This window comes from Rattus rattus, chromosome 1 (genome assembly GCF_011064425.1).
Source record: "Rattus rattus isolate New Zealand chromosome 1, Rrattus_CSIRO_v1, whole genome shotgun sequence".
In the NCBI taxonomy this organism is placed as follows: domain Eukaryota; kingdom Metazoa; phylum Chordata; class Mammalia; order Rodentia; family Muridae; genus Rattus; species Rattus rattus.
Window position 1 is genome coordinate 158371793 of NC_046154.1, and position 52514 is coordinate 158424306.

A 52514-nucleotide genomic window follows, 5' to 3' on the forward strand; every position below is an offset into this window, starting at 1 on the left:
CTGTTGAGACTCAAGTTAACTGAATAGGACAAATTGAAGATAAGGAATAACAAAGATCAATGATGTCCCAAATTAACAGGGATCCATACATATTCTTTTTGCTGAATAATCATAATAGAATCTTGATTCATATCGAACTGAACAGATTAATACATGAATACAAACAATAGTTAATACAAGCAAATCCATTAGCAAAATTAAATCCAACTCTTAAAAACAAATATGGCATAGGAATACAAGTAGTACTTTATTCTTTCTTAAATGTAGTAAAATTATACTGAGAAGCAGATTATGCAGTCCCAGAAAAGTTTGCATTAGCAAGCACAACTTCTTTTAACCTAGCATCAGTCTTCCACTCATGAGTTTGAAACGCAGGAGGATCATCCAAAGAGGCCAGTCAATTATCAGCAATGCTACCATCTCCCCATTCAATCAGCCAGGATCCATTCAGGTGTTCATTCTCCTCTTTGCTCATCCTGGTAACATTAGACAGATCACTAACAAATGTAATATTACTCCAATTTTGGTTTATAGACCAAACTGTCAATCACTGCAATCAAGTCCTGGAGACTGTAACCTTTGTTCCTGGTAATGGCCAATTTTAATAGCCCATTTGGAGGCATGGTCTCTGTCTTAAACATTAAGGCATCTGTGAGCCAGCATAAGAAAAATTATACAAAGGTCCTTCATGCTCATTCAACTAAGTCAAATTATTCCAAGGAGATGATAAAATGGTTGGAGTGGTGTATAACACCACATCTGTTTCCCCTCAAGTAGCAGGCTCAAATAAATGTGGATTAGGAATATAAACCCAATAACTCACATTGTCCTCAGCAGAACATACCGTAAATAAAGCACATGTTGCTAAAAATAAATGCTCAGCAGTAAAGGACTTTCTGGTATGAGACAACACTTTTTTGTTCTTTAATGCTTAATCATTTCACCTGACCCCATGTAGGTAATAGGGTTGTCACTGTATGTATCCTTCTCTATTGTCATTTATCAACCTTAAGAGAAGCCATGCCATGAACTCAGTAACAGAGGACAGCTTCTTCATCTCTGAAAGACTTCCATCAGGAAAAAATACAGCTGGTGTAATTGGATTCCAATGGGGGTAGAGCACTGTTCTTATCAATCCATGCTTGGATCCATCTCCTGGGTAACCAGAATTGTCTCCCAACCTGTAAGGAGAAAAAACCCTATCCCCTACCTACATAAAGTAATGTCCCTTCCTTCCATTCATCATCTTGGGCAATTTTTATCCATACTGGATTTTCCATAACATCAGCAGAATATTCCACAATGTGTCTTTCTGTTCTTCATAAAACTTCACCTTGTGGTATATTACCAAAATTAATAACAAATAATGCGTGTACCAACATGGTTCTGGGATTAGTATGGCAACTCCATTCAAGCTGTGTAAGGTCATCTTTTTTCCTTTTTTTTAACTTTTAATTTGTTGTTTCAAGGTACGGTGTACTCTTTCAACAAAAGCTTATCCTTGTGGATTGTATTCTCTACCAGTAATATGTCCAATATGACATTGATGACAAAATTGTTTCAATTTATAAGAAATATATGCTGTTCCATTAACAGTTTTAATTTTAGAAGATAGTCCCATAACAGCAAAAGTTTCCAATAGATGCTGTATAACATGAGCAGTATGTTCTCCAGGCAATGACGTAGCCATTATAGGTTTTGAAAACGTGTCTATGCTTACATGTATATGTGAAAGGCTACCAAACTCAGAAATATCAGTTACATCCATCTGCCACAATTTAGTATGTTGTATTGCTCTGGGTTTAATGTCGGATGGAATATATCTTACATGTAAAGGCTTACAAATAGGACAATTAGCAATAGTTTGACTTGGCAATAGGGAATCTTGTATTTAATTTGTAAATATCCTGCATTGCATGATTACCACTATGTTCTTCTTCTGGGGTAGCAAATGTCACTAATTGATCTACCATATGATTGCCAAATGTTAAAGGTCCTGACAATTTTGAGTGTGATGTAATATGTGTAATAAACATTGTAGAGTTTCATAATAGCAATAGTCCTTTAATATGTGAAAATAACGTATTTACTATAGCCTTAGATGTAGATATAACAGCAATCACAATATTCTGTATTACTCCTACAACATAAGCTGAATCAGCTCTAATATTTACATCATGCAATACATTAATCACTGGTAATAATTCATTTTCTTGTATTGACCCAAAAGAAGATTCTTGTACCTGAAATTTTCTCTGGTTCAATAAGCAGTCTTGGTTTTTGAGCCATCAGTAAACACTGTAACAACAGATGGTAATGGATCAACAGAATTTTGTGTATTTATCATAAATTATTGTTTTCTAAATCAATCCCACAATTTACTATTGGGAAAATTAAATATCTGTATTTCCAGTTTAGAGAAATCATGGCTAGTAGAAAAAGTTCAGACAACTGCATTAAATATTCAACTTTATCTTTACTTAATGAGAAAACAACAACAGCACAATCATATCCCGAAAGTGTAACAGGTCTTTGTCTACCTTGTTGAATAATTAATGAAATTTGTTCCTCATAAGTTGTTAATATTTTGTTAGTTATATTTAATATATATCTATTCTAAAGGCAACTCATCGTGAGCTAGAATGCCTTTATAATATTTACATGTATTTAAAATATATAATAATCCATATATATATATAATTTAATAACTATCTGCAACAATACGTGCCAAAAATGCATCTTTTCATTTTCAGAAAAGATATCCCTGCATGCCTTTACATAAGCATTAATATATACAGTCTCCTTTATAGGTAATAATCTTCTCTTATACTCCTCTTAGTATTTTCAAAAGCAAGCAGTTTCAGCAGTTGTCCTCTAGCTTCCTCTTCTACTACTGTTCTATGCAATGTTGATTTTAGTGTAGATAAAACCTGAATATATGGTTCATATAAAGTTACTGCCTTTTTCAACTGACCAATATCATCAACAGGAATTCCTTCATAATAAGTCGGTGGGGCTGTACCTTGAACCGGTGCTGGCCTAACTTTAGGAAAAGAAAAAAAAAAAAAAAGCATCATCATTATCGCCTGTATCTATCATTAACATGTCATCCTCAGGAGATGATGCAGAAAAACTGCTTCAGGAACTGGTGCAGACAGCAAAACTTTTACTTTCCCTTTTGTCATTTGTTGCACAGTTATTTTAAAGAATTAAAATCTTTCTGGAACTGATCAATCTTTCCTGACAACTGTTTAAGAGACCGAGAAGCATCATACAAGGTTGTGTCAGACATTCTGACATTCATAATTCTTGTTTATAATTATTTATCTGATCCTTGACTTGCTGCTCTAAATTTAAATCCTTTATTGAAGGCACAGCTTCATGTTTTATATTTGTTATCACCCTTTCTCCATTCATGGCCTTGAACAGATTAAAAATAACTGCCAAAATAAACCAGAAACAAATTGGAACCTTTTTGCCCTGACAGCCTTTTGCACCTTAGCTTTCGCTTTCACCCAAATATCAGAATCTCTGGAACCCTCGTCAGGGAACCAAGGAGTTCTCTTGCTGTCTCTAAACACATTTCTAAATCATACTGAGTGATATGAATTCCCTGTCCTTTTAAAAGATGTTTAAGCATAGCAAGACAAGGAGAAGATTTTCTTACCCCGTTTCCCTGTAATAAAATATACTTACCATATCTGACCATCCTGACTTACCTTTATGGTGCCTATTCAGTGCCATTTGTCAACGTCTAATGTGTTGGTGGACCTGGTTACAGTCGCATACTACCAGGACACAGGGTATGCAGAGAAAAGACAGAAGGAACAGCACACAGTTGCAAGCTTTATTAATCCTTATGTAGATATGAATATGCATTACTTTAACTTCCATTTCGGCAAGATACCATAAGATCATTATTCCCATTACATCAGGAACAACTGAGGCAAGTCTAAACAAAGAAATATGATAAAAAAAAGGGGTTCTTCTCAAAATATTCACATAACAAACCAACCCTCTTCTTGTTATCAAAGTGTACTTGCCATTACCAGGAGAGTTTGATAACCGCTCCCACAGAAACAAGACACAGCAGAAGACAGTTTAAGGCCAAGTGAGAAAAACATTTTCTTCTCAAGGGCGGCATTCTAGCCCCTACTGGTACCTGTCACCAGTCCTTACTTGACCCTGCCTGGAAGCTCCATCTCTCTGTCTTAACACTACATTACTTCACTCTTTTTATGAATTACATATCATCTGGATACACAGCAGCAGAATGATCATATTTCTTTGCAACATATTTGCTGTGCTATCACTCTATGCTTTGAAACCTGTCATGTCTGTGTCCGTGATGGTTTATTTGAAGAGCATGGTATACATGTTCATTCTTCTTTGCTTTATAGAACATATTTTTTTTGTTTTTTTTATTTATTTATTTATTTTTTTTTATTAACTTGAATATTTCTTATATACATTTCGAGTGTTATTCCCTTTGCCGGTTTCCGGGCAAACATCCCCTCCCCCTCCCTTCCTTATGGGCGTTCCCTCCCCACCCTCCCCCATTGCCGCCCTCCCCCCCCAACAGTTTAGTTCACTGGGGTTCAGTCTTAGCAGGACCCAGGGCTTCCCCTTCCACTGGTGCTCTTACTAGGATATTCATTGCTACCTAGGAGGTCAGAGTCCAGGGTCAGTCCATGTATATATAGTCTTTAGGTAGTGGCTTAGTCCCTGGAAGCTCTGGTTGCTTGGCATTGTTGTACATATGGGGTCTCGAGCCCCTTCAAGCTCTTCCAGTTCTTTCTCTGATTCCTTCCACGGGGTCCTATTCTCAGTTCAGTGGTTTGCTGCTGGCATTCGCCTCTGTATTTGCTGTATTCTGGCTGTGTCTCTCAGGAGCGATCTACACTTCTGCACTTCTTTGCTTCATCCATCTTGTCTAATTGGGTGGCTGTATATATATGGGCCACATGTGGGGCAGGACTGAATGGGTGTCCCTTCAGTCTCTGTTTTAATCTTTGCCTCTCTTTTCCCTGCCAAGGGTATTCTTGTTCCCCTTTTAAAGAAGGAGTGAAGCATTCACATTTTGATCATCCGTCTTGAGTTTCATTTGTAGAACATATTTTAAATTGTAATAATTTCTCTTCTAAAATTAATGAACTTGTTAAGAACTATTATTGTATGCTTTATTAATTTTGTTGCTACTTCAAATACTTTTAGGAGGGTGTTTCTTACATACAAACTCATGTTGAAATTACCTCTTCATATGCAAGAATAGCTATTTTTATCCACTAATTTTACTTCTTAGTGTAAGTAAAAAATGTGGTGGATTGTTGTGATGCTGGTTGTATTCTAACGCAAAATATTGTGTTTTAATCTGTACTTGTCCCCAAAGTACAGATTCACATATCCACCAAATGATGCTATGTGAACCCTGTTCCCCAACTCAATTGATCAGTAAGAGGCTAGTTGTTATGTTTGGTCAGTTTGAGGATTGAGTGAATAGATTACCGTCTATCCACACACAAAAATAAATGAATGAATGAATAAATGAATAAATAAATAAACAAACAAGGTTTAAAATCACGTCTTCTATCTCTCTATTGCTAGTTGTGTCAGGGAACCCCATTATATCTAGCATTATTTGCTGTTTTTGTTGATGTTGTGTTTGATTATGGTGATAAATTTTGCTTATTTTATTTGGTTGTTGTTCCTGGTGTGGGTTTTTTTTTTATAATTATTATTCTTTTTTGAGAAACCTGTTTATCCAGGCTATTCTTGAACTCTATTTGAAGTCCAGATTGGCCTCAAACTGACAGAGGTCCTCCTGCCTCTTTTTTCTGATCCAGGATTAAAGGTGTGGCCAGGATTAAAGCCACTAAGCTCCTTCAAGTATTTCAATTGTTAAATTGAATTGTGTCTCTTGGAATTCACATGTAGGAAGAAAATAGAGAGCCACAGTAAAATGTTTCCTGTTTTAATAAAAAATATACTTTCATCTGAAGGCTTCTTCCTATTAGTATTGCATCAGTTCAACAATATCCTGAATATCATCCATAGCAATTAAAACAAATCATACATTTTTGCAAAGTAAGTCAATCATTGTTGTAACAAACCCTAATTTATTTGAAGGATTTGTAGTGCTTTCTTTGTCCTGTCACAATATTTTCCTTAAGAGGAAGATCAGCTTGAGTTTTAAACATTAAAAAATTTTGGTTTTGTGAATTTAAAAGACTAGAGACTTTAAAAATTGGAATCTCTGAGTTTCCAACCTATTTTGGGGTGATGGCTATTAAGGTTCTATATTTTGTACTGACGTTCAGCGCAAAGTTGATATATGACCTTTGCTTTGTGTGAAAAAATTCAACATGCAAATTTAGGGATCACAACTTAACCTAACAATTATCCTAATTGGAAAAAGCCATTCATAACACCTTTAATTCCAGCATTCAAGAGTTAGAGGCCAGTTTGGGTTAATCTCAGGTCAACCTGATTAAAGGAGCAGGGCCATTATATCTAGGAATATATGAGGTGACAATGTCTCAACATGAAAAAAAAAAAAAACAAAAAAAAAAAAAACGAGAGACAGAAAAGCAAAACTCACATTTGAGGAAGTGAGGTCATTCTGGGATGTCAGTAATGAGCAGTACTGAGCAGTTAAAAGCTATAGAACTGTAATGCAAAATCATTCTTAGCAACTTAAAGAATTGTGACCAGACTGTAATACCACATATCTATTTGCCAAAATAATAGCAAACAGGAGAGGGTGAGGGAGTTTGAGAGAGAGAGTGAATAACAAAGACTGTAATTTTGCCCCACATTTTGATTTCTTTTTAGTCTATGGTCTTCACATGATGCCAATGTTTTCTCAATAGGCAAACCTAATGCATACCAAAAGAAATAAGTCCTCCTAAGCCCCTATCTTTCCTATATTGTGCTATAGACACCTTTGGGGTTCTTAGTGCCCTGTCTGATTCCACTATCAAGGATTTCACAGAGTTCACTGAAGCACTTAGAATCCAATTTCTCAGGAAACCTAGAAATTTAAACAAGTTTCCAACAACCCTATGTGATAACACAGTGTCAGAAGTCATGGAAGAAAAATGACATTTGTATTCCTTTCAGGGTAGCACCCTTGTCTGTCACTACAGTGAATTAAACTGCTTGCCTTGGTGATCTTTTTCCAGGCAAGCATCAATCATTGCATTAGAGATGGAAAACTGGGGCTGAGGTAAGATTTCTTATGTGTCCCAATCAGCAGGAAAAGATGTCTTTCCTTTATGTTGTTTTCCTGCTTGTATTTGCTGCCCTTGTTTGGTATCTGTCTCCCAGGCCAGACTGACCTTGGAACTCCTGGGCTACCAGGTGGTGCTGAGGCTAGAGACTCTCCTGACTCTACTTCTAGGAATAAAATGTTGATGTGCCCCACCCAGGCACCGGAAGTCTGATTGAATCACATTGTGCAACCAATCATCATCTGTAACTGACTCACTGAACCCAGGCAGTATAAAAGGAAACCAATTTGAACAGAACCTCAGATGAAGCAGAGCCAGGACAGGCACACACTGCCTCTCATGCCTTCCTGGAATCACTCTTGATTTTCAGTGCTGAAAGAGGTAAGTTTGGGGAACAGGTAGACTTCCCTTCTTGATGGCCTTGAGAGTTTTAGCTGTGTTTGTGTATGTCTGTGTGTCTGTATTATTACTTGTGGGCTGAGCAAACTCTTCCCCACAATGATGTGTAGATCTCAGTAGTTGAGTATTGTTTTTCAAAGCTTTCTTGACCAAGTAGTTGATTTTGGTAAACACTAAAAAAATTCTAGGTTGGAAACATCAAGGTATGTTTATGGATATATTTTGCTTGCCCTGTGAATGTAATGTTGTTGGTCATTCATTTTAAATATTTTTTATGAAGTTGGTATTCTCTGGTACTTTAGAATGAGACACCAAGGTGAACCTTAAAATTTGAGGAACATCAAGTAACTTCCACTTTTCCAAGGGGGGAATAGAAGACATTGCTCTGTTCTTATGATTTTATGATAGGTATATCGATTCTTCACTCAGGATTTTCACACTAGTTAAGTTTTTTTTTTTTTTAAATTCTTGTCTGATGTTTTGTCCCCATCCACTTCCCTGCAAGCATGTCGGTAGGACTAAAATGACACATTTACTGACAGGAACCCATAAAAGCATGTGTGACAGAAATCTCAATTGGTTTCTGGTTTGTTTGCCTTAACTTTAATTATGTGTCCCTTCTTTTTTTTTTTTTTTTAAATCACAGCTTTTCCTTTATTTTCACTAACTCTTGGCATTGGTCCTAAAGTCACACAACAGATACAAAAACTGCCATAGGTGAATCTTTCTGTCCATTGTCACCACAATGGCTTCAGAGATTAAAGAATCCTTAAAGCACAAGACAGCAGCAAAATACCTTCAGAAAGACAATTTAGAGTTCATTCCAACTCATGCTTCTCCTGTACAATGGGGAGAAATCTTTTCTGACTCATCAAGTGCCCAGCTCAACTTTTCCCCAAGCAAAAATGGCTTCTCAGCAAAGCAGGAGCTGCAAAAACTCTGGGAGATGTTTAACTCATGGTTGCAGCCAGAAAAACAGAGCAAGGAGCAGATGATTTCTCAACTGGTCTTGGAGCAGTTTCTCCTCACTGGACACTGTAAAGACAATGTTGTCTTGAAAGAGATTTGGGAAGCAAGTGGAAGAAACATGGGGAGATTCATGGAGGGGCTGACTGATGAGTGCTTGAAGCCTCCTATCATGGTGAGTACCTGAGGGGCTTAGTTGGAAAGAAAGGTAGCATGATTTGGGTTTTGGGAAAAGTAGCATGCTTTGTTCTGTTTTGTTTTTCTTTGATTGATCATGTGTATTTTTTCTTTTACAATTGAGATTCAATTCCCCAAATGAAAATATTTATACCCAAGGAAACTTACGGCTTCAAATTATTATTACAGCAGAAAGGATCCTATCACTTAGGCTTGATGTGCATAAATAAATGTCATATACTTACGTGTTAGCAGAGAATAAAAAAATTGACATGGGGAAGCCTTTAAGGATGTAGAGGAGATACATTGTGTGTGTGACACAGCTTGTTTATGGACATGCTTACTGTGTAGTCATGAGGAGTCCACTAGATCCTGCCCCACATACTTAAAAACAAGGTTTCCAGCAGTAGCCTGTGATCCCTGGGATTGTGTGGCAAAAACTGGTGATCAAATTGACTAGATGGATTCCTGAATTGGCTACTACATGAGACAGATTCTTTGTCTAAAAAACTGAGGGTTCAGAATATTAACATTCTAATATTGAAATATGGATACTACATATAAACAAAGCAATGCAATGCCCATATGAATTTCCTTGATTAATAATGGTACTTCAGTCAGTCCAAATATTCATATTTGAATATATCTAATATAGATTTAATTATGTTAGATGTTTACTCAAAGTTGAGATTTGCATAATTCTGTATTGACAGAAATGTTGATGAAACTGAATATATTCAATTATATCATATACAGATTCCAACAAACCGATTAAAAAGGCTTTCTGTTATTTCAGATAGTTTGTTTGAATTTTTATTTGTTAAGTTGTTTGGTTCATTTCTTGGTTGGTTGCTACCTAGTATTTGTGATTTGCAACATGTTTTCCTTATGAAGTCCTCTTTGTCTTTGGAATCAGAGGAACTACCCTCCTTCTGCTTCTCAAACGATAGGTTAACTGGTTAGACCACCACACCTTACAAGTTAAGTATTATACTGGCCATACATTTTGAGATTTATTTTAAGCTCAAAATTGCATGAATGAAAGTACATACTAAGTACACTGCTGGTATAATATCCTGTCATGTTCCTGAGAGTAGGCCTTGTGTTTCTTTGAGACGTTGCACTTTAAAAAAGAAGATCATATAAAATAAGGCCAATCTGGAAACATGGGAGGGACAGTTTAAAAAAGGCTTATCCCCGTTCAATGTAAATTAAATATGGTGGGCAGAGCTTGTAGGAATATAACCTTTTCCTTCTCCAGGGACAGTGACTCAACATTTGAAACAACATCTATAGTAACTTTAGACATCAGAATTTGTGAATGCCATGAATAGATCATTAGATTTTAGGACTAAACAAATGAAGTAATACATAGTGGCCAGCCAGTCTTTCAGGGCTAGATGGTTGTGGGCAGGTATCTGTAATCCACAGATTCAAGGACAAGCCAAGGGTAACCTGGCATTTTTTACAGGTCTATGTCTCCATGCAAGGACAGGAAGCCCTATTTTCTGAAAACATGCCATTAAAAGAAGTCATCAGGCTTTTGGAACAACAGAAATCAGCAACAAGCCTAATACCAGAGAGCACAAAGATGCCGGAACACATCACAGAAGATATATTATTGTCCACAGGTTAGTTGGTAACATGGACAGAAGAGACATGTTTTGTGGGGATCCATTTTTGGGTACATTTTCATAGATTGTATTCTTTCCACAGGACAAGAAAACAGTGAAAATAAACATACTTCTGGGAATTCTACTGAAGTAAACATTGGTGATAGCAGTACTGGACATGAGATGAACTCCCTTCTTATTATACAGAAAGAGCCGTGTCCTGAGCAGGAAGAGGGACTTGCTTCTTTTCAATTCGCTCAGGGTGCCAGAGCAAGTCAAGGCAACTCCAGTCATCATGTAGAGTTTCTGAGTGCTCACACTTGCAGAGATATCCCCATGGAGGCACAACCAGTGATTTTCTACAGGACAAACACCTCTGAAGACAGGGAAGAGTGCTGTACCACTTCCAAGAATGCTACTCAAGAAAAGGGTGGTGATAATATTCCTATGAGGAAGATGGATTCCATCTTCATTAACCAGAGAATGTATCATCCTGAACCTAAAATGGGAGATGTTTCTTATGGGGTTCCTCAGGATTTTACAAGAAGAAGTCCTGGAACATCCACAAGCCAACAAGAGTCACTGGGGCTATCTTTTTCTGAAGATGACCCTAGAGACATTCCAGGAGTCAACTCCAGGCCAGAGAAGCTTACATCTGAGGCTGTACTTCTTTATCAGTATCAGGAGGCAAACTCGACAAATAAAAGTCATCAAAAGAGGTTACATGTAGGTGCTAAACAGTACAATTGTGAAAAATGTCCTAGGACTTTCAAATATGCCAGTCATCTTTCACTCCACCAGAGAACTCACCAAAATAAGAAGGCATTTGTGTGTCCCACCTGTCAGAAAACATTCAAAAGAGCCTCTGACCTCCGATGTCATGAGATCATACACAATCCAGAGAAGCCTTTCAAATGTAGCACATGCGAAAAGTCCTTCAGCCACAAGACCAACCTGAAGGCTCATGAGAGGATTCACACAGGAGAAAAGCCTTATGTCTGTTCCCTGTGTAATCATAGATTCTGCCAATCATCTACGTACAACCGTCACCTGAGGAATGTGCACAAGTCTGACTGAATTGTGGATCATCCTCAACAGAAGCTGGTAGGACTTTGGACTCAGTATGTCATGTGAAAAGAGAGAAGAATGTAGTTACTAAAGTGTACTTTCCCAATGAAGATGTAACATCCAACTTGTGTATTACTTATTTTTTTCTTCCATTTTAATTAAATTATTTCTTGTTTACATTTCAATTGTTTTTCCTTTTCTCAGTTTCTTGTCCATAAGCCCCTTAGCCTCTCCCCCTGACATTCTATATGGGTTTCCCCCCGCCTTCACCCCTCATTACTACAACACTGGGTGTCCAACCTTGGCAGGACCAAGGGCTTCCACTTCCACTTGTGTTGGAAAAAGTCTACTCACTGCTACAACAAGCTTATTCTTCAAAGTGTTGCACAGGGTCCATCACTTATATTCTTAGGGTAGTGGTTTAGTCCCTTGGGAGCAATGGTTGTTTGGCATTTTTGTTTTTTTGGGATCTAAAGACCCTTCAACTCCTTCAGACCTTTCTCTAATTCCTCCAGCGGGGTTCGGTTGTCACTTCAGTGTTTACTGCTTGCATTTGCCTCTGTATTTGAAATATTCTGGCTGTGTTTCTCAGGAGAGATCTACCTCTGGTTCCTGTAAGCATACACTTCTTAAGTTCATCAATCTTATCTAGGCCACATGTAGGGCAGGTTGTGAATGGTTGATTCTTCATTCTCTGCTACAAACTTTTTCTCCATATTTCCACCTATGGGTATTTTTGTTCCCTTTTTAAAGAAGGAGTGAAGCATCCCCATTTTGGTCATCCTGCTTGAGATTCATGTGGTCTGTGCATCTTGGTTAATTTGAACATTTTGGCTTATATCAACTTATTAATGGGTGCAAACCTTGTCTGTTTTTCTGTGATTGTGCTGCCTCACTCAGGAAGATATTTTCTAGTTTCATCCATTTGCCTATTAATTTCATGAAGACATTTTCTCTGATAGCTGAGAAGTATGCCATTGTGTAGATGTACTACATTTTCTGTATCCATTCTTCTGTTGAAGGGCATGTAGGTTCATTTCAGCTTCTGGCTATTATAAATAAGGCTGCTGTGAACATAGTGGAATATGTTACTTTGTTGTATGCTGGAACAATTTTGGGTATATGCCCAGGAGAGGTATAGCTGGGTCCAAAGGTAGTTCAATATCCAATTTTTTGAGGAAGTTCCAGACTCATTTCCAGAGAGGTTATACCAGTTTGCAATCCCACCAACAATGGAGGAGTGTTCCTCTTTGTCCACATCCTCTCCAGAGACTGCTGTTTCCTGAGTTTTTCATCTTAACCATTCTGACTGATGTTCGAGGAATTCCAAGGTTATTTTTAATTTGCATCTCCCTGATTAATAAGGATGTTGAACATTTCTTTCAGTACTGCTCAGCCATTCAAACTTCCTTAGCAGTGAATTTGTTGTTTAGCTCTGTACCCCATTTTTTAATAGGGTTTTTTGTCTCTCCAGAATCTAACTTCATGAGTTCTTTGTATACTTTGGATATTAGCCCTCTATCATATGTAGGATTGGAAAAGATCTTTTTCCAATCTGTAGGTTCCCATTTAGTCCTAAGGACAGTATCCTTTGCCTTACAGAAGCTCTGCAGCTTTATGAAATCCCATTTGTCAATTCTTGATTTTAGAGCAACAAGCCATTGGTGTTCTATCTGGGAAATTTTCTCCAGGGCCCCTGTGTTTGAGAACCTTCCCAACTTTTCCTTCTATTAGTTTGAGTGTGTCTGGTTTGTTGTGGAGGTCCTTGATCCACTTGGACTTAAGTTTGTACAGGCAATAAGAATGGACTGATTTGCCTTCTTTTACATGCTTACTTCCAGTTGAATGAGCACCATTTGTTGAAAATGCTACCTTTTTTCCATTGGATGTTTTTGGCTCTTTCTCAAAAATCAAGTGACTATAGATGTATGAATTAATTTCTGGATCTTCAATTCTATTCCATTGATCTACCTTCCTGTCTCTGTACCAATTCTGTACAGTTTTTATCACTAGTTCACTGTAATACAGCTGAAGGTTAGGTATGGTGGTTCCCTCAGAAGCTCTTTTATTGTTGAGGATAGTTTTTGCTATCCTTCGAGGTTTTTTATTTTATTCGAAATGAATTTACAAATTACTTTCTAACTCTACGAAGGATTGAGATGGATTTTTGATTGGGATTGTATTGAATCTGTAGATCGCTTTCGGCAAGATGACCATTTTTACTATATTAATCCTGCCAATCCATGAGCATGGAAGATCTTTCCATATTCTAAGGTCTTGTTCAATTTTTTTCTTCAGAGACATGCAGTTCTTATCATACAGACCATTCACTTGCTTGGTTAAGGTCACCCCGAGTTATTATATTATTTGGGACTATTATGAAGGGTGTCATTTCCCTAATTTCTTTCTCAGCCTGTTTTTCTTTTGTGTGGAGAAAGACTACTGATTTGTTTGCATTAATTTTAGACATAGCCATTTTGCTTAATTTGTTTTTCAGACTCACTACTTCTTTGGTGGGACTTTTGGGTCACTTAAATATACTATCAAATTTTCTGCAAATAGTTATATTTTGACGTCTTCCTTCCCAATTTGTATCCTGTTGACCTCCTTTTGTTGTACGATTGCTTCATCTAGGACTTTGAGAACTATATTGGATAAGTAGGGAGGCAGAAGGAAGCCTTGTCTACTCCCCAATTTTAGTGGTTTTGCTTCAAATTTCTCTCCATTGAGTTAATGTTAGCTACAGGGTTGTTGTATATGGCTTTTACTATGTTTAGTTATGGGCCATGAATTACTGTTCTCTCCAGGACTTTTATCATGAAGGGATGTTGAATTTTGTCAAATGCTTTTTCAACATCTAATGAAATGGTCATGTAGTTTTTTCCTTGAGTTCATTTATATAGTGGATTACATTGATGTTTTTGCCATATATTAAACTTGAGTGTTATCCTCTCAGGTGTACAGTCACTCCTGGCAGCTGGCTTTTAGCACTCTGTGAGGGCACAACTGGAATTGTCCTGCCCCTACTGTTCTTAGGTCCCTGTGCTCAGGGGCCACAGATGATGCTAGGTGTTTTCCTCAGGGGCTGTAGTGGAGATAGGCATTTACCTCTTAAGTCAGGAATGTGAGCTTAGAGTAGTCTCCTCTAGGTTTTCAGGGGTATCTCTACCTCTTAGTGTCTACCTCTCCCTGCCATGGGATTTGGGTGCAGGTAGCAGTTTGATCAGTTCAGTTCAGATCTGTGTGCTGATCTGGACCACAGGGCCTGTGCAGCTGACTGCTCCTATATTCATTTTTCCAAACACACTGTGCAGTCTCCTCTTGGGCCATGGATGTGGGCAATGGAGGGCAGAAAAAGCAATCGGTCCTGCCCTGAAGTCTGAAGATTGCCAACACTTCTGGTTGATCAGCTCTCTCTCCCTTGGGATTTGGGAGCAGGGAGGTGTGATATGGGATGAGAAAAGTTGGGGCCATGGCCTGAAATCAGAGGTGCCTGGTGCCTTTTTGTGTCCTGAATCCACCAGGCAGTTCACTTGGAGCAGAAAAGTTAACCTTATCTCTGCTCTCAGGCATGTAGTCTCTCCTTGTCGCTGGCTTTCGGGTCTCCATGAGGGTAGTAACCTGAAGAGTCCTGCCCCTACTACGAGGTCCCTTTCGCAGGGGCAATAAATGGTGCTAGGTATTCTCCTCTTGAGTTGGAGCAGAGAGTAGTCTGCTCAGTTCTCAGGAGTGTCATGGCTCACTGTAAAGGAATGGGTTCATCCAAGCATCTCAAAATTTAAACCTATAAATGTCCTTTCCAAAGGAAAGACAGGGAAAAAATGGAATAGAGATTGAAGGAAAGGGCAACCAGAGACCACCCCAACTAGAGATACTTCCCATCCACAGACACCAAACCTCCACACTATTGCTGATGTATAGAAGTGTTTGCTGAGAGGAGCTAGATATGGCTATTTCCTGAGATCTTCTACCAGCATCTGACACATTCAGATCCACATATTTATAGTCAACTGTCAGATAGTGCTGTGGACATGAATGGAAGACCAAGGGAAAGGGCTGTTGGAGCTGAAGATAATTGCAAATCCTTAAGAAAAATAAGATCAAATAACTGGATTAGCAGAGCTCTCAGGGACTAGACCACCCATGGAGAAATAACATGGAGGGAGCCAGGACTCCAGATACACATGTAGCAGAGAATTATTACTTTTGTAGACAATTATTATATTTGCAGAGGACCTGAAAGCAGCTTGGTAGAAAACAGCCAACCCAAGTGGTCGTAAACCCCATTCTTGTGGGGAGAACGTGTGGTGGCAGTCCCAAGAAGGCACCCAGGACTGCAGCTAAGGCTCATGACTAGCACCTGACTTCCTCACACACCTGAAACTAGCCACGTCCATTGGGAGAGCTGCACAGGGAAACCATGACACAAGATCTGGCCATGTGATGTGGACCTATGAACTGAGATTATGCAGACTTGACTGACAAGGTGGGGTTGAGGGAGGACATTAGGGAGGGTGCTCGGGGGCTGAGAGAGGGAGAGAGAAGTAAAGAAAAGAAAGTTTCCTGTCTGCATGTTGTAAGGTTCCTGAATAAACTGCTTTGGGAAGAACGCTGTGTCGTCTCTCTTTTCTGCGGGTCAGAGACAGAAGTGACACATTCTGATAACATTTAATACTCATCCTGCATTTTGAGGAAATACATACGTGTTTGCAAAGTATCATTCACACAACAGTAAATATTAAAAATAATTAAATAACACCATCACTCTACAACTTCTTCCTTTTGTGGTCCATAAGTGATAGCAGTAATGATAAAAACTGTATGATATTGGTACACAGACAGGAAGGTAGTTCAATGGATTAGAATTGAAGACCCAGAAATTAACCAACATACCTATGGTCACTTCATCTTTGACAAAGGAGCAGAAAACATCCAGTGGAAAAAAGACAGAATTTTCAACAAATGGTTAGGTTTCTAGTGGTGGTCAGAATGCAGAAGAATGCAAATCGATATATTCTTATTGCCTTGTATAAAGCTCAAGTGCAAGTGGATCAAGGACACCCAGATAAAACCAGATATACTGAAACTAACAGAAGAGAAAGTGGGGGAAGAGCCTCGAACACATGGACAGGGGGAAATTTCCTGAACAGTACAAGAATGGCTTATGCTCTAAGTCAAAGAATCAACATATGGGACCTCATAAAATTGCAAAGCTTTTATAAGGCAAAGGACACTGTTATTAGGACAAATCTGCAACCAACAGATTGGGAAAAAACTTGGCCAATCCTATGTCCAATAGAATGCTAATATTCAATTTATATAAAGAACTCAAGAAATTAGACTCCAGAGAATCAAATAACCCTAGTAAAAATGGGGTACAGAGCTAAACAAAGAATTTTAAAAGAAGGAATCTGAAAAGGCTGTGGAGCACCTAAACAAATGTTCAACATCTTTAGTTATCAGGGAAAAGAAATCCAAACAACCCTGAGATTTCACCTCACACCAATCAAAATGGCTAAGATCAAAAAAACTCAGGAGACAGCAGATGATGGCGGGGATGTAGAGAAAGATGAACACTCCTCTATTGTTGGTGAGATTGCAAGCTGTTACAACCACTGTGGAAATCAATCTGGTGGACCTGAAAACCAAGCTATACCACTTTTGTGCATATACCCAAAATAATCCAACATATAACAAGGACACACGTTCCACTATGTGTATAGCAGCCTTATTTATAATAGCCGGAAGTTAGAAATAATGCAGACGTCCTTCAACAGAGAAATGGATACAGAAAATGTGGGACATTTACACAAATGGAATATTGCTCAGCTATTATAAACAAGGAGGTCATGCAATTCTTAAGCAAATGGACAGAACTAGAAAATGTCATCCAGAGTGTCACAAAAGAACATACTTGGTATGCTTTCACTGATAAGTGGATATTAACACAAAAGCTTGAAATAACCCAGATAAAATTGACAGATCACATGAGGCTCAAGAAGAAGGAAGACCAAATGGTGGATGTTTCAGTTCTTCTTAGAAAGAGGAAGAAAAATATTCACAGGAGGAAATATTGAAAATTTGGACCAGAGACTGCTCCACCTGGGGATCCATCCAATTTGCAGACATGAATCTTAGACAGTGTTATGGACACCAAGAAGTGCATGCTGGCAGGAACCTGACATAGCTGTCTCTTGAGGCTCTGCCAGAGCCTGAGAAATACAGAAGCAGATGCTCACAGCCAACCATTTAATTGAGAATGGGCTCCTTATTGGAGAAGTTAGAGAAAGGACTGAAGGCAATGAAGGGGTTTGCCACCCCATAGGAAGAAAAATTATATCAGCCAGCCAGAACCCCAGAGCTCCCAGGAACTAAACCACCATCCCAAGAGTACACAGGAATGGATGTATGGGTCCATCTGCATGTGTAGCAGAGGATGGCCTTGACTTGACAGCATCAATGGGAGTAGATCCCTTTGTCCTGTCAAAGCTGGATGCCCTATATAGGAGAATATAAGGGTAAGGAGGTGGGAGGGAGTGTATGGTCTGGTGGGGAAGTACCCAAATAGAATCAGGAGTACAAGATTGAGATAGTGAGTTTCTGGAGCAGAAACTGGTAAACAGGATAATATTTGAAATGTAAATAAAAAATCCAATAAAAGAACAAAAAGACAAATCTACAACACTTATTTTGGTGTCCAGGCATTTCCCAACAAACAACAATGTATACCAATTTCACTTAGCCAGGGATAGTTTATTGAGATTTTCCCCAGGACTGATCAATCAGTTCCACAGAACAACCTTGGGCACCACTAAATCTGAGCCAGATTCATACAGTTTTGAAGCCTAAAAACAGCAAAACTCTGTGCCAAGTTCTTTCACCAATCTGTATTTAGGGACAGGAGACTTCCTAAGGAACATATGATAGCGGCATGCTTATCTTGTACTCAGTGGCTGGATTAATCCACTGTGACAGGGTGACTTGACTTGCCTAGAATTCATGTCCCAACTTGATAACCAGGGATTCAATTACCCACAAACATGGCACAGGTAGGATGTTGATTCCCAAGGACGTCATGCATCCAAGTTTATTGAGACTAATATATAAGCAAGAATAATTGACCTCTATTATGATTGGTTTCCAAGAACCATAAAGCATAGAACGTAACAGATATTAAGTTAACAGTTAACTCAGGCATGAAAATGTTTCTAGTTACATTACGAGTATGTTTCTTTTAACAGAAATAGGAATATATGAGCCAGTTCGCTTGTAATGGCATAAAATGAATGTCTAGGCAAGTAATAAATAAAAGATAAAACACTTCATGTGGATTTTTCGAATGAATTAAAAGACAATAAATCTATATTTCTATTTTTCTACAATTTTCATAAAATCCTTTTATATAAACTGTAGAGTTGCTTTAGATAGACTTGTGGTTATTTGGTTTGTTAAATAATGTTAAGAATTGTTTAAATATCTGGTTCTTTAATTAGGATTTAACTCATACAGTCTTCTAATGTAGATAAATATTGAGACGAAGGAAGAAAAAAAACAGAAAAAAGCAATTCACTTATCTATCATAGAGAAGTTCTGGCTATATATTGAATCACATTTCAATAGCATACAGAGAGCTTCCTATCAAGAAGCCATTTTCACCTGTAATAATTAGCCTCCACAGTGATGCAGTCTCCCCTACCTTAAAGAAGACTCCACATAGCAGAATGCAGTCCTATTACAACTGACTGTATTTTTGAGTCTCACTTAAAAAAATTAGAAATGGAGACAATGTGCTGTACTCCATCTATATCCTCAGTCTGTTGGTTTCACCAACTTGGTATGAAAAGAAAGCTACACTAATGGTGTACTCCATGGAAGCACAGTTGTTTTCTGTGGGAATGGCTACAGGTTCCATATGATTGTGAGTAGAATCTGAGTAAACAATGTATACATTTATTATTCTTTGGCATATTTCCAATAGACCATTGCCATTTTCATAACACCTCTGTGTCACTGTCTATGTGAAACTTTCCTGTCATGATGTTTTAATATTAACTTGGAGTAATGTAAAATAAGTTACACAAATAAATTTAAGAAACCAATTATTTCTGGTCTCTGAGCCCTTCGATCCTAGCCAAGATGCCCTGAGAAGCCTTCATTGTCGGGGGGACATCCATTCTTCTTGCCAGCTCAGTCCCCACCATCATCAGACCTGCAGATCCTGAGTCATAGAGGTAACCTTCCCTTCCCCCACCCATCTTCCCTGCTCTCTGATTATTTTAGGGTAACCCAAGCCTCCCTAAGCAGCCTACTCTCCCAGGGTGACCTCTCATCTATTTTCTGCTCTCCATCCACCTACATCTGACCTGTAGCTCTATAATCTTTATGGAGTTTCAGTTCTAAACAATAAAGTCATGAAAATCTGGAAACATTCACCCTAAGGGTTCCAATCAGAGTAGCACCATTCCAGGATCACTGAGGTTCAACTTCCTCCCACTACCTGCTAAAACAAGAACACCTAGGGACCAACACCTTCCAGATTGTCCCGCGCGCGATCTCCCGCTGGCAAGAAGCACGCGGACATAGAAATCCTAGCTATGAGTAAAACTTAATTTTTATCTTAAGGAGAAGCCCCTTTGCCACGCCAACATGGTGCGCTTATAAACCCCCTAACGCCGCGCATCCACACCTGATTGGTCGCTTACTCATGACCTCATCAGGCACGCCCCGGAATGGGCAAAGACCTGGCACGAAGGCACTCTTGCACAAGCGCACACGGTTAATCTCCAGATAGGGAGTCGGCTGGCGCGGCGAAGGCTAGCGCCATCTTGACTGACTTGGCCTTCCACGTGGGGCGCAGTGGAAGCCAGCGCCATCTAGTGGTGGCGTATGTTATTGCGGCCCTCTACACCAGATGACTGTAGGCTCCCTAAATAACACCTTCATCAAAGACAGGGTAAGATAACATCTCCAATGCACAGGTACCCCACAAGAGCAAACCATGGTTATCTTAACACAACCAAATCTTATGAAAATGACTGTATATCCAATATTATAATGTTGATAGACACTGTTAAAGAGGAAATGAATAAATTCCTTTATAAAGTGCAGGAAAATATGATCAAACAGAGAGAGGTATTTAAAGGAGAAACAAATAAATTTCTTGAAGAGGAAAATACAACTAAACAGTTGAAGGAAATATATAAAACTGTGTAAGACCTGCAATTGGAAATAGAAGCATAAAACACACACACACACACACACACACACACACACACACACACACACTCTGAGAAAACCCTGTAGATGAAAAACCTATGAAAGAAAACGAAAGGAGAGGAAATGGAAGGACATTTAGGAATCTCACTTGTAGAAGGTGCAATAGAAGATATTTATATAGCAATCAAAGAAAATGTTAAATCCCAAAGAGCCAGAATCTTACATGTGTATTTTGCCTCAATATTCTGTCCAAGATGTACAAGCACAGGGAAAGGCAGTTCTGGCATGAAAGGGACCCTGCATACCTCCACTGCATCATCTTCAGAAGAAAGTGCCCGGAGGGACTCTTCTGTAGACCTGGAGGTAGCTGAAGTTGCTCTTGTAGAGTTTTCAACAATTCTATAAGAAACACCTGTCTCAGTGGGATCAAGCAACACCACTTTCTTGGTTAAAAAAAAAAAAAGGAAGTCCATGTCATTTCCAAGACTGATATCACCACAATTTACTTCACTAGCATTCCCATAAGTGTTGCTGGCCATCTTCCTTGTTTTCAGTGTGGTATAGTCTGTAAACAAATCCATGTTGTAACTCCCTAGAGAAAGCATCAAAGGAATGTGCCCTCAGAAACTCTACCTAGTGGCTCATAGTGCTTTGGCTTGCTCTTCAGTCACCCTGATGTGACACACACAGAACAGCACCCCCTTTAGGGGTACTCATCTATTTGGATGGTTGCCAGGAGATCTGTCTCACTTAGGGGATTATTATCACCATTATTTGATTCACTAGAATTATAGGGACAGGGGCAGGTGCAGCGGCAGGGACAGGGGCACTATCTTTACTGTCTCCATGTTTTGTGGAGATAAGAATTTTTGGCCCAGAATTTGTCCCCATGTAACACCTCTTTTCTCTGAAGCTTACCTGGTGCCAAGAACATGACATGGGGTATCTGCAATGATGTTCTATCTCTCTCTAGTGTTACTAATTGCTGTTGTTTTAAAAGCTTGATGACTTCTTTTAATTGTATGTTGTCAGAAATGAGGACTTTCAGTTCTTGCATCGAGACACAGACCTGTAAACAAAGCCAAGTGACCATTGTCAATGAATATGTTGATGACAGAAAATCTGCCCTCAAACTGCTTGTACAACATCGTTGAACTATGGTTAGCTCATCTCTCTAGTGCTCATATCTAGTGATATTGTCCTGGCATTCAAAATTCTGTTCTGTGAAGTCACTATTCACATTGTATTTGCAAGTGTTCTGTCACTCTCCAGAGGAAAATGGAAAATTAGTTCCTGAAAGCCTTGGCTAAAATAGTTTTTCAAAAGGTCAATACATTGAAGGAAGATCAGATAATTTTGGGCCAATTTGAAACATGAGAATTTTTCCCTTCGAGAAATGCTCATTGTTCCAGAAATTGTCTCCCATGCCACAGAAGATATTGCAGTTACAGAAATGGCTGGCTTATGGAAAGAAGACCAAGGCTGGGCTAGACCAAGCAAAAAGAAGGGCAGTCTGGAAAGCAGAAGGATTTGTTTCTGACACAGAATCCTTTGAGGTCTGCCATCTATGGAGTCCTACTTACACATTGAAGTGAGTTGTCCTAATACATCTTATCTTTGAATAATAAAAAATTGACAATATACTCTCAATTGTCAGTTTTCATCACTTTGTATTTCTTGTTTTCACACCACCCCCTGGTTTCCTCAGCAGCTGTTAGTATGTGACCAGAAATCCATTGTTTTATTATTATAATCATGTGATAGGTTTACATTTCAAATGATATTCCATTTTCACCGCCACGAAATTCTCAAGCCGTCCCACATCTATCCCCTTACTCTTTTCTTTTTTTTTAGGGTACTCCTCCACCCACTCACCCACTCTCTCCTTAATGCTCTATTATTACCCTATACTGGGGCATCAAGTCTCCATAGCATCAAGGGCCTCTCCTCCAATTAATGCCAGATAAGTCCATCTTCTGCTACATTTGGATCTGAAGCCATGGATTCCTACATGTATAGTCTTTGGGGTTTTTTTTGTCCACTGGAGCACTGGGTGATCAAGTTAGTTGATATTATTCTTCCTTTGGGATTAGAAGGATTTTACACTAGGCTTTTTAGTTGGCAGCATGTGGCTTCTGACATGAGTATCGTCTTTTATAGAGGCTAGAAACTACAATTGAGTGCATGCACACACACGCGCGCGCGCGCGCGCACACACACACACACACACATACTCACACAAAAACAGACAGACAAAACACACACAATGCGTATGACTTTTTCAAGCATCTTTATTGTAAATGAGATGCTCTCTAACCTCTCTGTTGCATTCTACTACATTTTCAAAAATAATTTAATAGAAAAGTGTTTGAAAAAATGTACAAAACAATCACGGCAGGAATTTTGTTGGGTTTATGTATTTTTATACACATAGATACATACATAAATACCTAGACACATAGATCAATTAATAGGTATATTTTTATTTTGTTTTTATTTTTCTGAGAAAATACTAAATGAATGCAACTCATGGAAGAAAAAAATTACATAGTGTGAAAGCAAATTTGATCACAATGAGTTAGCATGGTGTCATGAGAGGATATACAAAAATCTTTCTTGATTCCATGTTGATTAAAACAGTGCTGTAAGAAAACAGGAAAACAGGTCTACAGGAGTGCTGATGCAGAGGCCTACATGAGGGTCCAGCCACTGTCAGAACAGAAAGACAAGCTAACACCAGAGACAACCCGATGGAAAGAAGCAAGCACAGGGACCTAAGCAAAAGAAATGAACACTACTTGGCATCATCAGAACCCAGGTCGCCCACCAAAGCAAATACTGGATATCCAAACACACTGGAAAAGCAAGATTTAGATTTAAAATCACATTTTATGATGATGATGAAGGATGTTAAGAAAGACATAAATAACTCCCTTAACGAAATATAGGACAAAACAAGTAAACAAATAGAAATCCTTGAAGAAGAAATACAAAAATCCCTTAAACAATTACAAAAAAACACCACCAAACAAGTGAAGGAATTGAACAAACTGTCAAGGATTTAAAAATGGAAATAGAAACAATAAAGGAAGCACAAAGAGAGACAACCCTGGAGATAAAAAGCCTAGGGAAGAGAACAGAAGTCATAGATGTGAGCATAACCAGCAGTATACAAGAAATAAAAGAGAGAATCTCAGGGGCAGAAGATACCAGAGAAAACTTTGACACAGTCATCAAAGATAATGTAAAACCCAACAAGCTCCTATCCCCAAACATTCAGGAAGTCCAGAACACAATGAGAAGAACAAACCTAAAGATAATAAGTATAGAAGAGAGTGAAGGTGCCTAACTTAAAGAGACAGTAAATATCTTCAACAAAATTGTAGAAGAAAACTTCCCTAACCTGAAAAAGAGTTCCCATAAACATACAAGAAAACTACAGAATTCCAAACAGATTGGACCAGATGAGAAATTCCTATTACATAATATTGGAAAGACACAATGCACAGAACAAAGAAAGAATACTAAAAGGAATAAGGGAAAATGTCAAGTGACATAAAAGGGCAGACCTATCAGAATTACCCCAGACATCTCTCCAGAGATTATGAAAGCTAGAATATAATGGGAAGATATTATGCAGACTCTAAGAGAACACAAATGCCAGCCAAGATCCAGAAAAATTCTCAATTAACATAGATGGAGAAACCAAGATATTCCATGACAAGACCAAATTTACACAATATCTTTCTACATATCCAGCCATACAAAGAATAATAGATGCAAAACTCCAACACAAGGTAGGAAACAACCCCTTAGAAAAAGTAAGAAAATAATCTCCTTGAAACAAAACAAAAAGAAGAGAGACACACAAACTAAAGTCCAGCTCTACATATGAAAATAACAGGAAGAAACAATCACTATTCTTTAATATCTCTCAACATCAATGGATTCAATTCCCCAATAAAAAGACATAGACTAACAGGCTGTATATGTAAAAAGGACCCAGCATTTTGCCACAGAAAGGAAAAGCAACTCAGGGATAAAGACAGACACTATCTCAGAGAAGAAGGCTGTAAAACAAGTTTCCAAGCAAATTGTCCAAAGAAATAAGGTGGAGTAGGTATTCTAATATCAGTTAATATCAACATTCAACTAAAAGACTTCAAAAAAGATAACGAGGGACACTTCATATTCATCAAATTAAAAATACACCAAGATGAAATCTCAACCCTAAATATCTATGCTCCAATGCATGGCAACTACCATCATAAAAGAAACCATACTAACATTCAAAGCACACTTTGCACCTCACACAATAATAGTTGGAGATTTCAACAGTCCACTCTTATCAATGGATAGATCATGGAAACTGGAACTAAACAGAGAAACTAAATATAGAAAAACTAACAGTAGTTATGAAACAAATGGATTTAACAGATATTTATAGAATATCCCAAAGCAAAAGGATATACCTTCTACTCAGCACATCATTTTACCTTCTCCAAAACTGACCATATAATCAGTCACAAAACAGGCCTCAACAGACACAGAAAGATAGAAATAACCCTGTGCATCCTATAAGATCACCACAGACTAAGGCTGGTCTTCAATAATGATAATGATAGAATGTCCATATATACATGGTAGTTGAACAACTTGACCAAGCAAGAAAAAAAGGAAGAAATTAGAGACCTCTTATGATTTAATGAAAATAAAAATAAAACATACCTGAACTTATGGGACACAATAAAAACAGTGATAAGAACAAAATTCATAGCTCTGAGTGCTATGGAAAAAGAAACAGGAGAGAGCATACATCAGCAGCTTGACATCTAAAACTCAAACAAACAAACAAAAAAATTACACACATGAGGAGTGACTTTAACCAAGCAAGTAAAAGATCTCTATGACAAGAACAACTAGTCTCTGAAGAAAGAAATTGAAGAAGATCTCAAAAGATGGAAAGACCCCAAATGCTCATGGATTGGCAGGATTTATACAGTAAAAATGGCTATCATGCCAAAAGCAACCTACAGATTCAAATCTACACCCATTAAAATTCTGACACAATTCTTCATAGAGATTCTCCATAGAAATTCTTCAAGAACAATCTGCAAATTAATTTGGAATAACAAAAACCCAGGAAAGCTAAAACTATCCTCAACAATAAAAGAACTTCTGAGAGAATTACCATTCCTGACCTCAAGCAGTATTACAGAGCAATAGTGATAAAAACTGTATGGTATTAGTACACAGAGAGCCAAGTAGATCAGTGAAATAGAATCAAAGACCTGGAAATGAATGCACACATCTATGGTTACTTGATCTTTGACAAAGGAGCTCTAAAACCATTCAATGAAAAACAGATAGCCTTTCAAAAATGGAGCTGATTCAACTGGAGTTCAGCATGTAGAAAAATGCAAATTGATCCATTCTTATGGCCCAGTACAAAACTTAAGTCCAAGTGGATCAGGGACCTCCACATCAAACCATATACACTCAAACTAATTGAAGAAAAAGTGGGGAAAATCTTGAACACATGGGCATTGTCAAAAATTTCCTGAACAAAACAACAATGGTTTATGCTTTAAGATCAAAAATGGACAAATGTGTTATCATAAAACTGGAAAGCTTCTGTAAGGCAAAGGACACTGTCATTAGGACAAAATTGGGAAAAGATCTTTGCCAATCCTGCATTTGATAGAGCGCTAAGGTCCAAATATACAAAAACTGAAGATGGTAGACTCCAAAGAGGCAAATAACCCTATTATAAATGGGGGTCTGGAGCTAAACAAAGAATTCTCAGCTGAGAAATATCGAATGGCCAAAATCACCTAAAGAAATGTTCAACATCCTTAGTCATCAGGGAATGGAAAATCAAAACAACACTGAGATTACATCTCACAACAATCACAATGGCTAAGATCAAAACCTCAGGTGACAACAGATGCTGGGAAGGATGTGGAGAAAGAGGACCAATCCTCCTTTGTTGGTGGGATTGCAAACTGATACAACCCCTGGGGAAATCAGTCTGGAGGTTCCCAGAATACTGGAAGTATTATTTTTGGAAATAGCTATACCACTCCTAGGCATATACCCATAAAATGCACCAACCTACAACAAAGACACATGTTCCACTATGTTCATAGCAGCTTTATTTATATTAGCCAGACACAGGAAAGAACCCAGATGCCCTTCAACAGAAGAATGGACAGAGAAAATGTGGTACATCTACACAATGGAGTGCTACTCAGCTATTAAAAGCAATGACTTCATTAAATTCAAAGGCAAATGGATTGAACTAAAAACTATCACCCTGAGGGATGTAACATAATCCCAGAAATACACACATGGTATGCACTCATAGATAAGAGGATATTAGTCCAAAACTTGAATTAACAAAGACACAATTCAGAGCTCAAGAAGAATGATGACAAACGTGCAGACACTTCAATCTTTTTAACAGTCTGAACAAAAATATTCATAGGAGGGGATACGGAGGCAAAGTTTGGAGCAGAGACTGAAGGAACGGCCATTCAGTGCCTGCCCCACTTGTGACCCATAAATATACAGCCACCAAAACTAGATAAGATTGATGAACCTGAGAAGTGCATGCTAATAGGAACCGGATAGAGATGTCTCTTGTGAGACGGTCAGAGCATGTTAAATACAGAGGCCAATGATAGCAGCAAACCATTGAACTTTGAACGGGATCTCCATTGGAGGAATTAGAGAAAGGATTGAAAGATCTGAAGGGGCTTGCGACCCCATAAGAACAACAATCACAACCCACCAGAGCTACCGAGGACTAAACGACTAAGCAAAGACTATACGTGGTCTGACCCATGGCTCCATCTGTATATGTAGCCGAGGTTAGCATTGTTGGGCAACAAAGGGAGGAGAAGCCCTTGGTCCTGCCAAGGTTGGACACCCAGTGTAAGGGAATGTTGGTAGGGCAGTAAGGAGAATTGGATATGGAGGTGGACACTTTTATAAAGAAGGGAAGGGGGAGCGGTGAAGGGGCTTATGTACAGGTACCCAGGAAATGGGATAATATTTGAAATTTAAATAAAGCAATATTTAATTAAAAAATTTAAGCTAACACCCCTCTCTCAAAATCAAGAAAATTCTATCACAACTTTAGTGTCTGACACTAAATATTTCATCATAGTCCTACACATACTTCCGGGGAAGATAAAATGGACGAAATGGCATGTATAACAGAACATAACTTGCTTCAACAGTGAAAAATCCTGTTTCGAGGATCAGAAGATTTATCATAAAAACACAAGAAGATGTGTCCTAGATCACAGCTTAGAAAATTACCCCCTTAGAAAAATAATGTTATTTTTGTTGTTCCTCAAATTTTAAATTATACCCATGTCTCTAAAATACCACAGAACCACACTTTCATAAGAAAAATATTAAAAATGAATGAATAACAACATCAAATTCACAAAGAAGCAAAAAGTTATCCTTAAACACATACATAGAAAGAACCTGTACTAGAGATGCACTCAGTTTTCAAAAAATAAATAAATAAATAAATAAATAATAAATAAATAAATAAACCCCATGATTATAAATGTTGTTCAAAGAAAACTACTCAACTCTTGAAATCTCCACATTATTGTGATGAAGGTACTCCACGGTTCTGATGTTCCCCCTAGGGAACACACATTTCCATACTCAAGCATACAAAGGAAGGAAGCCTATCTATTCTCAAACCATACCTCTTCATTCACTGAATCTCAAGGGTGTTTCCAGGAACCACTAGAAGGTAGTTTTGTCTAGCCCTCTGCTCTGATTCATCTGAGGTTCTTTCTGAAATGGCTTTTCATAGAGTCTTCAGTGAGTCAGTTACAGATGCTATTTAATATCAGAATGCAATTGGATATGATCTACTGTGTCTGGGTATTTCAAAATTTGTTAAAATCCTATGGTTTCTGGAAGTTGTAGATTGTAATTGCTTCAGTAACCATGGATAAACCATTGGCATTGGAATAAGATAGAGATCAGGAGGCAACCAAAATGTGTAGCCCTATATAGAAAAGACAGAGGCTGAAGAAAGCTCATCTCTAACAGCAGAGAAGAGCATGTATTTCATTTTTGGAATTTATGATATTTAGTGGGCAACAAATGAAGACAGTAGTATGATAAAATAGGGGTATTGTTGTCTCTTTTTCTTTCTTTTCCAAGCACCTGTGTGTGTATGTTTGTGTGTGTGTGTGGGCAGGCAACTACTAGTTTTTGTATTAGTCATGGTTCTCTCTCATCAAAGAACATGTGCAATGCTTCTGACTCTTATAGGAAGTTATTGTAATGACATACAGTCTGCAGTCCAACACACCGGATAAGGGGCTGCTGTGTCCAAGAGCACATGAGTTGCTAATCCCACGGAGACAGTAATTTCACCTGCTCTTTTGTACTTTCTTAAGACTTAGGATCCCATGGCTGTGCTGGCAAGTAAAAGACAGCAGGAAAAGAAGAGTGAGGTTTCTGTCTTCTCATGTTCTTATGCAAGTCTCCATTAGAAATTAAATCTGAGATGGCTCAGTCTAAAGGGGTGTACCAACATGCCTGAATCTAGGCCTCCCTTTGTCTCAAGGTGACCTTGATCTCTGATCTGCTTACCCCAGTCTCCTGAGATTAAAGGCCTGTACTACCTTGAATGAGCCAAAGCTTTTCAAGGCCAATATGTCCCAAGATCTCCACATGAAGTACCATGACAGAAGCCTTTGACTTCCTGCCTCAAGATTTGAATCACAAGGGTGCCCTCCATTTCAGGACTGTAGTTCATTCCAGAAAAAGTCAAGTTGACAACCAGGAATAACCATCGCACTTGTTTTTTCAAAAGTTTGACTTATACCAAAGTCTGCTCACAACCTCATTAATTTGGTCAGAATGATTTTACACTACAATCCCATTGCTTACCTTTCCTCGGTGCTAATGTTTCTGAGGTGCCTTACTACTTCAAGCCTTCTTTTTTTGGTTGTCTTTGTCTTTGTTTTGCTTTGCTTTTGGAGACACTGAATTCCTATGTAACCCTGTCTGCAAATGAACTAATATGTGGACCAAGTTGACCTTAAACTCACACACATTTATGTCTAACTCCTGATTACTCTAAATATAGATGTTTTCCATTATGACTGGCTCTCTCCAAACAGCGAATGATCTTTGTTTCCCTTTCTTCAAACCTTATTTTCTGATGGATTATCTCTATGCAATTGCCATTCATTTGTTAAGAACTAAATATAGTTTTCTCCATCTTCTAATCTCCACCCCTCCATCCAGACCTCTCTTGTCATGCTTCTCATTCTTTATCCCTTTCAAGGTCATGTAACTTACCCTTGAGTTATTTTCTTTACATTGTTTCTCTTGGTCTGTGAATTGTGGGATTGTTGTCCTTTATTTTAAAGCTAATTTCCATGTATAAGTGAGTCAATATTATGTTTGTAGTTCTGGAAATATCTTACCTCATACAAGGTGATATTTTCTAGTTCCATCTATTTGCCTGCAAATTTCATGATGTCAATGTTTCATCAGCTGTGTAATATTTATTCTGTATATATTAACACATTTTCACCACATTTTATTTTTCCATTTTCCAGTTTGGAAATGTATAGGTAGTTTGCTGTTTCTTGCTTTTACGAGTAAACCTGTTAAGAATATAGTTGATGGACAAAGAATTCTTATGTTACAGTGAAGCATCCTTTGGGTATATACACTGGATTAGTATAGCTGGGTCTTCAGGTAGATTGAGTCCTAATTTTCTGTGGAGCCAACATATTCATTCCATTATGACTGTGTAGGTTTGTACTCTTAACAGCAATGGAAGAGTATTCCCTTGTTCTATATTCTCAGCAACATGAGCTGGCACTCATGACATTGATTTTAGTCATTCTTACAGCTGGAAGATCAAATTTCAGTCATTTTAATTTTCTTTTTCACAATGGCCAAGAAAGTTGTACATTCCCTTAAGTCCTGTGGATCCATAGGAGATTATACTGTGGGAAATTCTGTTTAGATAGTGCTACATGTTAAATTATATTTTTTGGTTTGTTGGTTACCTAGTTTCCTGAGTTCTTTATATATTTTAGATATCAGCCCTCTGTCCAATGTATGGCTGCTAAAGATGTTTTCCTTTTCTCTTGGTTTCCATTTCGTCCTTTTGTTTCTATCTATTGCCTTAATGAAGCTTTTCAGTTTCAGACAACAAAACAGGAAATGCTGTTGGAAAAAGGAATCCTCATTTTTAAAGGTAAGTAGTAAAGTACTTCATTCATAATACAAATAAATACAAATATTTCTCACTAAATTGAAAATAGAATTAGGATATAACCCAACTATATAATTTCTCAGCATATACCATAAGGACTGTATGTCCTACTATAGAGAAATTTCACATGCACTTAAGTTCTGTAAATTTAAAACAGCAGAGAAATGATGTTCATTATTAGAAAATACAAGTTTGTTAACAATACACAGCTGAGTTTTGTCAATCTGTGAAGGAAAATAAATCAGTCAAATTTTGAAGAACAAAATGGACTTGCAATAGTTGTGTCTGTGTATGGGTGTGTGTGTGTGTGTGTGTGTGTGTGTGTGTTTGTGTGTGTGTGTATCAAAGATTTTCCGTTTTTCTAATTTAATTTTACTTTTTTACCACTTTACATCCAGCTCACTGTTCCCTCCTAGTCATCCCATTCCAAAACCCTTCTTCTAGCCCTTATCCCTTTCTCTGAGCAGGCATCCCTACAGGTATCTACCACCCTGACTATTCATATCTTTCTAAGGCTAGGTACTTCATGTCACATTTAGGGCAGACAAGTCACCCAGTAAGAACAATATATCCCACATGTAGGCAATATTATTTTTGGGTCAGCCCTCATTACATTTGTTTGAGAAGCATATGAAGATCAAGCTCCACGTTTGCTACATATATTGGTGGAGAGCCTAAGTCCAGCCCATGTATGTTCTTATGCTGGTGGTTCAGAATTTGAGAATCTGGACATAGATATGAAGAACATTATTTCTCAATGAAGGATATGAATCACAATGTCTCTATATATTTAAATGTCAAGAAAAGGTGGTTATGGACTATGAGACCAGAAAGGTAATCAAAAAAAGGTGGAAAAAGAGCTGTTGAGAATCAAATTAACAAATAGGACAAATGTGCCATTGAAGAGAAGGAATAACAAAGACAGATGATGTCTCAAATTAACAGGGATCCATACATATCTTTTTGCTGAATAATCATAATAGAATCTTGATACATATCAACCTGAACAGATGAATTAATTTGTGAATACAAACAATATTTAATACAAGCAAATCTATTAGCAAAATTAAATCCAAATCTTAGAAAACAAATATCACATAGGAAGACAAGTAGTAACTTATTCTTTCTTAAATGTAGTAAAATGATATTGAGAAGCAGATTGAGCAGTCCCAGAAAAGCTTCCATTAGCAAGCACAACTTCTTTTAATGTATCAGCATTCTTCCACACATGAATTTGAAATGCAGTAGTATCTTCCACAGAGGACAGTCAATTATCAGCAATGCCACCATCTCACCATACCTTCAGCAAGGATCCATTCAGGTGTTCATTCTCCTCTCTGCTCATCCTGGTAACATTAGAAAAATCAATAACAAATGTAATGTTATTCCAATTTTGGTTTATAGACCAAGCTGTCAATCGCTGCAATGGAGTCCTGGAGACTGTAACCTTTTTCCTGGTAATGGCCAATTTTAATAGCCCATTTGGAGGCATGGTCTCTGTCTTAAACATAAAGGCATCTTTGGGCCAGCATAAGTAAAATTATACAAAGCTCCATCATGCTCATTCAACTAAGTCAAGTTATTCAAAGGAGATGATAACATGTTTGGAGTGGTGTATAACACTACATCTGTTTCCCCTCAAGTAGCAGGCTCAAATAAATGTGGATTAGGAATATAAACCCAATAACTCACATTGGCTTCAGCAGAAGATACCATAAGTAAAGCACACATTGCTAAAAATAAATGCTGAACAGTAAAGGACTTTCCCATATAAGACAAGACTTTTTTGTCCTTAATTCCTAATCATTTTTCCTGACCCCATGTAGGTAATAGGGTTGTTACTATACATATCCTTCTCTGTTGTCATTTACAAATTTAAGTGAAGCCATGGCCTCAGTAACAGAGGACATGTCTTTCACCTTTGAAAGACTTACATCAGGAGAAAATATAGCTGGTGTAATTGGATTCTAACTAGGGTAGGGCAGAGTTCTTATCAGTCCATGCTTGGATCCATCTCCTGGGTGACCAGATTTGTCTCCCATCCCATAAGGAGAAAAACCCTATCCCCTTCCTACATACAGTACTGTCACTTCCTGCCATTCAGCATCTTGGGCAATTTTTATCCATACTGGATATTCCATAACTTCAGAGGAATAATGAATAAAGTGTCTATCTGTTCTGGATAAAACTTCACCTTGTGGTAAATTAAGAAAGTTAATAACAAATAATACTTGTGCCAATGTAGCTCTGAGTTTATTCTGCCAACACCATTCAGGCTGTGTAAGGTAATCTCTTTTTAACTTTTGAATTTGTCGTTTCAAGTTATGCTGTACTCTTTCAACAAAAGCTTGTCCTTATGGATTGTATTCTCTACCAGTGACATGTACAATATGATATTGTTGACAAAATTGATTCAATTTATAAGAATTATATATCGGTCCATTATCAGTTTTAATTTTAGAGTATAGTCCCATAATAGCAAAAGTTTCCAATAAATTCTGTATAACATGAGCATTGCATTCTCCAGGTAATGTCTTAGCCCATACAAATTTTGAAAAATCATCTCTGCTTACATGCATATATGAAAGTCTACCAAACTCAGAAATATGGATTACATCCATCTGTCACAATTCACTAAGTTGTATCCCTCTGGGATTAATGTCACATGGAGTACATCTTATATGTAAAGGCTTACAAATAGGACAATTAGCAATAATGTGATTTGAGAATAGGGAATCTTATATTTAATTTGTAAATATCCTACATTGCATGATTATGACTATGCTTTTCTTCTGGGGTAGCAAGTGTCACTAATTGATCTACTATATGATTTTCAAATGTTAAAGGTCCTGGCAATTTTGAATGTGATCTAATATGTGTAATAAATATTCTCGAGTTTCATAATAAAAATAGTCCTTTAATATGTGAAAATAACATATTTACTATAGGCTTAGATGTAGAAATAACAGTTATCACAATATTCTGTATTACTCCTACAACATAAGGTGAATCAGCTCTAATATTTACATCATGACTAAAATCCCGCAATACAATAATTACTGCTAATAATTCATTTTCTTGTATTGACCCAAAAGAAGATTCTTGTACCTGAAATTTATCTTTGGTTCAATACACACTCTTGGTTTTAGAGCCATCGGTAAACATAGTAACAACAGATGGTAATGGATCAACAGAATTTTGTGTATTTATCACAAATTTTTGTTTTCTAAAGCGATCCCACAATTTACTATTGGGCAAATTAAGTTAAATATTTCAAGTGTAAAGAAATCATGGCTAATCGGAAAAGTTCAGACATCTGCATTAAATATTCAACTTTATTTTACTCAGTGGGAAAACATTAGTAGCACAATCATATCTTGACAGTGTAACCAGGTCTTTACCTGCCTTGTTGTATAATTAAAGAAATTTGTTCCTCATAAGTTGTTAATGTTTTGTTAAAGTTGTATTTAATATATATCCATTCTAAAGGCAACTCATCTTGAGCTAAAGTGCCTATAGGATATTCAAGAGTATTTAAAATACATAATTTAATAACTCTATCTGGATCAATACTTGCCAAAAATGCATCTTTCCAATTTCAAGAAAGATATTCCTGCATGCCTTTACATAAGCAATAATATCTCCAGTTTCCTTTATAGGTACAATGTTCTCTTTTAGTCCTCATGAGCATTTTCAAAAGCAAGCAGTTGTCCTCAAGGTTCCTCTCCTACCACTGTCCTTTGCAATGTTAATTTTAGCCTAGAAAACCTTAATATATGGTTCATATAAAGTTACTGCCTTTTTCAACCGACCAATATCATCAACAGGAATTCTTTCATAATAAGCCAGTTGGGCTGCACCTTGAACCGGTGCTGGCCTAATTTTAGTTAAAGAAAAAGCATCGACTCAAGCAGCAGGTCCTCTGCAGTCCAGACACCACCTGGACCTGAAAGGACCTGGTCAACAGCTCCCTGCACCCAAATCTCCTGGGAGGGAGAGCTAAACCTTCAGAGGGGCAGACATGCCTGGGAAGCCAGAAGAGACTACACTCTGCCCACATGTCTGACTCCAGAGGAAAACACCTAACACAATCTGTGACCCCAGTGCACAGGGGCCCCAGGAAAAGGCAGGGCAGTCCCTTCTGGTTGCTGCCCTCACAGGCAGCTCAAAACAAGCGCCCCAGGAGCAACCTCAGTCCTGGGACAACAGTAAGACAAAATTTCTGCTCCATGTGAACTGCCTGGTGGACACAGGACACAGGCCCAGAGGAAAAGCTGAAAACCAGTAGACAGGAAAGATTACACGCCAAAAGCAGAACACTCTGTTCCCATAACTGGCTGAAAGAAAACAGGAAAACAGGTCTACAGCACTCCTGACACAAAGGCCTATAGGACGGTCTGGCCACTGTTCTAATAACATGGAAGGTTGCTATCTTAGCCTGAAAACGAAGTGAGGATCTTTGAGCTCAGGAGATATAAAAGCCTTTGGACATTTAAATGCTACTGGAAGAGTGGCATAGTGGCCAATACTAATCGAGGATGGTCTTTGCAGATGTTCCTTTGTGTTGACCCCCAGTGCAAGCTCATCCTCCAGCGTCAGCTTGATTCATCTGCATCATGAGATGGCTCCCATCTAATGCATCATTTCCCAGAAGTGCTAGCTAGCTCCTCAGTTGAGTGTTCAGACTGGATGTTATCATCCTAGGATTGTTTAATTAGGGTATTACTTATAACAGTACCAAAATTAAAATTAATCTACAATAACTCAAATAATTTTATTGGGAGTATCAATATTATTAGGAAGTTTGTTAAAGATTCATTCAATTAGGGAGATTGTGACCGACCTTTTCTGTTTCACTATGAATTCACTTAGAGTAGAGTAAGAATTTTCCATCTCCCCCACTCTACATATATATAATTTGAGAAATTTAGTTTTCCCAGAGGAAACTAAACAAGTGAATGAGTGCAATATTTTATGGATAATGTATACAAAATTGGTAGATGTGATACTTCTACATATCACTAAAGGAATCAGTGAGAATGGTTCCAAAACTAGATCCATGCTCTGTAATGAATTGTTTGGTGGGTATATACCAAATTTACATTTGACAGAATTCTTGAAATATTTTTTCAGAAATATGATTTCTCCCTGATTTTTTGGATAGAATTTCTATCTTTTCCCATTAAAATGATGTAGGTTTTGGATACAAAGATGCATCCAAGCTTCACTGCACTGGATGCCAATATGGAGAAGATTTTAACACTCTGCTTTGGTGCTATGGTAGACAGGGAAGAAGGTGACCCAGACACTGCAGAATACTAGCATGCTTAAGGTCAAGAACTTGGCTTCATTGAATGTGTCAGACAGATTCTTTGCCATGAAAGCCATAGTGAAGCTTCCAAGGGCCAGGCAGACCAAGTATCCCAGGACAAAGTAGAAAGCCATAATGGAGGTCTTGTTGCACACTATGATGATGTGGTCATGCTCAGAATATTCATCAATATCAATATAGGGAGGAGAAACTGCTAGTCTAATTGCACACAGAATACATTGCAATAGGGAACTCATTGGAATAATGCAGTTGGGTGCACCCAATACCAGGAAGTTTCTCAACCTTCTTCCTGGGTCTGTGACTTTGAAAGCCAGAAAAACAGTAATTCTTTTGGCCAGAACTGTGGAAACAGCCACAGTGAATACAATTCCAAATGTGATTTGCCGTAAGAAACAGGTAGCTCTGTTAGGATGGCCAATGAAGAAAAAAGAACACAGACAACAGAACATGAGTGACATGATTAATAGCTGAAGCAGCTGAGGATTCTGTTATTGGCCTTCACAATAGGAGTGTCATGATACTTCACAAAGACCCAAAGTACCACAGCTGTGAATGCAGACAAACAGAAGGCTATTAAAGCAAGAGCCATCCCCAATTGTTCTTCATAGCTTACAAAGGTCACACCTTTCTGATGCATTTGTGTTTTTTCTGTGTTGGCATACTGGTACTCTGGATAATTCACACATTGGTCCATATCTGATGTCCAAAGAAAAGTTTAATAAGTGCTGCTTTAGAAAATTATTGACAAGGAATTTCAAGCAAGAGTTTTGACAGAAGCATTGCAATGCTGCTTTTGATGCTGAAATATAATTTCAAGGACATTGCAGCATAGCTTTATATTCAATTCATAATGTTCATAAAGATGTCAGGGAATATATAACCAAGAAATTATTTCTTTACCTATTTAAGTTTGTTGATTATATCATTTTTAATATTATCAGGAAGCAAAGATTTCCAAAACCATGTTTTCAATCTATGTCGATATCAAGTTGATTATTGAACTGAGAGAAGATACCTTCATAAACAACAATGTTGTTTGGGTATATTTTATAAATTAAAAATCCTATATTCACTGTTTCCTGAGCTAATTAACTGTTTAATGAATTCATTCCCTGTGACTTTTTTCAAACAATATCTGTAATGGGTTTTTGAGAATTCACTACCTCAAAATCATTGACATAGAAAAAACACTAAATTGAACAGATAGTTTGGGTATATGTGTACACATTTATTTTTATGTTTTCATGTAAAAGTAAAATATGCATTATTGAATTTAGGTGATTCCGCTCATAAGATGTAAGAAGAAGGTGGAAAATCAGAGGAGATATAATATTAATGTTTAAAAAGTAGAAAGTATTAAAGAAATATCTCTCAGATGTATCTTCATCTGCCAATAAGTAAACAAAATTTCTATTTATTTTTCCTGAGATGCACAAATATTAGTACTGAAGGAAAAAATATAAATCTCTGGGGATACTTCGTACTAAGTAGTCCTTCACCTTGATGACTTATTTGGAATACTGAGCACTTTCATCCTGGCCTCATCTACATTCCTAAGTGTCTTGGAGTATGTGAAAGAAATCTGTATTGAAAAAAAAAACTGACAGTATAACAGAAGAATCCTTAAGCAAGACTGGTAAGCTAGATGGTTTATCTTAAGCAATAGGATCCCATTCCTATGTTGTAATCCCCATCATGTCTACAATATGAGCTGTGATTGTAATTGAAAGTAATTTTTATGTTATTTCAGAGGATGTTGATGTGCTTCTTTGGTTTTCAGGGTTCTTATCCAAATAAGAAATGCATTTGCAGAGAGCTATTATTTGATAAATTGCCTAAGAAGTTGATTTATCTAATATTTTGCTCTAGCACAGAATTTGAGTTCAGATCCTAGCACCCATGTAAGTTGTCTCACGAGTGCACATAAATATAACTACAGGGGCATTATTTCTTCTCATGTGTACCAGTAAATGCATTACCCATCCCACACATATAACATTTAATATAATGGAATGTTTTATGGACTTTTGTAGAATTCATTGATATAACTATTAATTCTATTTTGTTTTTAGAGCGAACACAATTACAGTATACTTATAAAAATTATTTGTGAGCAAAATCTAATGTAATGCAGAACTTCAAAAGACAATTTCTGAGTAGATTTCTTGGTTGTACTTCATGCATTATGGAAATAAACTCAGACTGTAAGCTTTAGCAACAAATGATTTTACTGTTGAACCAATTCACAGGCAGGATCTGTCTTTTAAGAATTTTAATTTATTATATAAACTGAAAAACAAAATAATTGAAAAGCTAACTTTTTTGGGGGGCTGGGGATTTAGCTCAGTGGTAGAGCACTTGCCTAGGAAGCGCAAGGCCCTGGGTTCGGTCCCCAGCTCCAAAATAAAAAAAAAAAAAAAAAGAAAAAGGGGGAAAAAAAGAAAAGCTAACTTTTTGCAGTTTGCCAACCCTAACTAATTATTTTAATAATGGGTATGGTTTGTAATATGCTGAATATGAGTCTCATCATATATTTCTATACCATGGGTTAACTCTTATCCCCTACTTTCTGGATTTATATCACATCTACCTTTGAACACGGTCCTCAGCATTTTACACACTTAGCAGTTTCTCATAAATTTTCAAATATATTTGTCTTCTATATTAATCTTACAGAGAACATTGATTTTGTACCTAGCAGTCTCATAATGTAGTCCAGTATATTTTATATTACATTCGGTTTTTCATGGGCTCCTATATGTACATCATATGCATAATCATATATAAAATGGATATAGTGATGAAATATGAATAATTTAATTCCTATAAAAATTGTGACTAAAATCTAATGTGCACATTGTTTTACAATAGATTAATTATTGTGAAAAATCTTGTGGAAAATTCTCTCTTATTGCACTTTTATTTCCAAAAGTATTTTTTGTGAAGATGTAATCTGCAATGAATTTTCAATGAGTCAATATGTGGGTGAAGGCACAAGGTCTTTGTGTTTGTTTGTTTGTTTGTTTGTTTTTTTGGCACAGTTTGGTTAATTATTTTTATATCTACAACTAAATTAGAAAATGATATAGAAATTAGAAAAATTATATATTTTGTATTGGCATTTGCTTTTGTAATCCCTGTGGTGCAGAATAGGAATATATATATTTACAGAATTTATCAGAGAAGCCAACACTCACTTGTCTCATTAGGAATTTCATTCTCAGAGAAGGGGCTTCAAACAAAACAGCAGACTACCATTCCCTTCTTCCAGAATTTTCTATATCCAGGATGACAATCTGGACTTCACACAGAGGATGGCATCTGAGAAAAAATAGACAATACTAATGAGTTTTAGCTATTTCTTTTATGTTTTATATAATTATATGAAGATTTCAATGGGCTTGTTTTATTTATACCAACTGATTGAAATTTCACACTGTCCATTTTTGATGACCAGTTATGAATATTAGAAATACATTGAAGAAATTATGGATAAATTCTGAATGTCTAGTAATTCAGAAACAAAGAGCTGATGGTGAGCTGTGTGTAAAAACTGGATATTGCAACCTGATGTTTTTTAGTTAATTATTTTCAATTTTGCATTAAGTACTGTGAACAAACAGAGGGAAATTTAATTGTGATATTTTCTCAGCCAATGCTAGCCTGTCTTGATAACTTTTAAGCATTTTATTAATTGATAATTGATATATGAGTGCCCATCTCACTGTGCGCTGTATAGCCAGTAAATAGTGTTCTTTTGAGATCTATGCATTAGTTCTAGTCTCCAGATAGCCACACTTGTCTTTCTCAGACTATAAGCTGTACATCAACTCACCCCTTCCTCCCACGTTCCTTACAATCAAAGATAATTAATGCAACAGAGAAGCAAGTTAGCATTTGAAGACATTTAAAAGAAGAACTGTATGTTTTAAAATCATTGAAAACAAATATAACCATGAATGAATGTAAAGCATGAGATGTTATATATAAAGAGTAGAACATGCACTAATTTAATTCCAATAAAAATTGTGACTAAAATCTAATTTACATGTTGTTTTACAATAGATTATTGGGGAAAATCTTGTGAGAAATTTGCTCTTATTGCAGTTTTATTTCCAAAAGATTTTTGTGGAGATGTAATCTGCCGTGAATTTTCAATGAGTCAATACGTGGGTCAAGGCACAAAGTCTTTGTGTGTTTTTGTTTGATTCTTTTTTTTTTTGGCACAGTTCTGTTAATTATTTTTATATCTACAACTAAATTAGAAAATGATATAGAAATTGGAAAAATTATATATTTTATATTTGCAGTTGCTTTTTAGTTGATTTCATAATCCCAGTGGGGCAGAATAGGAATATATATTTGCAGGATTTATCCGAGAAGCCAACACTCACTTGTCTCATTAGAAATTTCATATGTGTTTTACTATGGGTGGAAATGATAAAGTGATGTGCAGTAACCTTAAATATGGAGTGTTTCATTAAGTCAGAATGATTCACAGTGCCTGCAAATACTGGAAAAGGCTGGACAAAAATTAAAGATTTGAAGAATACTTCCTATGATTTTCATATTGTTGAAAAGGGGTTTTACCATTAAGTAAACCTAGATTAATACTCGCAATAAAGGTTGGAATACATTTTTTTCTTTTTCCCCCATCATTTTCTTTAAATTTATGTTAACACTTTGTAATGTTTAAAAGACTATTTTGAATTGGAGCACAGAAAAGTGCATACTTTTGTGTTTCATGTTAATTTAGTTTAAGATAGTTTCTCCACCTCACACATGGCAGGTTTGGACTAATAGTATAGGGCAGATTGGCAGGAAAGAGTGATTTTCAGACCACTGTCTCTAAAGTACTTGGATAAAAACATGAACCAACAAAACTACTTGTCATTATTTCTGACTTTCATGGATAATAGTTTTCTCTGTTTATATTATAATATTGTCAATATGTTTTTGAAAGAAAATGTCATCAATATGTGTTCCTTCTGTTCTATAACTTGTTTTAATTCTTTAACTCTGAATGAATTTTTGGCTTTGTTAACAGACATTTCTGGATGTTTATGTAAAATAATGTCATTCTATATTGTGTGGTGTATTACACTCAAGTAATCTGCATATGTGGAACCAAGTTTGCATCTCGATATAATTCTTCTTGTTCGTAGAGACTGATCTTTCTCTTGAATGTCATGTTCTTTTGATGGGTGTTTTTGTCAAGAATTATACCATACATATCTGTCAGAATCCATAATAGGATAAGCTAATAATTAGCAGGTGATCATCCTGAGATTGCCAGCCTCGGATTATTATACAATCTGCAACTGGTTCGCCATTATTAAGCAAGGGCATAAGGGATTCATTTTAGGAACGATTCCTTCTACTAAAATATTTTCCCTGATGTTATTATGACACACATATAACAATCATTAAATAAAAGCACACCCCTTTGGAGCAGATCTCTGCAGATCTGTCTCATAGTTATGATATATAGACAAATAGAGTACTTCTTAACTCTTAATGATGATCCTATAAGAATTCCTAAAATTATATCAGTGATTATTAAGCTCTTCTATAGTGAGACTGCTATTAAGTTTTTTTCTGATAGTCAAAAAGGCAGTGAGAACTCTGCCAGTCACCCAAGTATCACAAGTTAATTGCTCTTAGATAGTAACCAGGCTTTCTCCTACTCAGAGCACATTTTAAGAGGTTGTAAAATAATTAACCAAAGGTCCTAAAAAGGGAACTAGTGATTTATTATAGGTTCTAGAGCAGAGGATAAATTATTGACTGGGTTTATCTATACAAAACTTCACTAATAACTTAGTTATGGTTTTAAACATTCAGAGAACTTGTGGAGCTGTGACAGGTGATGGATGCTTAGCCAGATAATTACTCCTAATGGATGTACATGTAAACATTCTGTGTTATAAACTTCTATTTCAATTTTTGATTTGATTTTTTTTATGAACTTGCAATGAACTTTGTAACATGTTCTGAAAGATGTTTAAGTGCTGAGGACAAAGAGAAGAGTGAGGACTGTGATGGAGAGGACTGACCTGGACAGGGATTGAACTGAACTGACCTGGAGAGGACTGAGCTGGACAGGGACTGAGGTGAAGATGACTGAGCTGGAGAGGACTGAGCGATTGAGAACTGGGCTAAGAAGAAGTGTGCTAAGGAGAACTGAGCTGAATTGAGCTAAGGAGAATTGAGTTAAGGAGACCTGAACTAAAAAGATCTGAGCTGAGAAGAAAGGCAGTGTAATAACATAGAGACTATAGGTACCATAAGAGAGGAATGTGCAGAATGCAGATGGAAAGAGGAAAAATGAAGAAGCAGCAGTGAACAGAAGGATCAGGCAGGCTTCTCTTTATCATGGAACAGAACAGGCCCTTCGTTAATACAATCAGACTCAGTCTTACCAAAAGGAACAAGCCTTTATTCTTACAAACTTGGGTTTAATTCATTTAGCATTAAATGGGTAGAAACTTTCGCTTTCTCACTGCAATACAATTGGAGCTCATTGTTCATCCAGAATGAGTGAGTTCTTTCTGTACTGGTACTTAGTCTTGTGCTCTACATGCATATGTACGTATGGATGTGCGTGTAAGGATATAATCGTGAGAATGTATGCATGTGTTTATGTAAGAATGTAATTGTGAGAATGCATGTAAGTTAGACCCAACTAATATGTGGAAATGTATAAATGTACATTCATAAATCTGTACATGAACTTATATAAGTTTATGCACATTTGCCTATGTAAAAGTTTTTCCCTCTGCAAGTGCTATTCACTTCTTTTGGTTCAATGGGAGTTTATTGCTCCAAACTTCTCCCTAGCCTGACAAGCAAGAGGTAAAGGGAAAAAAGGGAAAAAGCTCTAGCAATTAATCCTCTACCTTATCTCCTGTTATTTTAGAATGAGGTGAGAAATGCCAGAGACTGCAGTTTCTGGCCTCAGAGGAACACAGAAGGCGGGTCAGTTACAGTAGTAGAGCATAGTGACTTAGACATAGATAAGTAAATCAGCTACAGGAACATAGTAACTTAGACTTAGATAGGTAAACTTATTATTATACGGCAACCCTAAATATCTCATAAGACAGTCTTACCACCGTATCTAGTAAGACAAAGTCTTACCGTCCACCAACCCTCTTCCCCTTACTTTGCCTGAAGAAGAATGAATGAGAAAGAAGACTAAATCTGGGAGTGGTGCTAAGATATTATTATCTAATTTCTTTTTTCACTCTTATAACACATTTTAATGTTTTCCTCTAATTTTATGAAGAAAAGTTCTCCTCTTGTATGTTAACCGGTGTCCATACCTTCTGAAGGCATCATAGAATATATTAAAATATAAAAAAAAATCCTTCTTGTCATAAATTACATTAGATAATACTACCAAAAATATTCAGCTATTGTTGAATACTATTTTTTACTTTTGTCTGGTTGCTATTATTGCCATACTTGATGTGTTTTATCAGCCATTTCGTTGTCTGTTGTACTTGGGTTGTCTATATGGTCCTTTGAAATTTTGATCATCTTACTTTAAAGTGTGAACGAGATTTTCTTTTTTCTTTTTTTTTTTCAGGTCTTTCTCTTTCTCCACCTTTATTAACTTGGGCATTTCTTATTTACTTTTCGATTGTTATTCCCTTTCCCGATTTCCAGGCCAACATCCTCCGAAACCTTCTCCCTCCCCTTCTATATGGGTGTTTCCCTCCCCATCCATCCTCCATTACCACCCTCCCCAAAAATCACGTTCACTAGGGGTTCAGTCTTGGCAAGACCAAGGGCTTTCCCTTCCATTGGTGCTCTTACTAGGCTATTCATTGGTACCTATGAGATTGGAGATCAGGGTCATTCCATATATAGTCTTTGGGTAGTAGCTTAGTCCCTGGAAGCTCTGGTTGGTTGGCATTGTTGTTCATATGGGGTCTTGAGCCCCTTCAAACTCTTTCAGTCCTTTCTCTGATTCATTCAACAGGGGTCCTGTTTTCAGTTCAGTGGTTTGCTGTTGACATTCGCCTATCTATTTGCTGTATTCTGGCTGTGTCTCTCAGGAGAGATGTACATCTGGTTCCTGTCAGCCTACACCTCTTTGCTTCATCCATCTTATCTAGTTTGGTGGCTGTATATGTATGGGCCACATGTGGGGCAGGCTCTGAATGGGTGTTCCTTCTGCCTCTGTTCTACACTTTGCCTCCCTATTCCCTCCCAAGTGTATTCTTGTTCCCCTTTTAAAGAAGGAGTGAAGCATTTTCACAATTAAAGAAAAGTATTTTTGTGAATATGAATTTCTGTAATTGCATTCATTAGTGATCTTGGTACATATCCTATTATATGGGAAAACATTTTTGAATATAATGATAAATGTTAGCAATTATGAATCTTAATATTTCATAACTGTCACATTAGTCTCATTCATATAAATATGTGTTCCAGAGGTTTAAGGCAAGGAAGGAGAGTACTGTGTAATAACAACAATCACATGAAGATAATATTGTTTAACATATAGGAAAGGATATCATAGAGTGGTGAAGAACAGTTTTTTATTCGTTAAATTTCAGATAATGTTTGTGATATGAAAAAGGGATATTTTATGCATGCATGAAATCTTCAGGGAATTAGTAAAAACATGTTAAAAATGAAATAAGAAACATAATACAGGAGCCGCGAAATTGGTTCTGAATATGACAAAAGTTTTCATTTCAGTATGTTGGAGTGTCTACTACTATGCAATATAAATCAATAAGTGAGAACACATACACCTTTCTACTTCCTGTGGCCAACTCAATCATGTCTCCATATAAGTGAAATTGTCCACCATGTGGAAAATATGGGCTGAACTGCCCTATCTTCACCTTAATCCTAAGGCTTTGTGAGAATTTCTGAATGTGAACAATGCCATTGTCTTCTTGCACTCTTACTCTCTCTTTCATAATCACTCTGTCCCCAAAAGAATTAGTAAAGTGACTCTTTTTCAGAAATTGGTGGAGCTAAAGACAAGCATTGCACAGCAATGTGTATATATATATGTATATATATATGTATATATGTATATATATTATTTGTTCAAGTCATAAAATTTATTATAATTTTATAGTAAAGGCAACATAATTTAAAGAATGAAAGAGAGAAATCACAACAAAAGCAATTTGAAAAATAAAATTACCAGGTTTATATGAACGTCCTTGATCCTCTTGCACTTGAGCTTTGTACATGGTGATGAGAATAGATCAATTTCCATTCTTTTACATGCTGACTTCCAGTTGAACCAGAAACATTTGCTGAAAATGTTGTCTCTTTCCCCACTAGATAGTTTTAGTTCCTTTGTCAAAGATTAAGAGATCATAGGAGTGTGGGTTCATTTCTGGGTCTTCAATTTTATTCCATTGAAAATCTTATATTCAATCTTATATTCAATCACTTATATTCAAGCACTGAAGATCTTATATTCAATCTTTAAAAAGAAGATTTCTGTTAATAATTACTCTGGTTTTGTCATATATATCTAATAATTATACAAAGAAGTACATTTCATCACAGAATCAGTGATCATAAAATGTTAAAATTATATTTTATATAATCAACAAGAATCAGAGAGAAACACTAACCCTGTTTGGTTCAAATCTAATAATAAAGAATATCTATTAGCCTCCACACAGAAAAATTGGTCTGCATGTACCTTAAACTCTATGTAGGCCATATCATCCTAGGAGATTGCTATGCCCAACCTCATCAGTACAATTATCAATGTAACGGCATCTTGTAAAATGACCTGTGATATAACCACAGAAAATTCCTGCAAATGCATGAGGTAATGTGATAGCAAGTTTTCAATGCTATTTTTGTACTACCACATCAAATAACCTAGGATCTGCAGTGAACTCCATCTGCAGCCTTTCCTGACACTTGGCCACCATACATCTCCTGAGAAAGCCAGAATTCTTCTCATCCTAACCAGTCTCCCTTTTCACTTTTCATCTCCCATATTCCAGTTGTTACATCTTTTTACAAAAAAGCCACTACAGTGAAAATCATAAGATGAATGAAGATTTTTACATCACCCTCTTATTTTCCACATCCAAACTCCCATTTTTTTACGTACTGCAATAGCAGATATTCATTGATGACTTCTCTTTACTTCCTCATTTCTTTCAAAGATACTAAATAAGCAAGAATAGGATTCTCTACCCCTGACTTGGAAACACTTCAAAACTGACTCTATCTTCATTCCTAAGTGTCACATCCAAATTCCTCAAAACATGTTTTAACTGGAATTTACAGTATTCATAAGTATCATACCAATAGAAATTTTGTATTAGACAACATCCACAAAACTCTCCAAAATCAAGGAAAGACTCATAAAGCAAGACATATAACACCAATTCAGTACAAAATAAAAAAACAAAAATAAAAACAAAAACAAAAAAAAATCCAGATGTCAGAATCTAGAATTTTTGCAATCATCTATGTCTAGACAGAAGCATAAAAACAATTAAAATCAGAAAGAACAAAATGTCTCTTGTAGAGTCCAGAATCTCTACCGCAGTCATCCCTTTATATGCTAACTCAGATAACACAAAATAACAAGACCTTCAACATTATATACATTCCAAATATTGCTTCCCTTCCTCAGTTCTTCATCACATCCTACCTTTCCATTGTCTCTGAAAGGGTGCTCTCCCACCCACCTATACCTACCTCATCCCCACCAGCAACTCTGTTACCTGGAACTTTAATTATGTATAGCATTAGGCAAATTCTCTCCCACTGAGGACAAATAAAGGGAGTCCTCTACTACATATATGCCAGAGGCCACAGACCAGCTCATGTATGTTTTTTTGGGATTTGGCTTAGTATCTTGGAAATTCCAGGGGTTCAGATTAGTTGATACTATAAGTCTTCCCTTGTGATTTCAATCCCCTTCATTTCCTTTAGTCCTTCCCCTAACTGCTCCATTGGTGTACTGGACATCAGTCAAATTGTTGCCTTTCAGTGTCTTCATTTCATTAGTCTTAGTTAGCCAATGGCAGAGTTTCTCTGAGAACAGCTGTGCTAGGGTCCTGTCTCCAAGTACCACATAGCATCATTAAAAGTATCAAGGATTGGTGTCCACCGAAGGGAAAAAAAAACTAAAGTTGCCCTGATCACTTGATGGCTTTTCCTTCAATATCTACTACATTTTTTTCTTCAATTAGTAAGGAACATTTCTGCGTCAAAATTATTTAAGGTAGCTTGAGGGCCCCATCCCTCCACTTTATGCCCTGTCTTCTACTGGAAGTAGTCTCTTAACATTCCATTCCCCAACTGTTGGTCATTTCTACTAAGGTCACCCCTACTGAGTCCTGGGACCCTTTCACCTTCCAGTTCTCTGGGACTTTCTAGAGGTTTCCCCAGATCCTATTCCCATGCAGCTGCATATTTTGAATCATTTTTCTGATCCTTCTTGGCTCCTCTCCTGTCTCCTGCAATACCTGATCCTGCCTACTCTTTGGTTTCCCCTCTCCTATACCAGCCAGGACCCTCCCTCCTCTGCTTCCCATTAATTTTCTCCCTCTTCTACATTTGTTTGAAGTAGCCTCACTTGAGCCTTACTTTTTATAAAACTTCTTATGGTGTGTGGGTTGTGTCTTGGGTATTCTGTACATTTTGGATAACTCTGAATTCTTAGTGAGTACTTGTCATGCACATCATTTTGAGTGTGAGGTAACTCACTCAGGTATTTTTTATTTCCATTTATTTGCCTCCATAATTGATGATGTCCAAGTTTTAAATAGCTGAATAGTATTCTATTCTGAAAATGGAAATTTTTGCATCAATTCTTAGGGTTAGAGGCATTTGTGTTGTTTTCACCTACAGGATTTTAAAAATAAAGCTGCTGTGAACCTAGTGGAGCACTTTTTTGTTCTTTCCAGCTTCTATTATAAATATGGTTCCTATGAACATATTGGAGCAGGTGTCTTGGTTGTATGTTGGAGCATCTTTTGGGTATATGCCCAGGAGAAGTATTGTTGGGTCCACAGGTAGTACTATGTCACATTTTCTTTTTTTTTTTTTTCTTTTTTTTTTTAAGGGGTCAGGTGGTGGTGATGCATGCCTTTTTTTTTTTTTGGTTCTTTTTTTTTTTTTTTTTTGGAGCTGGGGACCGAACCCAGGGCCTTGCGTTTCCTTGGCAAGGGCTCTACCACTGGGCTAAATCCCCAACCCCTATGTCACATTTTCTAAGGAACGGAAAGACTGATTTCCAGTGTTTTTTATTGTAAGCATTCTGACTGGTGTGAGGGGTAATCTCAGGGTTGTTTTGATTTGTATTTCCCTGATGACTAAGGAGTTGAATGTTTCTTTAGGTACTTCTCAGCCATTCTATTTTCCTGAGCTCTCAATCCTTTGTTTAGCTCTGTACGGTTATTTGACTCTCTGATATCTAACTTTTTGCGTTCTTTGTCTATATTGAATGTTAGCTGTTTATCAGATTTAGAATTGGTAAAGATATTTTCCCAATCTATTGGTTCTCATTTTATCCCATTGTCAGTGTTCTCTGCTTAGAGTATCTTTGCAATTTTATGAAGTCCCATTTGTTGATTCTTGTTTTTGTTCTTAGAGCATAAGCCTGTGGTATTCTGTTCAGGAAATCTTCCCCATTGCCCATGTGTTCCAGACTCTTTGACACTTTTTCTATTAGTTTGAGTGTATCTGATTTTATGTGGAAGTCTTTGATCCATTTGGACTTGAATTTTGTACAGTGTGATAAGATTGGATCGATTTGCATTCTTCTACATGGTGACCTTCATTTGAACCAGCATCTTTGGGTGAAAATTCTACCTTTTTTCCACTGGATGGTTTTTGCTCCTTTGACAAAGATCAAGTGACCATACACCTATGTGTGGGTTAATTTCTGGTTCTTCAATTTTCCTCCATTGATGTACCTTCCTGTTTCGGTATCAATACCATGCAGTTTGTATTACTACTTCTATACAGCTTGAGGTCAGGGATGGTGATTCCCTCAGGTTTTTTTTTTTACTTTAGTTTCCATTAACCTGGGTTTTTTTGTTATTGCAAATGAATTTGCAAATTGCTATTTCTAACTCTATTAAGAATTGAGTTGCAATATTGATCAGGATTTCATTGAATCTGTAGATTGCTTTTGGCAAACTGACCATTTATGATATATTAATATTGCCAATCAAAAAGCATGGGGGATCTTTCCATCTTCTGAGATTTTTAATTTCTTTCTTCACAAGCTTGAAGTTCTTGTCATACAGATCTTTCAGTTGCTTGGTTATAGTTTCACTGAGTTATTTGATGTTATTTCTGACTATTGTGAAGGGTGTCATTGCCCTAATTTCTTTCTCAGCCTGTTTATCCCTTAAATATCTACAGCTCCTTGTCTCTTATTTTGGTTTTCTATATCCAGGGTTGTTTCCATGTGTTCTTTCTTGATTGCTTCTATTTCCATTTTTAATTCTTTCAACTATTTGATTGTGTTTTCCTGGAATTCTTTCAGGGATTTTTGTGACTCCTCTCTATGGGCTTCTATTTGTTTATTTATGTTTTCCTGGAATTCTTTCAGGGATTTTTGCGATTCCTCTTTGTAGGCTTCTACTTGTTTATTAATGTTTTCCTGTGTTTCTCTAAGGGAGTTCTTCATGTCTTTCTTGAAGTCCTCCAGCATCATGATCAAATATGATTTTGAAAACTAGATCTTGCTTTTCTGGTGTGTTTGGATATTCCGTGTTTGCTTTGGTGGGAGAATTCGGCTCTGATGATGCCATGTAGTCTTGGTTTCTGTTGCTTTGATTCCTGCATTTGTCTCTCACCATCAGATTATTTCTAATGTTACTTTGTTCTTCTATTTCTGACAGTGGCTAGGTTGTCCTATAAGCCTGTGTGTCAGGGGTGCTGTACACCTGTTTTCCTGTTTTCTTTCAGCCAGTTATGGGAACAGAGTGTTCTGCTTTTGGGTGTGTAGTTTTTCCTATCTACGGGTCTTCAGCTGTTCCTGTGGGCCTGTGTCTTGAGTTCACCTAGCAGGTCACTTGGAGCAGAAAAGTTGGTCTTACCTGTGGTCCCGAGGCTCAAGTTTGCTCGTGGGGAGCTGCCTACGAGCTCTCCGCGGGTGTAGCAACCAGGAAGATCTGCACTGTCCTTTCCGGGAGCTTCCGTGCACCAGGGTTCCAGATGGCGTTTGGTGTTTTCCTCTGGCGTCAGAGATGTGTGCAGAGTGCAGTCTCTTCTGGTTTCCCAGGCGTGTCTGCCTCTCTGAAAGTTTAGCTCTCCCTCCCACGGGATTTGGGTGCAGAGAACTGTTTATCCGGCTGGTCCCTTCAGGTTCATGGTGGTGTCTCAGATGCAGGGGACCCGCTGCTGCTGTGCCCTTATCCAAGGGAACCCAGAGGCCGTATACAGTTTCCTCTTGGGCCAGGGATGTGGGAAGGGGTGGGCAGTGTTGGTGGTCTCTTCCACTCTGCAGTCTCAGGAGTGCCCACCTGTCCAGGTGGTGAGGACTCTCTCCCACGGGTTTTGGGAGCAGAGAGCTGCTGACTATGCCCTTTTTCTAACAAATTTTCCAGTTTAATGAGGTGCCATTTATCAACTAGACCTTAGAGTCTAAGCTATAGGAGTTCTGCTTAAGAAACTTTGTAAATTTCCCCTTGAGCCAATAAAATCAATGTGCTGTGCCAAATTTTCTTCTATTAGATTCAATGTATGTTGTGTTATGTTGACGTGCTTGATCCACATGGAATTGAGCTTTATGCAAGGTTACAAATATTGATTCATTTTAATTTTGCTACATAGTGACTGCAAGGTAGACCAGCACCATTTAGTGAAGATGTTTTATTTTTTCCATTTTATATTTTTTGTCTTCTTTGTCAAAGATTTACTGTCTCTAAATATGTGGCTTCTTTTCTGGGTCTTCAATTCTATTCCATTGATCAAAGACTCCATCTCTTTGCCAATACTATACAGGTTTTATAACTATGGCTTTGTAGTATAGTTTGAGGTCAGGAATGGTGATTTCTCTAGCAGTTATTTTATTGTAAATACTTGTTTTCACTATTCTGGGTTTTTGTTTGTTTGTTTGTTTTTGCATTTTCAGATGAATTTGAGAATTGTTTTTCCATATCTTTGAAGAATTGTTTTGATTTTGATGGAGATTGCAATGATCTGAGATTTCTTTTGGTAGGAATGTTACTTCTGCTGATCCATGAGCATGGGAGATCTCCCCATTTTCAATTTCTTTCTTGAGAGACATGAAGTTATTGTCATACAGATCTTTCACTTGTTTACAGTTACCCCAAGATACTTTATATTATTTGTGGCTTTTGTAAAGGGAGTCATTTCCTTTATTTCTTCCTCAACCTCTTTATTTTATCTGAATATAAGAAGGGTATTAATTTTTTGAGTTAATTTTGTATTCACCTACTTTCTGAAGATGTTTTTCAGGTGCTGAAGTTCTCTGGGAGAATTTAAGGTTGCATTCGTATGCTATCATATCATCTACAAACAGTGATACATTTACTTGATTTTAAGAGAACTCCGGAATCTCTTTTTGTTGAATAAATATGGGGAGAGTGGCCATATTTTTTTTCAGTTTTTTCTTGGAATTGCTTCAAGTCTCTCTCCCATTAATTTGATAATGGCTGTTGATTTGCAGTAAAATGCTTTTATTATGCTAAGCTATTCACCTTGAATTCCTGATCTCATCAATACCTTTAACATTAAGGGGTATTGTATTTTGTCAAATGATTTTTTTTTCTATCTAAGCAGATGATCATGCGATTTTTTTCATTGAGATTTTTTATACAGCAGATTATATTCATTGATGTTTGTATATTGAACCAACCTTGCATCCTTTGGTTGAAGCCTACTTGATCATGGTGAATGATTGTTTTGATGTGTTCTTGGGTTCTATTTGAAAGGATGTTGTGTATTTTCGCATTGATATTCTTAAGTGAATTTGGTCTGAATGTCCCTTTGTTGTATTCATGTATTATTATGTATAAGAGTTATTATAGCTTCAGAGAGTAAATAAGGTAGTGTTCCTTCTGTTGTTATTTTATGGAATAATTTGAGAAATACTGGTGTTGGTGTTGGATCTTCTTTGATGTTCTGGTAGAATTCTGTACTAAAGCATTTTGGTCCTAAGGGTTCTGTGTGTGTGTGTGTGTGTGTGTGTGTGTGTGTGTGTGTGTGTGTGTGTGTGTTAATGACCTCTTCTTTTTCTGTAA

The 52514-nt window shown here is 37.1% G+C and overlaps 1 protein-coding gene and 1 pseudogene across 1 annotated transcript; one reads left to right on the forward strand and one right to left on the reverse strand.

Annotated features, from left to right (window-relative positions):
* The first annotated feature begins 8373 nt into the window (after nt 1–8373).
* Nucleotides 8374–11461, forward strand: LOC116908059 (zinc finger and SCAN domain containing protein 4F-like). Its single transcript, XM_032911366.1, has 3 exons — nt 8374–8769; nt 10243–10402; nt 10488–11461. Exons 1-3 carry the CDS (start codon nt 8374–8376, stop codon nt 11459–11461), a joined length of 1530 nt encoding a protein of 509 aa, XP_032767257.1.
* Nucleotides 11462–36076: 24615 nt separating this feature from the next.
* LOC116889887 lies at nt 36077–45281 on the reverse strand (annotated as a pseudogene).
* Between the last annotated feature and the right edge of the window lie 7233 nt (nt 45282–52514).

Bases quoted from the DNA above. Each gene is read 5' to 3' on its own strand.
- LOC116908059 (XM_032911366.1), top strand. From the start codon at position 8,374: ATGGCTTCAGAGATTAAAGAATCCTTAAAGCACAAGACAGCAGCAAAA. The intron at 8,770-10,242 runs GTGAGTACCTGA...CATTTTTTACAG, and splicing joins GCTTGAAGCCTCCTATCATG to GTCTATGTCTCCATGCAAGG. The intron at 10,403-10,487 runs GTTAGTTGGTAA...TTCTTTCCACAG, and splicing joins AGATATATTATTGTCCACAG to GACAAGAAAACAGTGAAAAT.